The 72,089-nt window shown below is 48.7% G+C and overlaps 1 protein-coding gene across 4 annotated transcripts; it reads right to left on the bottom strand.

The window, feature by feature from the left end:
• Positions 1 to 14,366: 14,366 nt before the first annotated feature.
• c11h3orf14 (chromosome 11 C3orf14 homolog) lies at positions 14,367 to 45,117 on the bottom strand. Of its 4 annotated transcripts, none has more exons than XM_038810531.1 (5): positions 44,966 to 45,117; positions 44,049 to 44,176; positions 32,105 to 32,228; positions 16,515 to 16,589; positions 14,367 to 15,189 (listed from the first exon to the last, which is right to left on the bottom strand). In XM_038810531.1, exons 2-5 carry the CDS (start codon positions 44,096 to 44,098, stop codon positions 14,938 to 14,940), a joined length of 501 nt encoding a protein of 166 aa, XP_038666459.1. In that variant the 5' UTR covers positions 44,099 to 44,176; positions 44,966 to 45,117; the 3' UTR covers positions 14,367 to 14,937. The 4 variants fall into 4 exon arrangements, with proteins under 4 accessions (XP_038666459.1, XP_038666461.1, XP_038666462.1 ...); XM_038810533.1 differs by having other exon boundaries at positions 44,049 to 44,173; positions 44,966 to 45,112; XM_038810534.1 differs by lacking the exon at positions 44,049 to 44,176.
• Positions 45,118 to 72,089: the final 26,972 nt, after the last annotated feature.

Raw genomic sequence — 72,089 nt, 5'->3', positions numbered from 1 at the left:
TGACATTGAGCGAGAGATTGTTGTTGTTACACCACTCCACTAGGTTTAGAACCAGGGGTGACAGGAAGGGATGGAGCATACAGGGAGGGAGTCAGTGATGTAGTGGTAAAATAACTAAATCAGCAAACCAGAGGTCTAAGATAATGCTTTGGGGATTTGGGTTCAAATCTCACTCTGGCAGCTGGTGGAATTTTTAATTTAATTAATGTTAAAAAATCTGGAATAAAAACAATTGGTACCAGTAATGATGACCATGCATTTATTTGATCGTTGTAAAAACTAGTGTGCTTTAGGAAAATAAATATGCTGTCCTTATCTAACTAGCTTGCATGTGACTCCAGATCTATGCTACATGGTTGAATCTTAACTGACCTCTGAAATGATTAGCAAGTGATTTAGTGGTTCCAAATCGCTGTTAAAAAGGAATAAAAGCTCTTGGTAGAAACCTTCAAGGCCTTCTACCAAGAGCTATACACCTCGGAGCCCCCAACGGGGAAGGCTGGGATGAACCGGTTTCTTGATGGACTGGACATACCAGTCGTTGGAGAGGGCAGAAAACGGGATCTGGAAGCACCACTAGCACTGGGAGAGATCATGGAGAGCATTAGCTCCATGCAGACGGGGAAGGCGCCGGGACCGGACGGATTCCCGGCGGACTTCTACAAAAAATTTGCGACAGCGCTGGCCCCGCACCTGCGGGAGATGTTCACAGACTCGCTAGCTAGGGGCACACTGCCACCCACGTTAGCACAGGCCTCAATCTCGCTGATACCTAAGAAAGACAAAGACCCAACGGAATGTGGGTCATACAGACCCATATCTCTGCTGAACGCAGACGCCAAAATACTGGCCAAAATACTAGCCAAAAGGCTAGAAGACTGTGTACCTGAGGTGGTCACAGAGGACCAGACGGGCTTCGTCAAAGGTAGACAGCTTACCGCGAACATCAGGCGCCTGCTGAACATGATAATGACCCCCTCCGGGGAGAGAACACAAGAGGTGATCGTCTCCCTGGACGCAGAAAAGGCCTTCGACAGAGTCGAATGGAAATACCTCACAGAGGTACTGGAGCGGTTCGGGCTTGGAACAGGGTTCACCTCTTGGGTAAAGCTCCTATACAACGCTCCCATGGCGAGTGTACGGACCAACAATACCAACTCCCAATACTTCCAGCTGCACAGGGGCACCAGACAAGGATGCCCACTGTCCCCGCTGCTGTTCGCACTAGCAATCGAACCGCTAGCAATCGCGCTCAGGGCAGCAAAAAATTGGAGGGGGATCCGAAGGGGAGGTAGAGAGCACAGAGTCTCACTCTATGCGGATGATCTGCTCCTCTATATCTCGGACCCACAAAGCAGCATGGACGGAATCATAGCGCTCCTGAAAGAGTTTGGAGCCTTCTCGGGCTACAAACTCAACATGAGCAAAAGTGAGATCTTCCCAGTACACCCGCAAGGGGGGGGGGGGGGGGGGGGCAGCACTAAAGGGCCTGCCGTTCAAACAAGTCCGAAATAAATTCCGCTACCTGGGGATCCAAATAGCCCATGACTGGAAAGGGATCCACAAATGGAACCTCACCAGCCTGACGGAGGAAGTTAAAAAGGACCTGCAAAGATGGAACACACTCCCGCTCTCCCTCGCGGGGAGAGTCCAGACGATCAAAATGAACGTACTGCCCAGGTTCCTTTTCCTGTTCAGATTCATTCCGATCTACATCCCCAAGGCCTTTTTCAAAGCGCTGGACAAACATATCATGGCGTTCGTATGGGGGGGTAAAAATGCTAGGATCCCAAAGAAGGTCATACAAAAAACAAAATCCAGGGGGGGGCTAGCCCTCCCGAATCTACAATTCTACCACTGGGCGGCAACAGCCGAGCGAGTAAGGGGATGGATCCAGGAGCCAGAAGCCGAGTGGGTGCGTGCGGAGGAGGCCTCCTGCATGGGAACCTCCCTCCGGGCCCTCGCCACGGCAGCACTCCCATCCCCACCCAAAAAACACTCCACCAGCCCAGTGGTGACAGCCACCCTCCAATCCTGGAACCAACTGCGACAGCAATTTGGCCTGTACAAAATGTCGGACAAGGCTCCCATCTGCAACAACCATAGGTTCAAACCAGCACTGACCGACGCCACCTTCAAAAGGTGGAGGCAGGACGGGGGGACACTGACAGTCAGGGACCTATACACGGACGACAGGATCGCAACACTGGACGAACTGACAGAGAAATTTCAGCTAGCTGGGGGGAACGAGCTACGGTACCTGCAGCTCAAAAACTTCCTACGAAAGGAGACAAGGACGTACCCACAACCGCCACGACAGACACTATTTGAAGACCTACTGGACGCAAGTATCCTAGAGAAAGGGAACTGTAGTGACATGTATGACCGACTGGTAGACAGGGACAACACCGTACTGGACGCAACAAGAAGGAAATGGGAGGACGACCTGGGGATGGAGATAGGGTGGGGACTCTGGAGCGAAGCACTGCATAGAGTCAACTCAACCTCCACGTGCGCAAGGCTCAGCCTGACGCAACTAAAAGTGGTACATAGAGCCCACTTAACGAGAAACCGTATGAGTAGGTTCTTCCCGGAGGTGGAGGACAAATGTGAGCGGTGCCAGAGAGGCCCGGCCAACCACGCCCACATGTTCTGGTCTTGCCCCAGACTTGTGGAGTACTGGACAGCCTTCTTCGAGGCTATGTCCAAAGTGGTGGGGGTGAGGGTGGAGCCATGCCCGATAGTGGCGGTCTTCGGGGTTTCAGACCAGCCAGATCTATTCCTGGGGAGGAGGGCGGACGCCCTTGCCTTTGCCTCCCTGATCGCCCGCCGTAGAATCCTGTTTGGCTGGTGGTCAGCAGCACCACCCAGAGCTGCAGACTGGCTGTCCGACCTCTCGGAATCTCTCCAAATGGAGAAAATCAAATTCGCCATCCGAGGGTCGGACGACGGCTTCCACAGAACGTGGGAGCCATTCATGCAACTGTTCCGGGACCTGTTTGTGGCCAACGTACATGAGGAAGAATAGTCGGGTGGCCAAGAACCAGGGGAAAATGGGCGGGAATCGGGGGAAGGTAGCCGGGGGGAGGGGGGGGGGGGGGCTACGGGCTCGGTATGGGGGTTTGATGGCAAGCCAAGGCCCAAAACCAAACTATAAATAAATGCCTATAAACATGTGCCTCGGCCATATTGGGGAATGTAAAATATGTATGCTGGCTAAAGGGGGCGGCCACAATTATTGTTATGAAGATGCTTACCTGTAAATATTCATGTTAAATTTTTGTGTTTTCCTTTTTTTTTTCTCTCTCTCTAATAACTTGTAATTTGTCATATATAAAATATGAAAACTCAATAAAAAAACATTTAAAAAAAAAAAAAAGGAATAAAACCTGACATCAACCAAGGCTCTAAAAACTGTGATGTCCTCCTTATTAATTCTTGGGGGCTTGTGCCAAAATTGGAAGGTGCAGCACAGTGGCACAGGGCAGCCCACTTTTGCCTCAAAGCGCCAGGGACCTGTGTTTGATTCTGACCTCGGGTGACCCTCTGAATGGAGTTTGTACATTCTCCCCGTGTCTGCGTGGGTTTCCTCTGGATGCTCCGGTTTCCTGCCACAATCCTAAGATGTGCAGGTTAGGTGGATTGGCCGTGCTAGATTGTCCCTCAGGATGGGGTCCCTGGAATTGGGCCTATGTAGGGTGATCTTTCAAAGGGTTGGTGCAGACTCAAATGGCCTCCTTCGGTGCTGTGGAATGCTATGATTCAATGATCTGTCCCAAAACCTAGTCAAAGAACAGTCTTGAGATAGTCATACTCACCCAATCATGCCTAACAGCCAAATTCCCAGACACCTCAACAACCATTCCTAGGTATGTCCTGTCCCACTGGCAGGACAGATCTCGTAGAGGTGACGGCGCAGGGGTATAAAGTCGGGAGGGAGTTAACCTGTGAGTCTTCAACATTGACACAGGGCCCCATGACATCTCATGGTATCAGGCAAAATATGGGCAAGGAAACATTCTGCTGATTACCATCTACTGCCCCCCCCCCCCCCCCCCCCAGCTGATGAATCAGTACTCCTCCATGTTGTCACCACGAGTGGTTCAGTAGCAACACAACTGACAGAGTTGGCTGAGGCCTGAAGGACATAACTGACAGATGGGGGCCTGCAGCAGGAGATGGGAGAACCAGCAAGAGGGAGAAACCTACTTGACCTCAGTGTCAACAATCTACTTGTTGCAGATGCAGGAAACAGGAAAGGAGAGGTCACCCTGTTGGGAGTTTTCTATAGGCCACCTAATAGTTCTAGGGGTGTAGAGGAAAGGATGGCGAAGATGATTCTGGAAAAGAGCGAAAGTAACAGGGTAGTTGTTATGGGAGACTTTAACTTTCCAAATATTGACTGGAAAATATATAGTTCGAGTACATTAGATGGGTCGTTCTTTGTACAATGTGTGCAGGAGGGTTTCCTGACACAATATGTTGACAGGCCAACAAGAGGCGAGGCCACATTGGATTTGGTTTTGGGTAATGAACCAGGCCAGGTGTTAGATCTGGAGGTAGGTGAGCACTTTGGAAACAGTGACCACAATTCGGTGACCTTTACGTTAGTGATGGAAAGGGATAAGTATACCCTGCAGGGCAAGAGTTATAGCTGGGGGAAGGGCAATTATGATGCCATTAGACATGACTTAGGATGTGTAGGTTGGAGAAGTAGGCTGCAAGGGTTGGGCACACTGGATATGTGGAGCTTGTTCAAGGAACAGCTATTGCGTGTTCTTGATAAGTACGTACCAGTCAGGCAGGGAGGAAGGGGTAGAGCGAGGGAACCGTGGTTTACCAAAGAAGTGGAATCTCTTGTTAAGAGGAAGAAGGAGGCCTATGTGAAGATGAGGCGTGAAGTTTCAGTTGGGGCGCTTGATAGTTACAAGGAAGCGAGGAAGGATCTAAAGAGAGAGCTAAGACGAGCAAGGAGGGGACATGAGAAGTCTTTGGCAGGTAGGATCAAGGAAAACCCAAAAGCTTTCTATAGGTATGTCAGGAATAAAAGAATGACTAGGGTAAGAGTAGGGCCAGTCAAGGACAGTGGTGGGAAGTTGTGTGGGGAGGCTGAGGAGATAAGCGAGATACTAAATGAATACTTTTCGTCAGTATTCACTCAGGAAAAAGATAATGTTGTGGAGGAGAATGCTGAGACCCAGGCTATTAGAATAGATGGCATTGAGGTGCGTAGGGAAGAAGTGTTGGCAATTCTGGACAAGGTGAAAATAGATAAGTCCCCGGGGCCTGATGGGATTTATCCTAGGATTCTCTGTGAAGCCAGGGAAGAGATTTCTGAGCCTTTGGCTTTGATTTTTATGTCATCATTGGCTACAGGAATAGTGCCAGAGGACTGGAGGGTAGCAAATGTGGTCCCTTTGTTCAAGAAGGGGAGTAGAGATAACCCCGGTAACTATAGGCCGGTGAGCCTCACGTCTGTTGTGGGTAAAGTCTTGGAGAGGATTATAAGAGATACGATTTATAATCATCTAGATAGGAATAATATGATTAGGGATAGTCAGCATGGTTTTGTGAAGCGTAGGTCATGCCTCTCAAACCTTATCGAGTTCTTTGAGAAGGTGACTGAACAGGTAGACGAGGGTAGAGCAGTTGATGTGGTGTATATGGATTTCAGTAAAGCGTTTGATAAGGTTCCCCACCGTCGGCTATTGCAGAAAATACGGAGGCTGGGGATTGAGGGTGATTTAGAGATGTGGATCAGAAATTGGCTAGTTGAAAGAAGACAGAGGGTGGTGGTTGATGGCAAATGTTCAGAATGGAGTTCAGTTACGAGTGGCGTACCACAAGGATCTGTTCTGGGGCCGTTGCTGTTTGTCATTTTTATAAATGACCTAGAGGAGGGCACAGAAGGTTGGGTGAGTAAATTTGCAGACGACACTAAAGTTGGTGGAGTTGTAGACAGTGTGGAAGGATGTTGCAGGTTACAGAGGGACATAGATAAGCTGCAGAGCTGGGCTGAGAGGTGGCAAATGGAGTTTAATGTAGAGAAGTGTGAGGTGATTCACTTTGGAAAGAATAACAGGAATGCGGAATATTTGGCTAATGGTAAAATTCTTGGCAGTGTGGATGAGCAGAGGGATCTCGGTGTCCATGTACATAGATCCCTGAAAGTTGCCACCCAGGTTGATAGGGTTGTGAAGAAGGTCTATGGTGTGTTGGCCTTTATTGGTAGAGGGATTGAGTTCCGGAGCCATGAGGTCATGTTGCAGTTGTACAAAACTCTAGTACGGCCGCATTTGGAGTATTGCGTACAGTTCTGGTCGCCTCATTATAGGAAGGACGTGGAAGCTTTGGAACGGGTGCTGAGGAGATTTACCAGGATGTTGCCTGGTATGGAGGGAACATCTTATGAGGAAAGGCTGATGGACTTGAGGTTGTTTTCGTTAGAGAGAAGAAGGTTAAGAGGTGACTTAATAGAGGCATACAAAATGATCAGAGGGTTAGATAGGGTGGATAGTGAGAGCCTTCTCCCGCGGATGGAGGTGGCTAGCACGAGGGGACATAGCCTTAAATTGAGGGGTAATAGATATAGGACAGAGGTCAGAGGTGGGTTTTTTACACAAAGAGTGGTGAGGCCGTGGAATGCCCTACCTGCAACAGTAGTGAACTCGCCAACATTGAGGGCATTTAAAAGTTTATTGGATAAGCATATGGATGATAATGGCATAGTGTAGGTTAGATGGCCTTTAGTTTTTGACTTCCCATGTCGGTGCAACATCGTGGGCCGAAGGGCCTGTACTGCGCTGTATCGTTCTATGTTCTATGTTCTTTTCATGATAGTATTGGTAGGAATGACTACTGCACAGTCCTTGTATTCCATTTTCGTTTTGAGGGAATAGATTTATAGCAGATCTAGCAGCTCAAAACCGGGCAGCCCTGAGGCATTGTGGACCATCAGCAGCAGAATGCTATTCAACCACAATCTGAAATCATATGTCCTGGCATATCCCTCACTCTAACATTACTATCAAGCTAGGTGATCAACCCTGGCCCAATGAGGGCTGCAGAAGAGTATGCCAGGAACAGGACCTAAATAAAGCACTAACTTGGTGAAGTTAAAACACAGGCTACATGCATGCCGAACAGTGGATACAGTATACTATAGACAGAACTAAGTGATCCCACAACCAACAGATCATATCAAAGCTCTGCAGTCCTGCCACAAGTTATAGAATCACTGCAGTGTAGAAGAAGACTATTCAGTCATTAGAGTCTGCACCAACCACGATGGAAAATTAAACAACCAGCTGGAGGAAGAGGCTCTGCAGATATCTCCATCCTTATTCATGGCAGGGGAGCACAGCACATCAGTGCAAGAGACAAGGATGATGCTCTTGCACTCATATTCAATGAGAAATGTCAATCGGATGATCCACCTGAGCATCCTCCTGAAGTCATAGAATCATAGAATTTACAGTGCAGAAGGAGGCCATTCAGCCCATTGAGTGCACCGGCCTTTGGAAAGAGCACCCTACTTAAACTTAAGCCCACATCTCCGGCCTATCTCTGTAACCCAATAACCCCATCTAACCATTTGGACATAAGGGCAATTTAGCATGGCCAGTTCACCCCTTTGGACTGTGGGAGGAAACCGGAGCACACAGAGGAAACCCAAGCAGTCACAGGGAGAAGGTGAAAACTCCACACAGTGACCCAAGGCCGGAATTAAACCCGGGTCCCTGGAGCTGTGAGGCAGCAATGTTAACCACTATGCCAAAGTGCCGCCCAGAGGTTTACCAGGATGTTGCCTGGTGGAGGGCATTAGCTATGAGGAGAGGTTAGATAATAGAATATAACCACTACAGTGCAGAAGGAGGCCATTTATCCCATCTAGCCTGCACTGACCCTCTGAAAGGGTACCCTACCCTTGACCCTTAACCCAGTAACCCTACCTAATCTTTTGGACACTAAGGGGCAATTGATCATGGCTAATTCACCTAACCTGCACATCTTTGGACTGTGGGAGGAAACCGGACCACCCGGTTTCTTAGCTACATTAAATTTTCCCAAGGTGAGGTTACGGGGAAAGGGTGGGTGATTGGGCCTAGGTAGGGTGCCCTTCCAGAAGGTTGGTGCAGACTTGACCAGATGAATGGTATCCTTCTGCACTGTAGGAATTCTATGAGAATTGCACAGAGCTTTGGTGAGACCACACTTGGAATACTGGAATCAGGATGTGACACAGCCGGTAGGCTCCGCGAGAGGCCTCTTCCAGGTTTCCTGATGGTCATATGTCTTGTGGGATCTAACAAGGTCTTGCGAGATGTCGCGATCTGGAATCCGGCCACAATGGGCAGGACCCAGGCTTGCAGAGTTAAGTGAGCTTAAAGCTTGCTTAAACTCAGCCGAGGCCAGGTCCAACTGGCATCCAGGGTCTACCGGCCTTGTCAAGGAGACCCCAGCTGGAGGCCACAAACGGCGACCAGGCAGAATGGCACAGGGCAGGGGTGGTTGGTATCTGGGCAGGGTGGCATCTTGGCACTGCCACCCTGGCATTGACAAGGTGCCCATGTGGCAGGACCACTGCAAGGGTGTCAATGCCAAGGTGCATTTTGCCCACACAGGATTTGGGCCCGGGAGTGGGGGGGGGGGGGGGGGGGGGGTGGTTCCCCCTGCCCGTTAGAGTAAATTTGCTGAGTAAATTTAAGAATGAGATAAGGCAGAAATTGGTGTCTCAGGGAATCGAGTGGTGAGGAAAATCGAGTAAGGGCGGCATGGTGGTTAGCACTGCTGCTTCACAGCGCTGAGCACCCGGGTTCGATCCCAGCTCCAGGTCACCATCCATGTGGAGTTTGCACACTCTCCCCGTGTCTGCGTGGGTCTCACCCCCACAACACAAAGTTGTGCAGGGTAGGTGAATTGGCTACGCTAAAATTGCCCCTTAATTGGAAACATTTTTTTAAAAAGTGGAATTGATGCAGAAGATCAGCCATGATTGTATTGTATGGCAGAGCAGGTTCCAGGGGCTGTATGACCTACTCTTTTCTTATGTGCTCATAAAGCTGAAATATGTCACCATTCAGAGCAGTGAGCTTGGGGAAAAGGGACAGAATTCACAGTGCACATGGGTGCTGGGGAGGTGAGAGGGAAAAGGGGAGTCAAAAACCGACTCAGGCCAATATGCAACATAAGCCGTGAATTGGGGGTCTCACGGCTTTCAAAGGCTGAAGTGTGACAACATACCACGATGGGGAGGGAGCCAACACCTACAGAATGCAGATTTTCAACGACAGTTACAGCAGAACATGTCCAAGAAGGAAGTCTGGGGCTTGCGTCTTAAATGTGCAAGCAAGCCCTGAAGGACATTGTGGATATGTCCCATAAAAGGCATCTGGGGACTAGAGATTCATCAGCAGTCAAGTTTCTGATCAATTATTAAAGCTTCAGCAACAGTTCAGAAAGGAAGTCCATTCACAGCATTGCACCATCAGCAAAATGACTCGAATGTATTATACTCAACCTCTTCATCTAGATAAAAATGCCAAATACATAATTTGTACTGTGGAAAAGGTCAACTAAACTATAAGGTATAAGCTTATCCTCTTGTGAAAATCTCTCTTCAGTTGAATAAAGTTTAAAACAATCTAAGTTTTGGAACAATTTTAAACATTGAATTGGAAGGTTGAGACTTAGAACATAGAACAGTACAGCACAGAACAGGCCCTTTGGCCCTCGATGTTGTGCCGAGCAATGATCACCCTATTCAAACCCACGTATCCACACTATACCCGTAACCCAACAACCCCCCCCCCCCCTTAACCTTACTTTTTAGGACACTACGGGCAATTTAGCATGGCCAATCCACCTAACCCACACATCTTTGGACTGTGGGAGGAAACCGGAGCACCCGGAGGAAACCCACGCACACACGGGGAGGACATGCAGACTCCGCACAGACAGTGACCCAGCCGGGAACCGAACCTGGGACCCTGGAGCTGTGAAGCATTTATGCTAACCACCATGCTACCGTGCTGCCCCTATGTTTTCAGAATTGTTTCCATTTACAAATTTGACTTTTGTTTAAAATTTTAATGTTTGAATGGCTAGCTTTTACAAAGCTGATCGACTCAAAAGCCCTACTACCGAAAACCAATCAACCTTATGTTCCACAAATGTTAAATGATTTTACATATATAACAATACTTTCATTTAGAGATAAACTGACATAGTAATATAGCAATCTAAATGTAGCACCATACTCCAAGGATCTTGCATACGAGTCTTAAGCAAATATATTGATAAGTTAACAAAACATTTTAGTCAAGCACAAATTTGAATGAACTATGTGGGTCCAGAATTTACTTTAGTGGCCTGTTAGGACCATAAATCATTCTTGCACCATGAAATAGTGGCCCTAACTTTCTGAGTTAAGTTTCACTCATACTTACGGTGCAAATTTCATAACTTGTTGACATACAGGGGAGGGTGTTGTATCTGTAAAACCTCAGATACTTCGACCAGTATTTTAATCAAAGTTTTACCTAGGTGTCTTTATTAGTCAGGAGAACGAAGGACAATCACAAATTTTAATTCAACAGTCTTTATTAGACACACAATCAACCCCTAAATTAACCCAAAATATATATACTAGAAACACCCAAGATTCGGTTATACTCGCAAAGATGGTTGGGTTGAAGGGTGGGTCCGATTCCTGAGACCCTCTGGTACATTGTCATGAAGGTGGGTCTCAATGGCAGCTTCTTCCTTCCTTCCTTCTTGGTCAGTTCTTTGGATGGTCAAGGTCACCTCCCAAGTCGAGTCTTCGTTCTCGATGTGACCCAGTTCTATTTATATCCCCTTTTTCTTTGCGTCCTTTTACCATGCAGTCTATGCATTCATAACAGCAACTGTTGTGAATTAGCGATGTGTTCTATGCATTTATAACATTGCTGTGAATTAGCCATCACTTTTCCAGCAAATTCTGGGCCATAATATTTGTTAAAGCAACTGTAAAATAACTCAAACAAGTCAAAAAAGGACAATCCAAAACCTTATTTTAAGTCAACCAAAATAATTACAATCATTCAATACATAGAAATACATTTTCCATGCCTAACATTCCTACTCAACATGGTTTAATCAGTTTTCCTTCACTTTAAACTTCCTTATTTTTACAGGAGTACAGATATTTTCATGTTACTACTGCAGAGCAGTATTATTGTAATCCTTCAACCTAATGGTCAGGAGAGACTCATATCCCTCTTGTACACTGTGATTTAATTCCACCAAACATCTGGCCTTGGGGCAGGTTAATTATTTGAAAGAATAACACACATCCAGCATAAAGAAGAAGGCCAGCTAGAATGTAAGTTGCTCTCCACACCATTCATGTAATCTGATCTCATCTAACGTTTGACCCTTGTACTCCATATTTTCCCATACGTTCACAGAACTAGGAGTCTGAATCGGAGAGGAAATGTGCAGCAGCTCCATCCAGCCTCCATCATGGGAATTTGTGTAAACGTGACGCGCTGTAACTACACCTGCCTGCCCGTGCTGGTGTGTCAGTCCCTCGGATTGGTGTCTCCCGGTTCTGTAGCATCCTTGCGAAGATTTTCCAGTCAGCTATACCTTCCAAAGTCTCTGGTGTTTTAAATACAGCTTCTTATTTACAACAACATATATGTACACAACAGCAGCAGCGGCAGTAACTCCCTTGCTGCTCACTCCTCTCTAGCCATTTCCATACTGGCCAACTATAATTATGCAGGGAATCTGCTAATGAGTTCCCCCCACCTCATTGGGGAAGCTCATACTCCCTAAGGATTGTGGGATTGCCATTAGTCCCCAGTCAGTGGTAAGCAGGCAGGTTATAACACCCTCCTAATGTCACCCACATCCAAGAAGTCAGTTTGACAGCAAACTCTTTCAAGCAAGGGAACCATTATTACAATTAAAATTTATCTCCCGGCCTTCAGCTGCCTAGTACGAGCTCTGGAGCTACATCTCTTTGTCTCTCTACCTCACTGTTCTCCTTGAAGACACACTTTGAAACAAACCTTTTTGGCAAAGCTTTTTCATCTCATCTAATATCACCTTATGTGGCTCAGTGTCCTATTTTGTCTAATACTGCTCTTGTGAAGCAATTTGGAATGTTTTATTACGTTGAAGGTGTTATGCAAATAAGTTGCTCGTTACTTGAAGATATGTGATTTGCCCTGGAATATGGCTTCACCGCTGTTAGAAGGTCTCTGCTATCTTTTCCAAGAGCTCCTTCTTTAACAAGGAGCCTAGATCTTAAACTATTCGGCAGCATCATAGAGACCAATTCTAACCAAATCAAAAATTCACAAATGTCCTTCCAAGCATGTATCATTGACCATTGAAAAGTTGGCAGCATTGGTTTACTTTTCCCATTATGCACGGAGGTGAATAATAGCACGTCAGCAATGATTAGCTCAGTAAACATAGCCTGGCAATTTCCCATGCTGCGTGGTCCATGCCAGCTGGTTCATTTACCTAATGATCATTTCAGTTCTCATTTATAGTCATACCTTGTAATTGGTAACAGCTGCTTTTTTGTGTAAATATATTGCTTTTATCTCTGAACATTATTCAATAAAGATATGAAATTAGACATCTACTGATGACCATGAAACCACTGTCAATTATCGTAAAAAAAAAACATCTGGTTCACAAATGTTCTTTTGGGAAGAAAATCTGCCGTCTTTACCTGGTCCAGCCTACATGTGACTCCAGATCCACAGCAATGAAGTTGACTCTTAAATGTCCTCTGAAATGGCTTAGCAAGCCACTCAGTTCAAGGGCAATGATGGATGTGCAATAAATGTTGGCCCGGCCAGTGGAGCCCACATCCCATGAATGAATAAAAATATAGTTATTCTGTTAACCATCTCTTCTTGAAATATGTTAAATATACCAGGTTTGCAAAGTTATAAATAGGCTCATTCAACTACCAAGATACCAGGCAGGTATATTTGACAAAGGGAAACATTCAAAATATCCATGATGGGAATTTCACTTTTATCCACTATAGCTATGTAAACATCCAAGGAGCTGAGAATTGTTCAATTCTAAACTCACAAAAATTATGGTTTGTGATGCTGGTACTACCGAAAGGTGTATTTCACTGCCTTTGGGAGTTTCAATACAAATTCAAATATTCAAAACAAAAGTGCAGATATTCAGTGTTTTTCTGGATGTTACATTATACAAGTGGCCTGCCGACAATTGCATTATTAAAAACAGAAAATGCTGGAAAAACCCGTCTGGTAGTTCTGCCAGCATTTTCTGTTATTTCAGATTTCCTGCATCTGCCATATTTTGAGATTATTTAATAATTTCATTATTTGTTTATTTAGATAATTTTGAGGGGTAGAGTTACCACTTTGTTTGCAATTAGGAAATCTGGTGAAACTGCGCTTGAAATTGTATTGTTGTTCCAAAAGTGAAGTTATGGTTTAAATATCCACCTGAAGTATTTACACAATCACAAAGTTTAGGCGCGATTCTCCGCCCCCCACGACGGGTCGGAGAATAGCGGGAGGGCCTTCCCGACATTTTTCCCAACCTCCCGCTATTCTCCCCCCCCCCCCCCCCACGCCCGCCCCCCGACACGAATCGCTGCTCGCCGTTTTTTTATGGCGAGCAGCGATTCTCCCTCAGCCGATGGGCCGATTTCCCAGGCCTTTACGGCCGTTTTCACGAACGGCAACATACCTGCTCTCACCGTACGTGAAAACGGCCGCAAAGTGCCGTTCTGGGTAACCATGGCACAGATTGGCATGGCCGCACCACGGCCGTGCCAAGGGTGCCATGGGCCCGAGATCGGTGGGCACCGATCGCGGGCAGCGGGTCCGAACCCCGCGCACTCTTTGTTCCTCCGCCGCCCCGCTGGATCAGTCCGCGGGGCAGCTAAGGGGCATACCGGCCCGCGCATGCACGGGTTTCACGCATATGCGTGATGACGTCATCCACGCATGCGCGGGTTGGAGCAGTCCAATCCGTGCATGCGCGGCTGACGTCTTCGTGCGCGTCAGCCGCCGTTAACTTTGGCGCGCGGGCTTAGCGAATTTCGCTAAGCCTGCGATGCCGAGGTTCACGGGGCCCCGCTGCTAGCCCCGACCGGGGAGCAGAATCGGGTCCCGGGAGGGGGCGCGGAGGCTGCCGGGAAACACGGCCGGTTTCACGGCAGCCTTCACGACTCTCCGCATTTGCGGAGAATCGCGCCCAAAATCTTTCATTAAACAGAATAATCGTAATTGTTTATTTTCTTTGAATTTCTTCATTTTCGTAACATAGTACAATTTTCTTCATATAGCTAAAAGTTGATTTATCATTTTTTAAAATAGTACTGTGCCCTCTTCTTGAGTGACCTGATTTTAAATCACTGAAAGTGAATTGAAAAAACTCTGAACCAGTTACTAGTTTCATCACAACAGTGTCCATGAATCAGTCTCTTAGTAAATTAACTAGTATGTAAAAACTTTTAAAACACCTAAATAAAAAAGGTTATTGTGAAGTGCCTCCTCTAATCAGTGGAAACCCGTCATCTTGTTATTCTGATCTGGAGATGTGACCAGTTGTATGAGCAGGCTGGTTTCACACAAAATAATTTTAAAATCACTGTACAATATAGCAGAAACTCATTTTACGCTTGATGTAATTTACACTTAAAATTACCTGATCTCTTGCACTGCTTTGGTCTATTACACTTACTGTATGCAGATATAGATTTCTCAGAATTGATTTTATATAATTCTGTATTAGAAGTTAACAGAGATAAAAAAACATTTGCTGCTGCAAATTATGAAAGCAGTAAAGCACTCAGCAGTCAAATTAAGATTATACTGTCATGCAAAAATCACATGATCTGTTCAGTTAACAGTAATATCGTCTAACAAATCTTCCCAAAGTTTAATTGTTAATGGAAGCACTTTCTACGTTATCCTTTTTTTTATAAGCTTTTTGTTTTTCTGAGTGAGGAGACTGAGGAGGCATCTTGGAAGTTGATGCTGAAGAGGGTAAACTGCTACTTTTAATGAAAAGTTCTTGCTTCTGTGCTTCTTTGTGCCATGGATTCATCACTTCAATAGGACTCTTTGTTCGCCCCAGTAAAAACTGTTCCCATTTAGGCAGATGTTCTTCAACAGATGCCCAGTATTTCATCTGGGTAGAACAAACAGAAACTTCACAAATAGCAATTGTAATTCTAAAGTCAATTATATTATCCCAAACATTACAAACACATTTGCACACAAAACAAATCAATTATTAGAATAGAATTAAAATAAACGTGGTGCTTTTATTTCTGCATTTTGCACATCTCATTATTTCCTCCCTTTCCCTTTCAGCCTTTTACAAATAATGGATAATTAGATATAAGCCAAAGATAGAGTAGCCAATCTGCTTCTAAGGTTTTACCAATGTCTCCGTGTAAAGGAAACAACTGTTTTAAAAACTCTTCGAGATATGGAGAATTTTGTCAAGACTTCATTTATTCACCATTCTTAAGTGCCCTGAGAAGCTGCTGGTAGCCTTCCATGTGACCCAGTGTAATCCCTACAGTGATGTTGCCTCCACAAAAGATAGATAATGAATTTCGGGGTGCCATCTTGGCTCAACTCCCCCCCTCACTTTTTAAATGGTGTGGTCACTAAAATTGGTTCAGTGTTGCAAATGTGGCTAAACCAATACATTCTTCAGTTTCAGTACCATTCTTTTTAACCTGTTATTCTACTGGTGTGTTTATATGTTCTGGCATTCGATGAGTTCTAAAATAGCCGTGTCATTTTCATTGCCCAATGTGACATGACTACAGTATCATTCAAACCATTGTGTTTCTCTTTTTGTAATAGACGGGAAGAAATGATAGATGATGATTTTTAAAGTCTACAAAACGTAGAAGCTCATAAAATTTAAAGACCAGATTTGGATTATGGATTTTTTTGAGAAGTGTGTTTATTTGTTATCTTTACCCTTCAAGTTCACATTGCTGTTTCTCATACCATCCAAAGGCAATCTGCTCCCTTGCATCTCTCCTTGTACCTTCTCACCACTTTCTGTAAAGTGACAAGTGCTGATTTGCAGAAGAAAACCGCAAAGCAGGTGCTGATTCAACTTGAATCAGAATGCAACGCTTTTTTCCTTACACTTTGCAGTGTGCAGAGTACTGACACAGCGAGTTTGATTTTTAAAAAATTTAGAATTCTGATATGTATCAGAACCTCGAGTATGTGCTTCTGATCTGGTTTTTAAGTCAAAATATACCATTTTATCTTGTCCTCACCTCAAAAAAGCCACATTTTTTTGATTTCTCCTGCAAGCTTTACTCTTCCTCGCATACACTAGGGGGCACTATACTACAGGTCAAGAAAATCACTACACACTCCTCTGCATTCATTATTTTATGATTCATATTTTCAAAATTAGTATGCCAAATTAAAATGCTTGAGCAACAATAATACTAAACAGAATAGGAAGTGGATATATACCTTGAGTGTAAGAACAGTAGGATGCAGATGTGTGCGTGCCCCGACTCTTAATTTATCTTCAGCTACTTCCAAATCCTACAAAATAATTCTATCGTTAATAAACAAAAATTCAGTAAAATATTTAAATCATCATGCTTTATCACTTTTAAAATACAGATTTTAATAACGAAGGTTAAAATGTTCATTTAAAAGCTGGTCTAAAAATTCAACCTTCAAACACATATCTGATTACTGTGGCAGATAATGCACAGTTCGTAGATCCTAGCCCGTGCAAAATTTGGGGCGAAATTCTCCCAAAACGGGAGAAATCGTCAAACTGCCGTAAAACCCGGGCGGGTTTTACGGCATCGCGCCCCTTCCCGACGGGGGACCGATTCTGGTCCCCCGTCGGGGCTAGCAGCCCGACGTCGGAGGCTCCGACAAGTCGGGCTTAACGAAAATCGTTAAGCCCGCTTGTCGGACTTAGCGCCGGCTGACGCGTCATATGACGTCAGCCGCGCATGCGCAGGTGGGAAGACTCCGCGGTTGCCCCTCAGCCGCCCCGCGTATTGATACTGCGGGGCGGCGGAAGGACAAATAGTGCGCGGGCATCGGGCCCGCTGCCCGCGGGCCCATGGCACCCTTGGCACGGCCGTGGTACTGCCGTGCCAATCGGTGCCATGGTTATTTTTTTCCAGGTGGTCACGACGTTTTTACGAACGGCAGGACCAGGTGTGTTTGCCGTTCGTAAAAAGGTCGTAAAGGGCTGGGACTTCGGCCCTTCTAACAGCTGTGAATCGCTGCCGGCCGTAAAAAAACGGCGGCAGCGATTCGTGTCGGGATTTCGGCGGGGGGGGGGGAGAATAGCGGGAGGGCGTCAAAAAAGTCGGGAAGGCCCTCCCGCTATTCTCCCACCCGTCGTGGGGGGGGGAGAATTTCGCCCTTGGTTCCTTGTATTAGACTTACCCACAATGAAGCTAGATTTCATAAGGTCTCACAGAGTTGTCGGGGGGGCGGTCACTGACAATTTGGGAAAAATGCTTTATACCAAAACAGCTTGGTCATATAGTTGGAGACGGTACAAGTGAGATATTTTAACTGCCAGGCCTCATCAACATGTGGCTGACATCCTCCAGAAGAATCAGGTGGCCCTTGGCTTCTCCAGGAGAGGCCTTGCGAGAGTGGCAGGGAACATCATGGCATTCCTCGTGCTGCCTAATAGAGCATTTCTCCTGGCCCAGAAAGGAAAGCAAAAACAAATCATACCCATTTGATGTTAAGTAATGGGTTAAGAGACATTGCAATTAGTTGTCTCATTTATGTTAAGTGTTCAATGATTGTCTCATTTATGTTAAGTGTTCAATGATTGACACTGATATGTAAAGGGGCTTCAGGTGGCCTCTGGATCTGGTGATCTGTAGAGTTCTGTACAGAGTGAGTTTGAACCATTAAAGGTGTGTTGGTGAAAAAGGAGCTGAACTCTTGCCTCTTCATACCACAGCATCTAGTACGTGTTAACAATGGTAGCAGAGGATGGTTGCTGTATAAATGTGAAGGCTTGAAAGATACAATTTTTTCCAGATCAAACCAAGGAGTGAAGAACAAAAAGGGAAACATGGCTGAACCCAGGACAAAGATGGCTGGTTATGATTATCCTCCCTTATTTTCTGAAAGGGAATCATACGATCAATGGAGAAGTGCAGTAGTTATGTGGACTAAGGTGACTGCTTTAGGAAAGAGAAAACAAGGTATGGCATTGGCTCTTTCTTTACCATATGGCAGTAAAATCCGAAACAAAGTGCTTTCTGAGCTAGAGTTGGAAGAGCTAGACTCAGAAGAAGGTCTGGTGACTTTATTACATTATATAGACAAGATTTATAAGAAAGATGACTTGTTAAGTGCGTATGAAGCATGGTCGGATTTTTTATTTTAAAAAAAAATAATTGTTATTGAGATTTTTCAAAAATGTATAACAGAACAATAATAATAATAACAATAATAAACACCCCCCGGCACCCGTAACAATGCATATAATGAACCCCCCCAAACCCAATAAACAACAAAATAAATTAATAAATTAAATTAACATAAACAATGACCCCCCCCCCCCCCCCCCCCCCCCCCCCCGGGCTGCTGCTGCTGCTGCTGACCTAGTTCCCTATCGTTGAGCCAGAAAGTCGAGGAAAGGCTGCCACCGCCTAAAGAACCCTTGTACCGACCCCCTCAGGGCGAATTTGACCTTCTCCAGCTTAATGAATCCCTCCATGTCATTGATCTAGGTCTCCACGCTTGGGGGTCTCGCATCTTTCTATTGCAACAAGATCCTCCGCCGGGCTACTAGGGATGCAAAGGCCAAAACACCAGCCTCTTTCGCCTCCTGCACTCCCTGCACCACCCCAAATATCGCGAGTCCCCATCCTGGCTTGACCCTGGACCCTACCACCCTCGACACCATCCTTGCCACTCCCTGCCAGAATTCCCCCAGTGCCGGGCATGCCAAAAACATATGGGCATGGTTCGCTGGGCTCCCCGAACACCTAATACACCTGTCCTCGCCCCCAAAAAACCTGCTCATCCTCGTCCTGGACATATGAGCCCTGTGCAGTACCTTGAACTGGATGAGGCTAAGCCTCGCACATGAAGAGGAGGAGTTCACCCTCTCCAGGGCGTCCGCCCATGTCCCCTCCTCAATCTGCTCTCCCAGCTCCACTTCCCACTTAGCCTTCAGCTCCTCTACCGACACCTCCTGCATCACCTGGTAGATATCAGACACCTTCCCATCCCCGACCCACACCCCCGAAAGCACCCTATCCCTTAACCCCTGTGGGGGCAGCGAAGGGAACCCCTCCACCTGCCGCCTAGCAAACGCCTTGGCCTGAAGGTACCTGAAAATATTCCCCGGGGGGAGCTCAAACTTCTCCTCCAGCTCACCCAGGCTCGCAAACCTCCCGTCAATGAACAGGTCTCTCAACTTCCTTATGCCCGCCCTGTGCCACCCCAGGAACCCACCATCAATGTTCCCTGAGACAAATCGGTGGTTCCCCTGCAGCAGGGCCTCAATCGAGCCCCCCACTTCCCCCGTGTCGCCTCCACTGCCCCCAAATCTTGACGGTAGCCACCGCCACCGGGCTCGTAGTGTACCTCGTTGGAGGCAGCCGCAACGGCGCCGTTACCAGTGCCTTCAGGCTCATGCCTCCACAGGACGTCATCTCCATCCGTTTCCATGCTGCCCCCTCCCCATCCATTACCCACTTGCGTACCATTGCGACATTAGCTGCCCAATAGTACCCAGAAGGGTTGGGCAGCGCAAGCGCCAGCCCCCTCTATCCCTGCCCCGCTCCAAAAAGACCCTCCTCACACTTGGAGTCGCGTGTGCCCAAACAAGTCCTGTGATGCTGCTGTTCACCCTCCTAAAAAAGGCCCTCGGAATGAAAATGGGGAGGCACTGAAACAAAAACAAAAACCTCGGGAGCACCGTCATTTTAACGGACTGTACTCTACCCGCCAAGGACAGCGGCAGCATATCCCACCTTTTAAACTCCTGCTCCACCAACCTAGTAAAATTAAGCTTCTGCAAAGTCCCCCAACTCCTAGCCACCTGAACCCCCAGGTACCTAAAACTCCTCACTGCCCTTTTTAGCGGGAGCCTTCCAATCGCCTCCTGATCACCCGGGTGTACAACAAACAGCTCGCTCTTGCCCAGGTTCAACTTATAGCCCGAGAAACTCCCAACCTCAGCAAGAATCTCCATCACCTCCGGCATTCCTCCCACCGGGACTGCTACATACAGCAGCAAGTCGTCTGCATAAAGCGACACTCGGTGCTCCTCCCCACCCCGCACCAGACCCCTCCACCTCCCCGGCTCCCTGAGCGCCATGGCCAGAGGCTCAATTGCCAACACAAAAAGCAAGGGGGACAGGGGGCACCCCTGCCTCGTCCCACGGTAGAGCCTGAAGTACTCGGACCTCCTCCCATTTGTCACTACACTCGCCATCGGGGCCTCGTACAGCAACCTCACCCATTTAATAAACCCCTCCCCAAACCCGAACCTCTCTAATATCTCCTACAAGTACCCCCACTCAACACTATCAAAGGCCTTCTCCGCATCCAATGCCACCACAATCTCCGCCTCTCCTTCTGCCGCCGGCATCATTATCACATTTAGCAGCCTTCGCACGTTAGTGTTCAGCTGCCTCCCCTTCACAAAACCCATCTGATCTTCATGTATCACCCCCGGCACACAGTCCTCTATTCTAGTGGCCAAGATCTTCGCCAGCAGCTTGGCGTCCACATTCCGCAGTGAAATAGGCCTATATGATCCACACTGCAAGGGGTCCTTATCTCGCTTCAGGATCAGGGAAATCAGCGCCCGTGACATAGTCGGGGGCAAAACTCCCCCCTCCCATGCCTCGTTAAAGGTCCGAACCAACAGGTCCGCGTATTTTTTTATAAAATTCAACCGGGAACCCATCCGGTCCCGGCGCCTTCCCCGACTACATGTGGCCAATCCCTCTAACCAGCTCCTCCAACTCGATCGGCGCCCCCAGTCCCTCCACCTGCTCCTCCTGCACCCTTGGAAATCGCAGCCTGTTCAAAAAGCTCTCCATCCCCCCCCCCCCCCCACCACATTCCCACCCCTATCCTTCACTCCACCAATCTCCCTAGCCGCATCCCGCCTGCGAAGCTGATGCGCCAGCATCCTGCTCGCCTTCTCTCCATATTCGTAGACCGCTCCCTGCGCCTTCCTCCACTGTGTCTCCGCCTTTGTGGTGGTCAATAGCTCAAACTTGGCCTGCAGGGTACGCCGCTCCCCCAGCAATCCATCCTCCGGGGCCTCCGCGTACCTCCTATCTACACTCAGCAGCTCCCCCACCAGTCTCTCCCTCTCCCTCCTCTTCCCCCCTCTCCCTATGGGCTCGGATGGAGATCAGCTCCCCCCTAATCACTGCCTTCAGAGCCTCCCACACCATCCCCACCCGGACCTCCCCAGTATCGTTGGCCTCGAGGTAACTCTCAATACATCCCGGACCCTCCTGCACACCACCTCATCAGCCAACAACCCCACGTCCAGGCGCCAAAGTGGGCGCTGGTCCCGCACCTCCCCCATCTCCAGATCCACCCAATGCGGAGCATGGTCCGAAATCGCTATAGCCGAATATTTGGCAGCATGGTCGGATTTTGATAAGTTCCGGAAAATGGAGGATTTATCTATGGAAGACTATATAATGGAATTTGACAGACTATATAAAAGGCTGCAGAAACACGGGCTGGAATTTCCACAGTCTGTGTTGGCCTTTAAATTACTTGACTGTGCTAGAGTGAGAAACATGGATAGGCTCCTGGTTTTGACAGGAGTTCAGGTTACGGATAACGATACCGTATTCGAACAGATGACAACAGCTTTAAAAACAATTCTGGGGAAATATTCAATTCCAATGGCTCTGATGACTCAAATAGGTCAGCCTGCCATAAGGCAGAATATGGAAGATACACTACTAACAGGATGGTGAAATCGTATGGCTACGAACAGGCCTCAAGACTATAAAAGACCGAGACAAGGGAATTATGAAGACAGAAACCCAGTCAGAACCTACAATAGGAGGATGAACCCCAGAAATGCACGGGGCATGATAAATCAATGTTTTCGATGTGACTCTCAATACCATTATGCTTTCAACTGTCCAACTCGTTATGATAGAGTATTTGAAGGACACATGACATGGAAGAGTCAGAAGAGGAAAAAGATAGTGACCAGAAAGAAGACATTGTCCTATTAACAAGCTGTTTTACGCCGGTAATGAGGGTGTTGGTTGCAGAATCTTTTAACTGTGCTGTATTGGACAGTGGCTGCACATCTACTGTGTGTGGGATTGACTGGTTAAAATGTTACCTGGACTCCTTGGATGCTGAAAATCGTAACAAGGTTAAGGAATTTAAAAGTTCCAAAAATTTCAGGTTTGGGGATGATAATACTCTGAAGTCACTGAAAAAGAGTGGTGATCCCTTGCAATATTGCTGGAGTGAACCATTTCATTAGCACGGATGTCGTATCAAGTGAGATACCTTTGCTTCTGAGCAGACAGTCGATGAAGAAAGCACACATGAAGCTGGATATGGAACAGGATAAGGCAACAGTTTTTGGAAAGACGGTGGACTTACAATTTACACAGTCGGGACACTATTGTATTCCATTACTGACAAATAATGTTTCAAGTAGAGTGGTTAAGGATGTGTTAATGGCAGTTGATAATGGGACTTTAGCTGAGAAAAAGCTTGTTGTAGTAAAACTGCATAGGCAATTTGCACATCCGTCTCCTCGAAGGCTGAAAAATTTATTAAAGGATGCAGGGGTAAGGGATGACGACTATACTAAACTGATAGAACAGGTTAGTGATCGCTGTGAAGTTTGCAGGAAGTACAGAAGGACACCAGTGCGACCGATAGTAACCCTACCTTTGGCCAGGGATTTTAATGACATTGTGGCCATGGACCTTAAAATCTGGGATAAAGCAAATAATATATTTATTTTGTAGATTTAGCAACCAGATTTAGTCCGTCAACGATTGTACGAAGTAAAGAAAAGAGAGTAATTCTGGATCAAATTGTGGAAAAATGGTTCGGGACAGGAATGGGTCCACCAGCAAAATTCTTTACGGACAATGGGGGAGAATCTGCTAATGATGAGTTTAGGGATATGTGTGAAAACATGAATATCAGAGTTATGAACACTGCTGCAGAAAGTCCATTCAGTAATGGTGTCTGCGAAAGAAATCATGCTGTTATCGATGACATGCTTCGGAAAACTTTGGGAGATCGACCAAACTGCACGCTAAATTCAGCTTTAGCATGGGCGGTACATGCAAAGAATTCATTGCAGATGGTTGGGGGCTATAGTCCTTATCAATTAGTGTTTGGTAGAAATCCTACAATTCCTTCTATTTTGGATGACCAGCCTCCAGCTTGGGAAGTTTTGCTGAACATTTAAACGCGTTACATAGCAGTAGAAAAACTTTTTTGGAAGCCGAAGAATCTGAAAGATTTCGAAGAGCTTTAAGACATAATAAGAGCGAATAAAGTGTTGGCCAAACTAAAAATGCAGGAGTGTGTTTTGAAGTTCCTAGTTTTATGTGATCTTAGGCATTTGAAACTCATAGTTTATAGTGATGCGTCCTATGCAAATTTATGTGATGGAGTTTCAAGCGCAGGAGGTTTTATAATTTTCCTTTCGGGGAACAATGGTAAATGTTGCCCTCTTGTGTAGGAAACAAAGAAAATAAGGAGAGTGGTCAAAAGCAATTTAGCTGCTGAGACGTTAAGCTTAGTGGAAGCGGTGGATATGGCCTTTTATATAAGTCAGATATTGACTGAAATTTTGGGATTAGGGGATTTGGGTAATATACCTATTGACTGTCACATTGACAATAAATCCCGGTGGGAAAATGTGCACTCTACAAAAAGTGTCAATGAAAAGAGGTTACGGATAGACATCGCAAGTTTGAAGCAGATGTTGGACAGAGGGGAAATAACAAAAATTAAATGGGTTGACAGTAGCTATCAACTGTCAGACTGTTTTACGAAAAGAGGGGCTAGTTCACAGAAACTTTTAGATATTGCAAATGAAGGGCGCCTGTTTCTGTGAATTTTTTTTTTTCTTCTACTCAAAAAAAGGGGGGAATCAGGTGTGTGTTTTAGTTTCTTGAAATTTTAGTTTCTTGAAATTTTGTTTTCACCTAATTGGTTTTTTTCACCAAGGAAGGGGAGACTGTTAAGCAATGGGTTAAGAGACATTGCAATTAGTTGTCTCATCTATGTTAAGTGTTCAATGACTGACACTGATATGTAAAGGGGCTTCAAGTGGCCTCTGGATCTGGTGATCTGTAGAGTTCTGTGCAGAGTGAGTTTGAACCATTAAAGGTGTGTTGGTGAAAAAGGAGCTGAACTCATGTCTCTTCATACCACAGCATCTATTACATTTAACATTTGATCCCCGTCATCTACCTGGCATTTCCTTACTGTCTCTTTAGCCTGGTGGGAAAGTGACATGTCCGAGATATAATTACAATCTGGGGCAATTATATCATCAGATCACGATTACTTATTGAAAGATGGAGCAAATCAGTTTTGGGAAGGTGGCTTACCCAGAAGCCAGAGCATAAACTGCAGTTGGCAGGATCCAGGTAATTTTCCAGCAGGTAAGTAACCCAGAGCATTTTGACTGCCTGAGCACTAGGTTTCTCTCGGGCAATTAACAGTATAATCTCTCTCTATAAAGTTGCTGAGCCATACATACTTATAGCAACTTGTATTACACAGCATATTCAAAATAATAAAATATCCCAAGGCACTTCTTAGGTGCATCACCAAGCAATATTTGACACCAAGCCACATAAAGTGATATTGGGAGAGTTGACCAAAAGCTTGGTCAAAGTTATAAATTGAAAGAATTACCTTAAAGACAGACAGAGAGATTTATGGGAGGAGTTCTCTAAATTTATCATAGAATCCCTACAGTGCAGAAGGAGGCCATTTGGCCCATTGGGTCGGCACTGACCCTCTGAAAAAGCACCTTACCTAGGCCCACTTCCCCGCCCTATCCCTGTCGCCCTGCAACTCCACCTAACCTGCAATCCTTCGGACACCAAGGGGCAATTTAGTTGGCCAATCCACCTAACCTGCACATCTTTGGACTGTGGGAGGTAACCAGAGCACCCATAGGAAACCCACCCAGACATAGGGAGAACGTGCAAACAGACAGTCACCCAGGCCATAATTTAACCCGGGTCCCTGTCACTGTGAGGCAGCAGTGCTAACCACTGTGCCACCATGCAGTTTAGGAGGGAACAGCTATCTATGGCAGAACTAAAATTGGGGATGTTCTTGGAGGGTAGAATTAGATAAACACTGATGTCTTGAAAGGTTGTAAGGATACAAGAGATTTCGGAGATTGGGAGCGGCAAGACCTTGTTGGGCTTTAAAGAAAAAAGATTAAAACTTTCAAGTCAAGGTGTGCTTGGCCGGGAGTAAATGTAGGTCAGGGAGATGGGCGAATAGGGCTTGGTGCAAGTAAGGACATGGACAGCTAAGTTTTAGATGAATGTAGAATGTGGGAGGCTGGCCAGGAATGCATTGGAATAGCCAAACCTAGAATTGACAAAGGCCTGGATGAGGGTGCCAGCAGCGGACAAGCTGAAACAGAGGCAGAGTCGAACGATATTATGGAAATAGATGGTCTTCATGCTGGCACGGATATGTTGTCAGAAGCTCACTTCTGAGTCAAATGTGACATCAAAATTGAAAACAGCCTGGTTTAATCACAGACAGTCGTCAGGGTGTTGCTAGTGAATGAAGCTTTTGATGGGAATTGAAGATAATGGCTTCAGTCTTCCCAAATTTAATTGGAGGATGTTTCTGTTCAACTAGTACGGTACATCACGAAAGAAACCTGCTAATTTCCCTGCAAGCAACAGGGGAGTTCAGAAACATGGCAGCAATTCTCCTAGAATGCTTGGCTGCACTGCTACCAGATGGTACTGTGCAGAAGTCGTGCCCTTTAAGATACTATGATGTGAGATTGGGCAAAGAATTGTGCGTTTAAATGAATAGGCTGTGCACAACAGAAAAAAAGGTTCACTGGTGGCGAGATAGTGCTGGGTGCCATCATTGTCATGTGAAAACTAACAATATCAAAGAAACTTAGACAAAATAGGAGCAGGAGGAGGCCATTTGGTTCTTCAAGCCCACTTTGCCATTCATTATGATCATGGCTGATCATCCAACTCAATAGCTTAATCCCGCTTTCCCACATATCTTTTGATCCCCTTTGCCCGAAGTGCTTCTTGAAACCACAATGTTTTGGACTCGACTGCTTCCTGTGTTAATGAATTCCACAGACTCACCACATCCACTGGCTCCCCTTCATCAATTCTACCAGTAACATCCCCGAAGAATTCCAGTAGATTTGTCAAGCATGATTTCCCCTTCATAAATCCATGCTGACTGTCTGACCCTGCCACTGTTTTCTAAGTGCTCTGCTGCAAAATCTTTGATAATGGATTCTAGAATTTTCCCACTACTGATATCAGGTTTACTGGTCTATAATTTCCTGCTTTCTCTCGACCTCCCTTATTAAATAGTGGAGTTACATTAACCACCCTCCAATCTGCAGGAACTGTTCCAGAGTCTATGGCATCCTGGAAGATGACCATCAATGCATCCATTATTTCTAGCGCCACCTCCTTCAGTACCCTGGGATGTAGATTATCAGGCCCTAAGGATTTTCAGCCTTTAATACCATCAATTTCCCCAACACCATTTCTCAACTGATATCGATCACCTTCAGTTCCTCCTTCTCACTAAACCCTGCATTCCCCAACATTTCTGATGTCTTATTTGTGTCCTCATTTGTGAAGACCAAACCAAAGTATGTATTCAGTCACTTAGCCATTTCCTTGTCCCCCATAATACATTCCCCTGCTTCTGACTGTAAGGGATCTACATTTTTATTCACCAATCTTTCTCCTTTCACATACCTATAGAAACGTTTACAGTCAGTTTTTATGTTCCCTGCAAGCTTACTTATGTACTCTATTTTCCCCTTCTTAATCAATCCCTTAGTCCTTCTTTGCTGAATTCTAATCAACTCCCAATCCTCAGACCTGTTGTTTTTCCTTGGCCAATTTAGATGCTACTTCCTTGGATTGAATATTATCCTTAATATCCCTTGTAAACCATGGATTTACCACCTTACCCATTTTATTTTTGTGCCAGACAGGAATAAATAATTGTTGCAGTTCCTCCATGTGCTCTTTGAATGTTTGCCATTGTCTATCCCCCGTCATCCCTTTAGTAACATTCCCCAATTGATCATAGCTAACTCAAGCCTCATTTTATCATAGTTTCCTTTGTTAAGATTCAGGACCCTAGTGTTAGAATCAACGACTTCACTCTCCATCCTGATGAAAAATTCTATCATATTGTGGTCGCTCATCCACAAGGGGTCACGCAATAGATTGCCAATGATTCCGTTCTCATTGCACAGTACCCAATCTAGGATGGCCTGTTCTCTAGTTGGCTCCTCAACATATTGATCCAAAAAACCATCCTGCATACACTCCAGGAATTCCTCCTCTATAGTATTGTGGCTAATTAGATTTTCCCATCTATTTGCAGATAAAAATCACCATAATTACAGTTGTTCCTTTAACACATGTGCCTCTAATTTCCTGTTTAATGCCATTCCAAACAATATCACTGCAGTTTGCAGGTCTATATTTGACGCCCACAAATACATTTTGCCTCCTGCTGTTTCTCAGTTCTACGCAAAAAGATTCCACTTTGTCGGAGCTAATATCCTCCCTCACTATTGTGTTAATTTCCTCCTTAACCAGGAATGCAACCCCACCGCCTTTTCCTTTTTTTCTGTCTTTTCTCAATCCAGAGTATCCTAGGACATTCAGTTCCCATCACTGGTCACCCTGCAGCCATGTCTCTGTAATCCTGACAATATCATATCCATAATAATAATAATAGTAATAAAAATCTTTATTGCCACAAGTAGGCTTACATTAATAACACTGCAATGAAGTTACTGTGTAAAGCCCCTAGAAGCCACATTCCGCGCCTGTCCAGTTACACAGAGGGAGAATTCAGAATATCCAATTCACCTAACAGCACATCTTTCGGGACTTGTGGAAGGAAACCGGAGCACAGAGGAAACCCACGCAGACACGGGGAGAACGTGCAGACTCCGCACAAACAGAGACCTAAGCCGCGAATCGAACCAGGGACCCTGGAGCTGTGAAGCATCTATTTGTGCGATGAGTTCATCCACTTTATTGCAAATGCTACGCGTGTTAAGGCACAAATACTTGAAGCTTGTCTTTTTAACGTTACTAGTCACACTCCCAATATTTTTCACTCTGGCCCTGTTTAGATCTGGCTCTCGGATTATCTGCCTGTCACTTTTCTTATTTCCCTGTCTTTTGTGTTTGTCCTTATTTCCTCCTCCTCTGACTCCTTGCATAGGCTCTCATCCCCCTGCCATATTAGTTCAAACCCTCCCCAACCACTCTAGCAAATGATCCCCCGAGGACATAAGTCCCAGTCCTGCCCAGATGTAACCCATCAAGTTTGTACTGGTCCCACCTCCCCCAGAACCAATCCCAATAGCCCTGGAATCTGAAACCCTCCCCCTCACACCATCTCTTAAGCCATGTATTTATCCAATATATCCTGCGATTTCTCCTCTGACTAGCACGTGGCACTGGTAGTAATCCTGAGATCACTACCTTAGAGGTCCGACTTCTCAATTTTCTTCCTAACTTCCTATATTCTGCTTTTAGGACCTCATTCTTTTTTTTTTAAACCTAAACCTATGTCATTGGTATGGATGTGTACCATGACCACTGGCTGTTTGCCCTCTTCCTCCAGAATGTCCTGTAACCGCTCCTTTCAGATGATATTACCAAGGGCAGAACGTAAATTGGATTTGTCCATGGATTTTAAAAAATTCTATTTTTAAATTCATTTACGGTTTGTGAGCGTTGCTGGTTAGGCCAGTATTTATTGCCCATCCCAAGTTGCCCTTCAGAAGGTGGTGGTGAGTAGCTTTCTTGAACCGCTGCAGTCTGAGGTGTAGGTACACCCACTGTGTTGTTAGGGAGGAAGCTCCAGGATCTTGCCCAAGCAACAGTGAAGAACAGCAATATATTTCCAAATCAGGATGGTGAGTGACTTGGGGAGGAAGTCCAGGTGGTGGGGTTTCCAAGTATCTGCTGATCTTGTCCTTCTAGATGATAGTGTTCGTGTCTTTGGAAGGTTCTGTCTAACGAACCTTGGTGAGTTACTACAGTGTACCTTGCAGATGATACATACGGCTGTCACTGTGCGTAGGTGGTGGAGGGATTGAATATTTGTGGAAGGTGGAGCAATCAAGCGAGCTGCTTTGTCCTGGATGGTGTCAAGCTTCTTGAGTAGTGTTGGAGCTGCACTCATCCAGGCAAGTGGAAAATATTCCATAATACTGCATACTCACTCAAGCTTGTGCTCCAAGCCTATCCAGAAATGCAAGACTATTGGACAAGAAGAAGATTTGAAAGGTTAGCCCCCAGCGGGCACAATAGTCAGGAAAGTCGACAAGAAAGTGGAATGGGGCAATTGGCGTTTATGCTTGTACTGAGCCAAGTGCCTCAATGAGCCATTTGAAGACTACCAAGGATAACAAGAGTGGGGAGCTAAGAGGGAGTCAAACTTGGGATGGCATAATGAGAGGAGGAGGTTTGGAGAGTGCTGAAAGGTTGGGGAAGGGAATTGCAAGGGCAGAGTACCCTGGACAGGAGAGGTGAAATCAGGCATTATGATAGAGATTTGAGGAGGGGAAAGAGAAAGCATTAAAAAGATCAAAAATGGAAATGCTGGACTTGGGTCCAGAGTAATAGACAAAATGCAAACATGAATGGACACACATTACAAGTTACTTGGGTCTACTTACAAAAGGTTGTATCAGGCAATAGAAAGAGTCCAAAGTTAAATTCAGAGGTGGAATAATGATGACTTGCAAGGGGTGGAATTGGCATGAAGTATCAATGAGCAAAATTGGATACAGGTGGAGCGAATGAAGTCTAGAATGTGTTGAGGGGAGCATATTAAAGGATGCACTGATGGAGGTATTTTCATAAGGATAAAGGTCCAGGAGGTGTACAGACTCAGTTATGAAGTTGGAGGACATCACAAAATCCAAAAAGTCACTTGGGATTGAGGTTGATTTGCTTCCACTCTAATTCAATGGGTTCTGAAATGGCCGATAAGCGTCCAGTGTGCCATTTGCCACATCAGAGGCAGGTGGTGTTTGAGGAGCTGGGTAGAAGAGTTGTTTAGTGGTTTATGGACCGCCTCTGATGCCTTGACTTCGCCTACAAAGACTCTCGATTTGGTGTTTGGTGGCTTTTCCATTTTGGTCAGTCACCAGTTAGGGTCTACCATGAGTCAGTGGGTATGTTTGACTTCTTCATAGATGCTTGGAGGACATTGCTAAAGCATTTCTGCCGTCCTCTGGGGGACCTGCCAAGTTCGGAGCAGAGCAGTTGTATTAGAAGTCTAATGTCAGGCATACTAACTATAGGTCCCAGCCAGTGATGCTGGTTCAGAGTGACTAGTGCCTCAATGCTGGGCAAGTTGGCTTGGGAGAGGACACTGCATTTGAACTGCTTTCTTGCCACCAGATTAAGAGAATCTTGCAAAGACACCATTGGTGGTACTTCTCAAGTGTTTTGAGGTGCCTGCTGTGAGTTCCCCAAAGCAAAACATAGTGCAGCAATCACTGCTGCACAGTAAACTACGATCGTCGGCTTGGATTGAGATTCTGGTCATCAGTACTCTTTTCTCAGTCAACCAAAGGCCGAGCTGGTATATTGGAGGTGCTGAATATTCTGGACCAAAACAGACTGAAGCTGATAAACCAGTCAAACCAATAGTCAGATACAGGCTAAGCACAAAATTGAAGTCTGAATTGCAGCAGTAATGGGGTAAGGTCAGTAGGCTGAACCAAGATACTTTAAATATTCCCAGAGAAGCAATAAAATGGGCAAAATAGAATTGAAAAAAATAAATCAACTCCAGTTCATAAAAGAAAATGAAAAAAAGTAACAAGTTAGTTCTGATTAAAAGTGAGAAAATTGTATGATAAATGTTATACTACAGGAGCTTGAGGTTGTGGATTAAATATGTTAAGAGCATTGTAAAGGATTTTATGTATTATAGAATTTTAACTGCACAGGAGGCTACTCAGCTCATTGTACCTGTGCCTGTTCTCTTTTTATTCCTTTGGTAATAAACTTAAATTTATGGCAGCACCTGCCAACATTGAAACTGCAGGAGTGAATTTCTTGCCCTCACGCACTTTGTAGACTCTAATCTTTAACTCACCAACCAGTGAAATTTCTCCCCCACCCTCCCCCGATTTATCAAAACCTCTGAATTTCCAATGTCTTTATTAGTTCTCCTCTTAATCTTCTTTATTTCTAATGGGAAAAAAAAACAGTTTCTCTAGTCTTTGCTCATGTCTCAACTCTGCTATCTCGGTAAATCACTTCTGCACCTACTCCATGGACTTAATAATCTCCCTAAATTGACATATTTTCACCTCAGAACAATAAGAAAGGAATGTTCCAAAGAGCTAAGGGCAAAGGTCAAGGACTTTGCTAATATTATTTGATATACAAACATGTAAAATGTTTATTCATTAACAGTAATCTCTCATCATAAAATAACATTTCTGTTACCGCATTAACAGCTTAAAAGGTAAATAAAATCCAATGATATGGCTATGGCAGTGCAAAAAGAACAAATGATTTGAAGTTGTTATGTACAAAGTTATAGAAATGTGAAGAATATGCAATAAAATCACCAGTCAATGCCTGTGCCCTAAACTATACTTCAGATTTTAACAAGCATTTTCTCATTGAATTTGTGCATGCACGAGTTATTTTAATTCTTCAAAAAAAAGTGAGGCTGATGAGCTTTGTGCGATAGAAGCAAGCAGATTCAGAATTTTGCCCATATTTTAAAAATCGGCAAAAATAAACAACTCAAGGGCTTGGGCAACAATTACTTACTTTTAAAATTGATGCATTTCTTTCATTAGCCGACTCAAATTCAACTGCTTGCAGTTTTTTCTCATTTGTCTGACTTTCAAGTTGGTTTTCCATTTGCTGAAGCAGCATAGTTCTCAGGCCGAGTCTAGAGAAATCAAAAATGGAACACAAAATTGCACAGTTCCTGATTCATGTACAATTTCAAATAAAAATATGTTTTTTAAAAACGAGAAATCAATGGCAAAAAAGACTAATAGCTCAATCTACTAATTGTCAAGTTATTATGGCAAACTTTTAAATAATTAATTTATACTTCACATTGATTATGCATTCACTCAAGGAACAGAAACTCCAATCTTGGTCAACAAGAGGAATTAAAGATAGTATTAGATTAAAAGGAACATTTCCATAAAGAGTAGTAAACCGAAGGATTGGGAGGATTTTAAAATTTAGCAAGAAATCAATAAAGAAAGGAAGAAGGATATGAGTAATGAACTAGGCCATAAAAACAGATTGAAAGTTTCTATAGATCTGTAAAAAGGAAGATTAGCAAGAGTAAATGTGAGACCCTTAGAGGTGGAGACAGGAAAAAGTTTAATGGCAAGCAAGGAAATGGCAGAGATACTTAATAAAACATTCTGGAATCAGCGGGGAACCAAGGGTCTAGGGAAAATGATGAACATAAAGATATTAGTGCCGGTAAAGACATGGCAATGGAGAAATTAATGGGACTAAATTCCAATAAATACCCTGGCCTACACCCTAGAGATTTAAAAGTAGTGGCTAGAAATAGCTGATGCATTCGATTTTGATCCTCCAGAATTCCTGGATTTTAGATCAACCTATGGATCAGAAGTGAGAGAAAATAAACCCATGACAAGAAAGGAAGAGGGAAACAGGTAACTCACTATTGGACTTGGGTTTATTGTCACGTGTAGCGAAGTACAGTGAAAAGTATTGTTCTGCCTATAGTCCAGACAAATCATCCCATACATGAAAAACATAGGATATACGATAGATACACAATGTAACTACATAGACATTGGGTGAAGCATACAAAGTTTAGTACTATTCAGTAGAGACGATGCGTGGAGAGATCAGTTCAGTCCATAAGCGGGTCATTCAGGAATCTGGTAACAGCGGGGAAGAAGCTGTTTTTGAATCTGTCACTGTGTTTTCTCAGACTTTTGTATCTGCTGTATTGGTAGTTAACCTGACAGCAGTGGAAGGGAAGGCTTTAGAATCCATTATAAAGGACATGATAACAGGATTCTTAGCAAATCATATGATTGGGCAGAGCCAACACAAATTTATGAAAGGGAAAGTGTTTGACAAATCTATTCTGTTGTAATAACTTGTAGCGTGGATAAGAATGAAAGAGTGGTGTAGCATATTTGAAAACAATCAATAAGGCGTCACGCACGAGGTTATTACACAAAATTAGGGCCTGTGGGATAATGTTAGCATGGATTGAGGCTTCATTAATAGAAAGAAAATATTAAATTGGAATTAATAGGCTGTTTTGGGTGCCAGGCTGCAACTAGTGGGGCAGGCAAGGCAAGGATTAGTGTTAGGGACTCGGGTATTTAGAATCTATGGGCGCAATTCGCTGGCCTTGTTGCGCTCTCGCTCGAGCGAAACAAGGCTGGTGAATAGCTGGAGGCTGAAAATGGGAACCGTGCCAGGCGCCAAATAGTTTGCAATGCAACTAGCCAGCTGCCGTAGGCGAAATCGGATTCTCTCCATAGCGTGGCAAGAACCAATTATCACCACTTTAAGGCCTATTTATATACAATTAACATGAGAGATCCCACATCCAACAGCCTCCCCAAAAGTGGTCACGCTGGCGCTGATTAGTACTACTTTTTAAAAACATAAACCTGGCAAAAGGGCTGCTGTGGGGAGCCAAGGTAGTGAGTAGCCATCTTTTCTCAAAGGCAAGGATCCCGGGGGTGCTGGGTTTGCCGACTTCGTGCTCAGCGGGGGGTGGGGGACCTTCCGCAGGCTGGGCCGCCATGGGAAGCGAAGGAGGCACTGGGGTGGGGGCAACCAAGCGCAGCACTACCATGTGAACACATGGATCGTGTGACTATTTCGGGGGGCAACCCATGTCCTTGCTCGTCTGCCCCACTGACCACCCACAAGCCCCACCAACTGCCGAAGCCTCGGGCATTGAGGCTGAGGGCTATTACTTGTAGAGAATTGGCAATCGTGGTTAAGTGAGCATCCAGAACCCAACTGGATTTCCGTGGTTGGGCGGGCCATGTGGCATGTGGGAATCATTGCCTAGCATCCCAATCAGACCGTGATGCCTGGACACTGCCTGAACACTGCAGGAGGCAACACCACACATGCAGCAGCTAACATTCGAACACCCAGGGGACCAGCACCCAGTCCAGGTGACGTTATGTGTGGGTGTCTGGGGCTGCGGCCGGTGCGGAAAGGGGGGAATCAATGGGGGAATGCAAGGTCCTGGGTTGGGAACCACTGTTTGTCAGTCTAACACCCTCTCCCAATTCCTTACCGATGCTGAACATTAGGGACGGTATTTGGACCCCGCAGAACTTACCCTAGTGGTGCTGCTGCTAGACCGGGCGGTCAGACTTCAGAGTTGGTGGCAGCAGCATGTTGCTCAAGGAAGCGGCCATGTGCCGGACCCTGTACCACACCCTAAGGACCTGGCTGCCCATCAGGCCCAGGTGTACAGGTGTCGCTGGTCGTTTGAACAGATGACGGGCAGCGTGTGCCGCAGGAGGCTCCGCCTCAACAAGGAGATGGTGCATCACCTGTGCCATGTTCTCGCGGACTTGGTACCACATGGAGGTGGAGGATACCCATTCCCGGTAGTCATCACGGTCACCGAAGCCCTGAACCTTTACGCCTCGGGATCGTTCCAGGGCTCAAGTGAGACCTGTATGGCATTTCGCAGGCACAGCCCACAGGTGCATCTGGCAGGTCATGAATTCCCTGTTTGCCTGGGTGGAAACCTATATAAACTCTGAAATGGACCAAGTCCAACCAGATGCCTGGGCAGCAGGATCCTCCACCATCCCCAAGATGCCCCAAGGGCTGATAGACTGCACATATGTTGCCTTGCATTCACCGAGCCATCTGGGAGTGCTCTATGTTAACAAGAAGGGGTTTCACTCCCTGAAGATACAGATTGTGTGTGACCACCACATGTGTACGCTTCTCAGGGACAGATACACCCTGGGGCAGTCGGTCATCCCAGACCTCTTAGAGGACCATCACTGGATGGGCGGCTGGCTCTTGGGGGAAAAAAGGGTACCCGCTGAAGACCTGGCTAATGACAACAACATAGAGGCAGGAGACTGAAGTAGAGACCCAATACAACGAGGCCCATGTGACCACTCGCGCTGTCACTGAGCGGTGAATCTATCTGGTCAAAATGCAGTTCCGATGCCTCGGCTGTTCCGGGGATGCCCTGCAGTACACCGCCTGGAGGGTCGCCTACTTTGTGGTGGTCTGCTGTGTCCTCCACAACCTGGTGACGTGCTGGAGGTTGGGGATGGAGAAACATGTGTCCACCGAGGAGGAGGAGAACGAGGATAATGAGGCGGCCCTCGGCCAGCAGGGGGACTGGAGGACCAGCCAGAGGCTACAGGACAGGCAGCAGCAGAGAGGGTCCGGCAAGCCAGGAGGTCCAGGGAGGCCCTCATACTCGCCTGCTTCACATAGGGTGTGGCCTGGTCCAGTATCGATGCCATACCCTGGTAAGGTGGGAAATGGGGTGGTTATGTGTTACATCACTCCAGGGTGCTGGGTCTGCGTCGGCACTGAGAGATGGGTGTAGGGTTCGTAGGTTGGCTCACATTGCGGAGGAAAGTGACAGGGACGTCATACTGGTTGTGCTCAAGTGTTTTTAAACATGCCACAAATTTCATATAATTCCCCACTCTCCCGATGGTCCCGCACTACTCTCCCCAACACCTTCGCCCCTCACCCCCGACCTCTCTCTCAGTACCCTCAGTGAACCTCTATGTGCTTGGCCTTCTTAACTCTTCCGTTACTTCTAGATGTCTCCCCAGGACGCACATCTGAGGTGGAGGCAACCAGCTGTATACCACGTCCCATGGCCTTCAATACCCCTGGCGGGTGTCCTCTGGGGCCGGAAGGACTTGTCGACAGCACATGCACAGCCACGCATCCTGACCCATGTGCTGACCTCAAGACGTGGCTTCATCAGCGGGGTGGAACTCAGGGGAAGCTGGTGGCCACTGTTGCTAATTCATGGCATGGGTCCGGGTTGGCACCCAGTGCCCCCTCCTCCCAGTCGATGCTCATAAGGCACTAGGGTTCACCTTGGGACAGGGGGGTCGCCGGTTTGACCCTGGCTCCCCTGCATCGCCTGGACCTTCCAGCACTGGCGGCTCCTCAAAGTGTGCACCAAGGTGTCGACGCCTTTGGTGATGCTCCTTAGTGATTGGGCTGTATTCTGCAGCACCTCAGCAATGCCCACCTGCGACTGGGACAAGCTCGGCAGCGCCTCGGCCATTCAAACCTGAGAGCGGGACATGTCCCACAGCATCTCATCAAGGTCAGCCTGGTACTGGATAACATCTTCCAGCGAGTCGGACATTCTGCCAAGACACTCATCCATGGCCATCACCGACTACGACGCCTTGAACACCTTCACTATTGGTACCAACGTCGTGCACCAGGCCCTCCACTGTGGTCTCAACGTTGGCCTTGGTGCCATGCATTGCCAGTGACATCTCCTGCGCCCGTCGTCTCCAGGACTCCTCCAATTGGCTATGGACCTGCTGGAGTCTCGCTAACACCTTCCTCTAAATTTCCTGACAACACCCTAACATCTCCATCAGCTCCAGGTAACCATGTACCAGAGGCTCAGCATCAGGTTGGGACCTAGCTGGGTCCTGGGATCCAGCAGACCTCTGACTGCTGTCTCGCCTGGGGGTTCCTTCTCCACCTCCACCTGATGTGCATCAGCAGCTGTGTGGTCCTCACCAGGTTGTGCTCCAGGCGCCTGACAAATGTTTCCCACCGAGCTAAGTGTATCTGCGCTGGTGGAGGGTGGGGATGACAGCCGTGACGCATCGATCACATCTTCCTCTGAGGTCTCCTCTGAAGTGTTCTCAAGGGAGGCTAGAGAGGGTGCCACCCTGGATCGGCCATCGTCGTCAGCTGGAGGTTCTGTGGAAGAATGGACATGTGGTCAGTGGGAGGGATGGGTCAGTCAGTGAGGCAATAACAACCTACATCTTCCGAGTGGGGCCAGGTGCTTGCTCACCTCCGCGGCTTCCGCCAACCTCTGCGTTGATGGCCGTTCTGTCCTCGGCCATCCACGTTATCTCCAGGGCCTGTTCCTCAAAGGTGGTGAAGGTTCTGAAATCCGACACCCCGCCGCCGGTCTGGGCCCTCTCCTGACGATTGTGCGAGAGCTTCTCCTGCGGAGACAAAGAGCGCGCATCATTAGCCACACTGAAGGAAAGGTTGGGGGCGGAGAGTTAAAGGGAGAGGAGAAATGAAGGGAGGATTGTGAGCCACATGGAGAGTTGGGGGGGATTCTCGCGTGGGGCGGAAAGGTATCGAGGGGGGATGATTGCGTTGGTGTCTACTCACCTGTGCTGCCCGGTATAGGTCATTGACCTACATTCAGCACTGGAGGCCAGTCGTCCTGGTCACGCTCCCAGAGCTTACAGCCGCTGCCACCTCATTCTAGGTAGCAGTGGCTGCCTTGTGGCTCACCCTCTGGGACCTTTGGGGGAACAGGACATCCCGCCTGGCTTGGGACCTAATCTTGGGGCCGTTCTTCTCAGTGCCCTGGTTGAGAGTTGACTGGGGTTGGCTGTGCAAGAGTTGTTTAAGTGCTGCTCGACCTTGTTAGCGGGGGACTGGCGAGTGCGGTCCTGCCAAATCGGCCGGCGAGCCTTCATTTGCACTGAGAAGCCCGCGGGGTCTCATTAAAGTGGATCAATTAACATTGAATTGCACTGCCAGCGTCGCTAGGCTCAGCATCGGGAAGCTCGTGGCAATTCCCACTTGCTACCACACTTCTAAATCTTTTCGGAGAATCGCGCCCTATATTAATTACGTAAATGAAGGGATTGAGTGCAATATATCCAGATTTTCTGACGAGATAAAGTTATGTGGGAAAGTAAACAGTGGCGAGAGTTCACAGCGGTTGCAAAAGGATATACACAAGTTCAATGAGTAGGCAAGAACATGGCAGATTAAATAATGTGGAGAAATGTGAGGGTTATCCATTTTATCCAAACCAAAAAAGCAGAATATTTCTTAAATGCAGAAAAAGGGAAATATTGACTTTTAAGAGGGATCCAGTGTCCTTGGCATGAATCACATGCAGGTATAGCAAGCAATTAGGAAAGCAAATTATATATTTGCCTTTATTACAAAGGGATTGGAGTATAAAAGATGTATTTCTGTAATTATATAGGACCTTAGTGAGACTGCACCTGGTGCACTATGTCCAGTTTGGTCTCCTAACCCAGGGAGTGTAACAAAGTTTCCAGGCTGATTCCTGAGATGAGGCATTTATCTTATGAAGAGAGGTCAAGTAGACCAGGCCTACATTCCCCAGAGTTTAGATCATCGAGGGGTGATTTCATTGAAACATATAACATTGTTAAGGGGCTTCACAGCATAGATGCTGGAAGGATGTGCCCCCTGGCTGGGGAGTATAGAATAAGGGGTCAACCATTTAGAACCAAGAGGAAAAGTCTTTGCTAAGGGTTGCGAACTTAAGGGAAATTCTATTCCAGAGAGGTGTGGATGCTCATTCGCTGGGCATATTCAAGTCGGAGATGGTTAGATTTTGATTACGAAGGGAATCAAGGGATATGAAGATAGTCCGGGAAGAAGCAGCTGAGACCCAAGTTCAGCCATGATGTTATTGAATGAAGGGCAGGCTCAAAGGGTCCTAACTCCTATTTTTGTATTATTCATTTACGGGATGTTGGCATCGCTGGTTAGGCTAGCATGTATTGTCCATCCCCAATTGGGTGGTGGTGAGTTGCCTTCTTGAACCGCTGCAGTGGTTGTGGTATAAGTACACACAATGTGTTGTTAGGGAGGGAGTTCCAGGATGTTATCCCAGTCCATTTTAGATTCCAACTACATCTCAATGTATCTGGGCAAAAAAATCTCTGCCTTTTCACCACAAGTCAAGCAGGCCTATGGCAGAAGAGATGGGAATTTGGGCTCCTTTCAGAAGAGCTGGAACTTCTCGAACATATATTTGTAATTAATCCTCATTCCATTTAGAAGCAGTCTTATTGCTTTTTTTGTTGTTGTACATTAGACTTGATCACAATGCCCAAAATGTATTCTAACCAATGTAATATAAACCATCTGCATAACCTCGCACACTGTACTCTATTGTTTTTTTGTCACAATATTGAACATTATGCATCTTCTGTTACCTCCAGGCCCCTTTCCATATCTCCAACTGAATTTATTGCATGTCTTTGCATTTTTGTTCAACCGAGGTGCACCATTTTTTATTTCTCAATTAAAATTCCAATGTCATGTCTATCCTACTACAAAACCGATTTAAATTTTCTACAAATATTTTATTTTCTCTTTCTGCAATGGTTGGGAGGAAGGAGAGAAGAGTGCAAGGACTCCTCATCAGATTGGCAGGATGTGTCTAATGGAATTTGCCAGGGATCTGTATGCAGCTTTTCATCACATACTTATGGGCCATTTTTAAGTCTGACCAGGAAAAGAATGCTGCCAGTATCTCAAACAGCAGCTTCTAGATTAACTGTGCATACATCGGGTAGCTGGGAATTGCTGTCAGATTTCTATGCAAATACTGGTGATTTGTTGCTGGGCTCAGTTATTTCTACAGCAAAATGTGACTTGGAGGAAAATGGGTCAAGTTTGCAGTGGCGTTAGGAGGTACAATACAGTGTGTGGATTGGAGAAGGAAGTTATAAAGCCACACAGCAAAGTAAATAAGCAAAACTATAGCAGGTGCAAGTTTGATGTGAGGAATTGTGAAGTCATTCATTTTGAGTCAGATAAACACAAATCAGTATGATTTCTGTGGAGAATGAGATTTAGTTCTCCATGTGCAACAATTACTTGAGGCTAGTCCATAGGTACAAGGGGTGATCGCTAATTGTTAGTAAGCTATTCATGCTTATAAATCACAAGACTTAATTTTCTGTGACACATTTAATGAGAAAATATAGCAAGTTCTTCAAAGAGGAGGCTAAAGGCAAGATACCAGTTTCAGAAAGTTAGTAGTGGATTGACCAGTTTCAGAGAGTTAGTAGTGGATCGACGCAACTCAGATAACAACTTTTAGATATTCGCATTTAACTGCGTGTCTGCTCTCCACTGCAGGGTGTTGTGCCTTTTACCCATAAATAACAGAGCTCACCATTAGCCTAGCCATTATCTTGACTGGAAATTTTGACCATTTCGGTCATGCCTACTAAGCTGATGTTGACAAAAACCATAGGTAATTGAATATAAGTGTGACCACATTGATCAGTGGTCTAGCATCTATGCAACTGTTTACTATATTTAACTTTTTGAATTGATGGTGTAGAAGTGCATTTTTGTATTCCCAATATGTCCAAAGGCAATTATATATCTGATCCATAATGGTGGCTGAATAAATTTCCCCTCTGGGGAGGGTTATATATATTTGAATAATTCATATTGTCTTGTTATTAATTCTTCTGAAGAACAACTCATGCACCATTGGTATAACCATTTTAAAAGTAAAAGAAATTCACACTTAATTTGGTTTGTTCAGTACAAGCAATTGACAATAGAACTGCATTTGAAAGAACCGGTGATGAAAAATTAATTGAATAGAGAGTATGAAGTTCACTGGGTGCCTGATGATACAAGGTAGGCAAGAGAAAAATATTAGATAATTCACAGCAAATTCTCCGCCACGCAAGTTCACAATGAGAGGAATGTGCACAACCCTTAAATTATAAGAAAGTCTGACAAACTGGTTTGCTCTCAACTGCACCAATACAAAAGCAAAGTACAGTTTCTGCTGGAATTCTGAAATAAAAACAAAAGTGCAGGACACACTCAGCAGGTCAGGCAGCATCTGAGGAGACAGAAAGAGTTAACGATTCAGGTTCATAACAAAAAAAAAACTGAAATGACAGCAGCTACTTATTAAGCTGAAGGCTTAAGATTTATTGACAGGCAGAGAGATCGAGGTGTACAAGTCCACAGATCACTGAAAAGTGACAATGCAGGTGGATAAGGAGGCAAAAAGGCATACGGCATGGTTGTCTTCAACTGTCTATGGAGTATAAAAATTGGCAAGTCATGCTGCAGCTGTCCAGAACCTCAGTTATCTGAGCTTATACAAGCCGAGCAGTATCTCTGGCAGCAGTGCACCCCTCCCCGATGAACTTAACGCATTCTATGCTCGGTTTGAGCAGGTAACCAACAACCCGCTATCGAGTGCCCCAGCAACCCATAATTCACCCATACCCACCATCACAGTTTCCGAAGTCAGATTGGCCTTCCTGAAAGTGAACCCACGGAAGGCGATGGGCCCGGACGGGATCCCTGGTCGTGCACTCAGAACCTGCGCGGACCAGCTGGCAGAGGTTTTCACAGACATCTTTAACCTATCCCTACTCCACTCCGAGGTCCCCACCTGCTTCAAGAAGACCACCATCATACCGGTACCAAAGAAGAACCAGGCAACGTGCCTCAATGACTACCGCCCGGTGGCCCTGACGTCAGTTGTAATGAAGTGCTTTGAGAGGCTGATCATGAAGCGCATCACCTCCATACTCCCGGAACGCCTTGACCCACTTCAATTCGCATACCGTCGCAACCGGTCCACATCAGACGCCATTTCCCTGGCCCTACACTCATCCCTAGAGCATCTCGAAAACAAGGACTCCTACATCAGACTCTTATTTATTGACTACAGCTCCGCCTTCAACACCATAATCCCAGCCAAGCTCATATCAAAGCTCCAAAACCTAGGACTTGGCTCTCCACTCTGCAACTGGATCCTTGACTTTCTGACCAACAGACCACAGTCAGTAAGAATGAACACCAACACCTCCTCCACAATAGTCCTCAACACCGGTGCCCCGCAAGGCTGCGTACTTAGCCCCCTACTCTACTCCCTGTACACACACGACTGCATGGCAAAACTTGGTTCCAACTCCATCTACAAGTTTGCTGACGATACGACCATAGTGGGCCGGATCTCGAACAACGACGAGTCTGAATACAGGAGGGAGATAGAGAACTTAGTGGAGTGGTGCAACGACAACAATCTCTCCCTTAATGCCAGCAAAACTAAAGAGCTGGTCATCGACTTCAGGAAGCATAGTACTGTACACACCCCTGTCAGCATCAACGGAGCCGAGGTAGAGATGGTGAGCAGTTTCAAATTCCTAGGGGTGCACATCACCAAAAATCTATCCTGGTCCACTCATGTCGACGCTATCACCAAGAAAGCACAACAGCGCCTTTACTTCCTCAGGAAACTAAGGAAATTTGGCATGTCCACATTAACCCTTACCAACTTTACAGATGCACTATAGAGAGCATCCTCTCGGGCTGCATCACAGCCTGGTATGGCAACTGCTCGGCCCAGGACCGCAAGGAACTTCAGAGAGTCGTGAATACCGCCCAGTCCATCACACGAACCTGCCTCCCATCCATAGATTCCATTTACACCTCCCGCTGCCGGGGGAAAGCAGGCAGCATAATCAAGGATCCCTCCCACCCGGCTTACTCACTTTTCCAACTTCTTCCATCGGGCAGGTGATTCAGAAGTCTGAGAACACGGACGAACAGACTCAAAAACAGCTTCTTCCCCACTGTCACCAGACTCCTAAATGACCCTTTTATGGACTGTCCTCATTAACACTACACCCTGTCTGCTTCATCCGATGCCAATGCTTATGTAGTTACATTGTATATCTTGTGTTGCCCTATTATGTATTCTCATGTATTTTCTTGAATTCTGTTCAATTCCCTTTTCTTCCCATGTACTGAATGATCTGTTGAGCTGCTTGCAGAAAAATACTTTTCACTGTACCTCGGTACACGTGACAATAAACAAATCCAATCCAATCCAAGTTAGGCCACAATGGGAGGCACAGTAGCTAGCACTGTTGCTTCACAGTGCCGGGGACCCAGGTTCGATTCCCGGTTGGGTCACTGTCTGTGCGAAGTCTGCATGTTCTCCCTGTGGCTGCATGGGTTTCCTCCAGTTTCCTCCCACAAGTCCCAGAAAATGTGGTTGTTAGGTGAATTGGACATTCTGAATTCTCCCTCAGTTCACCTGAACAGGTGCGGTAGCGTGGCAACTAGGGGATTTTCACAGTAACCACATTGCAGTGTTAATCTAAGTCTACTTTGACACCAATACATTATTATTTGGAATATTGTGTACAATTCTGTTTGCCACACTACCAGAAGGATGTGGATGCTTTGGAGAGGATACAGGAGAGGTGTAGCAGGATGCTACCTGGTCTGCAGGGTATTAACTATGTGTCAAGGTTGGATAAACTCTGATTGCTTTCACTGAAACCTAGTTGAGGGGGCGACCTAATAGAGGTCAACAAAATTGAATGGCATGGACAGAGTGAACAGTCAGATGCTTTTTCCCAGGGTGGGAAAGTCAATTACTGGGAGGCATAGGTTTAAGATGTAAGGAGAAAAGTTTTGAGGTGGAGATGTGCAAAACAAGTTGTTTTTTTTTACAGAGGGTGGCGAGTGCCTGGAACACACTGCCGGGGGAGGTGGTGGATGCAGATACAATAGCGATGTTTAAGAGGCATCTTTACGAATACATGGATATGAGGAGAATAGACCCCCGAAGTGCAGACGGTTTTAGTTTAGACAGGAACCATGATCGGCGCAGGCTTGGAGGGCTCAAAGACCTGTTCCTGTTTTTTGAACTACGCCCAAGTTACAGGAGAGCCTAGGTTTACCTTAATTCACTTACATTTTTTCATGACGCTTGCTCAGTTCAACTTCATGGGCTAAATAAGACATTTTCAGTTCACGAAGTTTGTGTTTTCTCGTGGTGAAAGTAACCCAGATACTGATGTATCTCTGAAATGCAAATATCTACTGGTGTAAACAAAACAGGAACAGTTAATGCCAGGTTTTCACTTGGTTCTTGACAGCCTGGATCTACACTCCCCTCCCTGGCAGACCAAGGCCTGGCAAATCCTGGTTTATAAACGATTAAACAGTTCCGTTAAACGGACAAATGTAAAGTGAGTCTAAGAAGGAAGCAGTTTATGTTGTTTTATTTATCGCCTTGCACCCATCTAGTCCCGCTGAGAGCTCAAAGTCAGCGAGCCGAGCCTCACCAGGCAAACTCCACCCCGCCTATCACACTCGGCCCGGCCTCGCCTGCCGGGTGAATGGGCGGCCTCCCCTGCCAGGGGGAAGGGGCGGCGGAGCCCGGCCTCGCCTGCCGGGGGAAGGGGCGGCGGAACCCGGCGGAGCCTGCCGGGGGAAGGGGCGGCGGAACCCGGCGGAGCCTGCCGGGGGAAGGGGCGGCGGAGCCCGGCCTCGCCTGCCAGGGGGAAGGGGCCTAGCAGCACAGGGGATCCGTCGCCATGGCAACCCCCAGGTGGCAGCTCAAGACCAGTGACAGCAGCTCCAGTCTGACTCGCTGTTTTAAACTTTAATTCTGTTTCAGTCCTCCCCCTTCTTCCCCGGTAAGGTGCTGCCTCTGAACCCGGTTGTGCTCAGCCAGCCGGGCGGCAGAGACAATGAGCTGCTCGACCCGGACGAAGGTTCACAATCCTCATTGCGCTTTTCCACGGCGGTAAATTGCTGCACTTTGGCAGGGAGATTTGCTATTTAAACAGCAAATCCAGCAGAAGAGGTTTGAAATATGTGACTTACTGCTCGGCTCTCTTGAACAGCTGCAATCTCTCGGTTTAAGTACACCGCAAATATTGCAAAATTAGTAAATAATCACAGCCAAGAGTGGGATTTCCAGCTCTGTTTGGGGAGGCATTCCTGGAGGTTTTATCATGGGATTGTCTGACCATGTGATATGCGATGATGCCATGCCTGATCTTTTGACATCTGCACATGTTATTATTTTTACCTTATTACAGTTGGGCAGCCTGTCACTAAGTATCTTTGTTTCTGGTTTTGCACAAGTAGGTACTATGTGAAAATTTCCACAAGCTACAGAGGTCATCCGTGAGCAGGAAAACAAGGAATCCAAAGGTGGAAGAAAGATTTCCTGAAACCAGAGAAACTTTAATTACAACCATTAGTAATTCACTGAAATTGTATAAATAAACAAGACCTTCAATACAGTGCCTGAAAATGTTGGGTCCATTCGCTCCCATATTGTGCCATTGTTCAGTACTTACCAGGTTAGTCGCTTCCTGCACAATTACCAATTCCTGCTCCACTCACCTGTTCAGAGGTGCAGGCGATCTTAAAACAGTGGAAGATAGTGTGGTAAACCACTGTTACGGTATTATATATATTGTGGTAAACCACTGTTACTGCATTGTATATATTGCTTGTCTCTGCTGGCTCCGCCTGTGGCTCCTCCCCTCAGTCTGTGTATAAAGGTGGCCGACCTCTGGCCCTGCCCCAGTTGCCAGCAGGTTTTCGTTTAGCTTATTAAAGCCACAGTTTCGTTCCACAACTCGCCTTTGTTATAATTGATGGCACATCAATTTAATAAGCTAAACGCTTAAGATGGATGCATCACTCAAGCCTGATCGCCTGGAACTGGACCCCCAAGCAGCCGTCGCCACTGCAACATTCCAGCACTAGCTAAGTTGCTTCGAAGCTGACCTCGAATCTGCCGCCAATGCCGTCGCCGACATCCACAAGCTTCGAGTACTCAACGCCTGGGTAAGCCCGCAGGTTTTCCTCCTTATCAGGGACACTGCCTCGTACGCGGAGGCGATAACACTGCTGAAGGGGCAGTATGTCAAGGCAGTAAATGAGGTGTACGCTAGGCATCTTCTTGCCACGAGGTGTCAACGCCCTAGAGAATCGCAGGCCGAATTCCTGTGCGCCTTGCGGGTACTCGGCCGGAACTGTAGTTGTCAGGCGGTTATCGGCTGTCCAGCACACGGAGCTGCTGATCAGGGACGCCTATGTTGCTGGCATAAAATCTAACTACATCTGCCAGCACCTGCTAGAAGGGGGTACCCTCGGCCTCCAAGAGACAGTACAGCTCTCGAATTCGCTGGAAGTGGCCTTCCATAACATGGATGCCTTCACCTCCGACCACGCGGCACCCTCGTGGACCTCGTGGGCACCGCCGTCAACCGACCCAGGTGCGTCGCAAGCCTGTACCACGCATCAATCCGCCAATTCCAGAGGCCCGAGATGCTACTTCTGTGGCCAGGGTAAGCACACCAGATAATGCTGCCCAGCACGGAGCGCAATCTGCAACGGGTGCAGAAAGAAGGGCCACTTCGCCAAAGTCTACCAGGCCCGACCTGTTCCTAAAGTTTCCAGACCCAGCAGCAGCAGCGCTGCATGTTGACTGTCGGGACTGCCCCCCCTCTACCACGTCATCTGCCACGTCCGGCCCGTGGGGGCCACCATCTTCGACGCCACGTGCGACCCGTGCTGACCGGCATCTTTGACACCACCCGCCACGTGCAACCCGTGCGGACCGCCATCTTTGACGCCACCCGCCACGTGGGGGCCACCATCTTGGAATCACCCCGCTGCCTCCTGGAACCCCTGCTCACCCAGTCGTACGCTGGCCTCCGCTACTCTCGGACAGCCCACCCACCTTCCAAAGCTCCGCCTCCATCACTCTTGACCTCATCACCTCATTAAATCCATGATGGCCATCCGGACCAACGAGCAAGAGACGACCTGCCTCTTCGACTCCGGGAGCACTGACTGCTTCATCCACCTAGATACGGGTGCTCCCTCCCAATTTTACCCGTGACCCAGAAAATCTCCCTGTCTTCCGGATCACATTCCATGGAGATCCGGGGGTACTGTGTCGCAAACCTTTCGGTACAGGGTGTAGAGTACGCTAATTTCAAGCTCTACATCCTCCCTTATCTCTGCACTGCCCTATTACTCTGTCTTGATTTTCAGTGCCACCTCCGAAGCCTTACCTTGAATTTCAGTGGGCCCATGCCTGATGCCCCCCTCCCTGTCTGTAGCCTCGCGCCACTTAAGGTCGCTCCACCCTCGCTTTTCGCTAACCTCACACCGGACTGTAAGCCCGTCGCCACTAGGAGCAGACAATACAGTGCCCGTGACAAGACCTTTATCAGGTCAGAGGTCCAGCGACTCCTGTGGGAAGGGATCATAGAGGCCAGTACCAGCCCCTGGAGAGCCCAAGTGGTGGTCGCAAGACTGGGGAGAAGCATCGATGGATGGTCCTCGACTACAATCAGACGATCAACCGGTACACGCAGCTCGATGCGTACCCCCTTCCCTGCATATCTGATATGGTCATTCAGATTGCGCAGTATCGAGTCTTCTCCACTGTTGACTTGAGGTCCGTGTACCACCAGCTCCCTATCCGCCCGGAGGACCACCAGCACACTGCCTTCGAGGCAGATGGCTGCCTCTACCACTTCCTCAGGGTCCCCTTAAGCATCACCAATGTGGTCTCGGTCTTCGAACGAGTGATGGACCGAATGGTTGACCAGTACGGGCTGCGGGCCACGTTCCCATATCTGGATAATATCACCATCTGCGGCCATGGCCAGCAGGACCATGGCGCTAACCTCCGACATTTCCTCCACACCGCTAAACACCTTAACCTCACATATAATAAGGAGAAATGCGTTTTCCGCACAACCCGCCTCGCCATCCTTGGCTACGTGGTGGAAAACGGGGTCCTAGGGCCCGACCCTGACCGCATGTGCCCTCTCCTGAAACATCCCCTCCTCCACTGCCCCAATGCCCTGAAGAGATGCCTGGGGCTCTTCTCTTACTATGCCCAGTGGGTCCCCAATTATGCGGACAAGGCCCACCCACTCATTAAATCTACCCTTTTTGCCCTGATGGCTGAGGCCTGTCTGGCCTTCAACCGCATCAAGGCAGATATTGGCAAAGCCACAATGCACGCAATAGACGAGTCCACCCCGTTCCAGGTGGAGAGCGATGCGTCTGACTTTGCCCTGGCCGCTACCCTCAACCAGGCGGCCAGGCCCGTTGCTTTCTTCTCCCGTACCCTCCAGGCCTCTGAAATTCGACACTCCTCCGTCAAAAAGGAAGGCCAAGCCATTGTGGAAGCTGTGCAACATTGGAGGCATTACCTGACCGGCAGGCGATTCATTCTCCTCACTGACCAATGGTCGGTTGCTTTCATGTTTAATAACACACAGCGGGGCAAGATCAAGAATGACAAGATCCTGAGGCGGAGGATCGAACTCTCCACCTACAATTATGATATCTTATATCGACCTGGGAAGCTCAATGAGTCCCCAGATGCGCTATCCCGCGGTAAATGTGCCAGCGCACAAGTAGACCGACTTCGGGACCTCCACAATGACTTCTTGTCACCCGGGGGTCACCCGTTTTTTACATTTCGTCAAGGCCCGCAACCTGCCTTACTCCATCGAGGAGGTCAGGACCATGACCAGGGACTACCAGGTCTGCGCAGAGTGCAAACCACACTTTTATCGGCCAGACAGAGCGCACCTGGTAAAGGCTTTCTGCCCCTTTGAGCGCCTTAGCATCGACTTCAAAGGGCCCCTCCCCACCACTGACCGTAACGTGTACTTCTTCAACATTATTGACAAGTACTCACGTTTCCCTTTCGCCATTTCATGCCCTGACATGACCTCTGCCACTGTCATGAAGGCCCTGCACAGTCTCTTCACCTTATTCGGTTTCCCCACCTACATCCATAGCGATCGGGGTTCCTCTTTCATGAGTGATGGGTTGCGTCAGTTCCTGCTTAGCAAGGACATCGCCTCAAGCAAGGCTACCAGCTACAACCCCCGGGAAAACGGACAGGTGGAGAGGGAGAACGCGACGGTCTGGAAGGCCGTCCTTCTTGCCTTGCGGTCTAGACGACCCCAGTCTCCCACTAGCAGGAGGTCCTTCCCGATGCGTTCCACTCTGTCCGGTCGCTTCTGTGCACTGCCACCAATGATCACGAATGAATGTTTGTCTTCCCCAGGAAGTCCACCTCCGGGGTTTCGCTCCCGTCCTGGCTGTCAGTCCCAGGGCCCGTCCTCTTCCGGAAGCATGCGAGGAGTCATAAATCGGATCCCCTGATCGAAAGGGTTCTTCTCCTCCTTGCCAACCCAGAATATGCCCACGTGGCACACCATGACGGGCGGCAGGACACAGTCTCCCTTCGGGATTTGGCACCCCCAGGTTCCCCAGCGACCATCACCACCACCCACGACTCTACACCGTCTCCCTCCACCGCTACTCGGCTGCTTCGGAATTTGGCACCCGCAGGCCCCCCAGCGACCATCACCACCACCCCGCCCCTACACCGTCTGTCTCCCTCTCCACCGACTCAACTACTGGATGAAGAAGAAGACTACACGCTTCCGGACACGCAGGTCTCAACACCAGTGCCCACACCACAGTCGGGACTGAGGCATTCACGGCGGAAGGTCAAAGCCCCCGACAGACTCGATCTTTTTTTTTTAAATAATTTTTATTGGAATTTTTTACAGAAAGTATAAAAATATAACAACAAGTATAGCAACAAGAGTAATATGCAACTAACAGCCCCATAACACCCACAATTCCCCCCAAACCGTAACATCACATGTGTCACACTCCCCCCCCCCCCCCCCCACAAGAAAACATAACCATAAATTAAAATTAAATAAATCAAATTTAAATAAAATAAGCAAACATAATCAACGTCCCCCCCCCCCCCCCGGGTTGCTGCTGCTACTGTCCCAGTACCCTATCGTTGAGCCAGAAAGTCGAGGAAAGGTTGCCACCGTTTAAAGAACCCTTGCACCGATCCTCTCAGGGCGAATTTGACCTTCTCAAGCTTAATGAAGCCCGCCATGTCATTGATCCAGGTCTCCACGCTTGGGGGCCTCGCGTCCTTCCATTGTAGCAAAATCCTTCGCCGGGCTACTAGGGACGCAAAGGCCAGCACACCGGCCTCTTTCACCTCCTGCACTCCCGGCTCTACCCCTACCCCAAAGATCGCGAGTCCCCATCCTGGCTTGACCCTGGATCCCACCACCCTTGACACAGTCCTCGCCACCCCCTTCCAGAACTCCTCCAATGCCGGGCATGCCCAGAGCATATGGGCATGGTTCACTGGGCTCCCCGAGCACCTGGCACACCTATCTTCACCCCCAAAGAACCTACTCATCCTCGTCCCAGTTATGTGGGCCCTATGCAGCACCTTGAATTGAATGAGGCTAAGCCGCGCACACGAGGAGGAAGAATTTACCCTCTCCAGGGCATCAGCCCATGTCCCGTCTTCGATCTGTTCCCCCAGTTCCCCCTCCCACTTAGTTTTCAGCTCCTCTACTGATGCCTCTTCCACCTCCTGCATAAGCTTGTAGATATCGGATATCTTCCCCTCCCCGATCCAGAACCCCGAGAGCACCCTGTCACTCACACCCCTCGCGTGGAGCGCAGGAAATCCCTCCACCTGCCGTCTAGCAAATGCCTTTACCTGCAGATATCTAAACATGTTTCCCGGCGGGAGCCCAAATTTCTCCTCCAACTCCCCCAGGCTCGCAAACCTTCCGTCGATTAAACAGGTCCCTCAGCTGTCTAATGCCCGCTCTATACCATCCCTGAAATCCCCCATCCATGTTCCCCGGGACGAACCTGTGGTTCCCCCTTAACGGAGCCTCCATCGAGCCCCCCACTTCTCCCCTATGTCGCCTCCACTGCCCCCAAATCTTGAGGGTAGCCGCCACCACCGGACACGTGGTATACCCCGTGGGAGGAAGCGGCCACGATGCCGTTACCAGGGCCCCCAGGCTTGTATCCCCACAGGACGCTCTCTCCATCCGTTTCCATGCTGCCCCCTCCCCCTCCATCACCCACTTACGCACCATCGACACGTTGGCCGCCCAGTAGTACCCCGAGAGGTTGGGCAACGCCAGCCCCCCCCCATCTCTACTCCGCTCCAAGAAGACCCTCTTCACCCTCGGGGTGCCATGCGCCCAAACAAATCCCATGATGCTGCTGGTCACCCTTTTAAAAAAGGCCCTTGGGATAAAGATGGGCAAGCACTGGAAGAGGAACAAGAACCTCGGGAGAACCGTCATTTTGACGGATTGCACTCTGCCCGCCAGCGATAGCGGCACCATGTCCCACCTTTTAAATTCCTCCTCCATCTGTTCCACTAGTCTGGTGAAGTTAAGCTTATGAAGAGCCCCCCAACTCCTGGCCACCTGCACCCCCAGGTACCTGAAACTCTTCACTGCCCTCCTGAAGGGGAGCCTCCCGATTCCCTCCTCCTGATCTCCCGGGTGCACTACAAATACCTCGCTCTTTCCTAAGTTTAGCTTATAGCCCGAGAAGCCCCCAAATTCCGCTAACAGCTCCATCGCCCCCGGCATTCCCCCCTCTGGGTCCGTCACATATAACAGCAGGTCGTCCGCATACAGCGATACCCGGTGCTCCTCCCCACCCCGCACCAGACCCCTCCATTTCCCTGACTCCCTCAACGCCATGGCCGGCGGTTCAATCGCCAGTGCAAAGAGCAAGGGGGACAGGGGGCACCCCTGCCTGGTCCCACGATAGAGCCTAAAGTACTCCGATCTCCTTCCATTTGTGACTACACTCGCCATCGGAGCCGCGTAGAGCAGCCTCACCCATTTGATGAATCCCTCCCCAAATCCAAACCTGTCCAAGAACCTCCCACAGGTACCCCCACTCAACTCTATCAAACGCTTTCTCTGCGTCCAGCGCCACCACTATCTCCGCCTCCCCTTCCACTGCCGGCATCATGATAACATTGAGCAGTCTCCGCACATTCGTGTTGAGCTGCCGCCCCTTGACAAATCCTGTCTGACCTTCATGAATTACCTCTGGCACACAGTCCTCTATCCTGGTAGCCAGGATCTTCGCCAGCAACTTAGCGTCTACGTTAAGGAGCGAGATAGGCCTATATGATCCACACTGCAAGGGGTCCTTATCCCGTTTTAGGATCAAAGAGATCAGTGCCCGCGACATCGTCGGGGGCAAAGCCCCCCCCTCCCATGCCTCATTGAAGGTTTGCACCAGCAGGGGACCCACCAGGTCCGCATATTTTTTGTAAAATTCCGCCGGGACCCCTTCCGGCCCCAGGGCCTTACCTGACTGCATTTGCCCGATCCCCCTGATTAGCTCCTCCAACTCTATCGGCGCCCCCAGCCCCTCTACCAGCCTCTCTTGAACTCTTGGGAAACATAGCCTGTTCATGAAGCTCTCCATCCCCTCCATCCCCGTCGGAGGTTCCGACCGGTACAATCCCTCGTAAAAGTCCCTAAAGACCCCGTTTACTTCTGTCCCCTTCTGCACTACATTTCCACCCCATCCTTCACTCCACCAATTTCCCTAGCCGCATCTCGCCTACAGAGCTGATGCGCCAACATCCTGCTCGCCTCCTCTCCATACTCATATACTGCGCCCTCCTCCACTGTGTCTCCGCCTTTCTGGTGGTCAACAAGTCAAAATTGGCCTGCAACCTGCGCCGTTCTCCCAGCAACCATTCCTCCGGTGCCTCCGCGTATCTCCTGTCCACCTCCAGAAGCTCTCCCACCAGTCTCTCCCTCTCCTTCCCCTCCTTCCTTTCCCTGTGGGCCCGGATGGAGATCAGCTCCCCCCGAATCACTGCTTTCAGAGTCTCCCAGACCATCCCCACCTGGACCTCCCCCGTATCATTGGTATCCAGATACCCCTCAATGCTTCTCCGAACCCTCTTACACACCTCCTCCTCTGCCAGCATCCCCACATCCAGGCGCCAGAGTGGGAGCTGGTCCCGCGCCTCTCCCATCTCCAGATCAACCCAGTGCGGGGCATGGTCCGAAATCGCTATGGCCGAGTACTCGGCATCCTGCATCCTCGGAATCAAGCCCCTGCTCAGGACAAAAAAGTATATCCGGGAATAAACCCTATGGACATGAGAAAAAAAGGAATACTCCCGCGCTCTCGGTCTCCCAAACCTCCAGGGATCCACCCCTCCCATCTGGTCCATGTATCCCCTCAGCACTTTGGCCGCCGCCGGTCTCCTACCCGTCCTTGAACTGGACCGGTCCAGTGTGGGATCCAGCACTGTGTTAAAGTCTCCCCCCATGATCAGGCCCCCTGCCTCCAGGTCCGGAATGCGGCCCAACAAGCGCGTCATGAAGCCAGCATCATCCCAATTCGGGGCCTATACGTTCACCAGCACCACCTTCTCTCCCTGCAGCCTACCCCTCACCATGATATATCTGCCCTCCTTGTCCGACACCACCTCAGCCGCCTCAAACGCCACCCTCTTCCCCACTAGAATCGCCACCCCCCGGTTCTTCACGTCCAATCCTGAATGATAAACCTGCCCCACCCACCCCTTCCTCAGACGGACCTGGTCCGCCACCTTCAGGTGGGTCTCCTGGAGCATAGCCACGTCCGCCTTCAACCCCCTTAGATGGGAGAACACCCTGGTTCTCTTAACCGGCCCGTTCAGCCCCCTCACGTTCCAGGTAATCAGCCGGATCAGAGGGCAACCCGCCCCCCTCCCCCGCCGACTAGCCATAGCTTGGCAGATGTTCGCCCCAGGCCAGCACACCCCGCTCGACCCGTTCTCCATGGTGATAGCGCCTCTCCTCTTCCCCCCCCCCCCCCCCCCCCCCCCCCCCCCCCGGCCCCCATCGGCTCCTTCCTAGTCGTTCCAGCAGCAACCCGGTATTCCCCCCCCCCCAGGCTAGGACCCCTCCTAGCCGCGACGCACCCTCCATGGTACTTCCGTGAGTCAGCTGACTTCTGCTGACCCCGGCAGCTCCCGCCAAAACCTATCCCCTCCCGGCATGGGGTCATCCCCCTCTTGCCACACCTCCTTGGCATTGCTGCAGCGCGTGAAAGAAGACCCGTAGAGGCCCTGCCCCCACCGCAGGCTCCACCCCCCCCTGCCCCGCAGTGCGGGAAACCAGAGGAAAGCCTGCGCTTTCACCCTGCCACACCCCACCCTTCTGACGCAGTTCCCCAAAAACCAATTTCCCCTCAATCCCCAGCCCCGTACAGAAGAGAACATATAGAACACAAACCCCCAACACTCCCCACCTAACCCACAACCATGCCCAACAAACAAACCCACCCGTAAACAGAGCAAACAGAAAACCAGCATACATAACACACATGTCGAAGTTAAAAAAGTTAACAGTTGGAACAAAACAGCCACAGCGGAAACAATGCCGGCCAAAGTATGTCCCCAGGCCCTAGTTCGAGTCCAGCTTCTCCGCCTGTACAAAGGTCCACGCCTCCTCCGGGGACTCGAAGTAATGGTGCCGGTCCTTGTATGTCACCCACAGACGCGCAGGCTGCAGCATTCCAAATCTGACCTGCTTGACATGAAGCACCGCCTTCGTCCGGTTGAACTCGGCCCGCCGCTTCGCCACCTCCGCACTCCAGTCCTGGTAGATCCTCACTACCAAATTCTCCCATTTACTGCTCCTCTCTTTCTTGGTCCAGCGCAGCACACACTCCCGGTCACTGAATCGGTGGAACCGCACCAGCACCACCCTCGGGGGCTCACCTGCCTTGGGCCTCCTGGCCATCACTCTGTGCGCTCCCTCGAGCTCCAGAGGCAAATGGAAGGACCCCGCTCCCATCAACGAGCTCAACACCGTGGTCACATACGCCGGGAGATCCGACCCCTCCAGCCCCTCCGCCAGGCCCAGGATCCTCAGATTCTTTCGCCTCGTGCGAACGTCCAGCTCCTCCAAGCGGTCCTGCCACTTTTTATGAAGTGCCTCGTGCAACTCCACTTTCCCCACGAGGACCACGGCCTCCTCCTCTCTTTCAACGGCCTGCCGCTGCAGCTCCCGAATAGACTCCTCCTGGGCCGCCTGGGTCCCAAGCAGCTTGGTCGTAGTTGCATTCATGGAGTCTAGCAGCTCAGCTTTCAGCTCAGCAAAACAACGTAGGAGCGAGGCCTGTTGCTCCTGCGCCCACTTCCACCAGTCCTCGGGTGTTGCGCGGCCGCCATTTTGTTTTTCTTCCCCCGTTTTTTTGGGGGAGTTACTGCAGCCTTTTTCTTCTTCCCACTCCGGGTGAGCACCAAATAGTGTGGGGCAAGTTCTTCCAGGCACCTTCCCCCACCGGGATGCGTAGAAACAGCGCCGTTTGGGGCCCTCGAAACAGCCCAAAAGTCCCTAAATAGCGGGAGCACCGGCCGCCATTTTGTTTTTCTTCCCCCGTTTTTATTGGGGAGTTACTGCAGCCTTTCTCTTCCCCCCACTCCGGGTGAGCACCATATAGTGTGGGGCAAGTTCTTCCAGGCACTTTCCCCCACCGGGATGCGTAGAAACAGTGCCGTTTGGGGCCCTCGAAACGGCCCAAAGTTCCCTAAATAGCGGGAGCTGCCGAACGTGCGGCTTAGCTCCGCATAGCCGCAACCGGAAGTCCACAGACTCAATCTTTAAGTCCACTTCACCCCTGCCGGACTCTTTTTTTTTAACAGGGGATGAATGTAGTAAACCACTGTTACTGCATTGTATATATTGCTTGTTGTCTCTGCTGGCTCCGCCTGTGGCTCCTCCCCTCAGTCTGTGTATAAAGGTGGCCAACCTCTGGCCCTGCCCCAGTTCGGGATCAGTTGCCAGCAGGTTTTCGTTTAGCTTATTAAAGCCACAATTTAATTCCACAACTCGTCTTTGTTATAATTGATGGCGCATCAATTTAATAAGCTAAACGCTTAAGATGGATGCATCACTCAAGCCTGATCGCCTGGAACTGTACCCCCAAGCAGCCGATGCCACTGCGACATTTGAGCATTGGCTTAGCTGCTTCGAAGCTTACCTCGAATCTGCCGCCGATGCCGTTGCCGACATCCACAAGCTTCGAGTCCTCAACGCCCAGGTAAGCCCACAAGTTTTCCTCCTTATCAGGGACACTGCCTCGTACCTAAGTGGATCTCCAGGTGGTACATCAATAATGGAGGTGGCCTGAGATGATTCCTGCCTTCTGACTTGGGTCTCCTTTGGCGGCCGTCTCATGAGGCGAGCGGGTCTGGATGAGTCTGGCTGCTGATTTTGTTTCCCAGGTGTCGTGGTGCTTCCCTGTTCTTCCGCTGCCCACCAGATGTGCCCAGGACATGAGAGGGGGAGCCTGAGGTGCTGTGCTGTTCCAGCACCTCCCCTGCGGGAATCACCCGTGTGGGACCTAGCACCCCCGCCTCCCGCGGGGTTACCCATGGCCCCTGGGCTATCCCATGGGAAGGGGGTGCAAGCGGAGCTAACTGCTGAGACTCTCCTGGCGCCATCTCCCTCTGGGACTGAGCCACCTCCCTCTGGGTCTGTGCCACATCAGCCAGCAATTAGGCAATGCCACCGACACTCTCAGCCATGGCCTGCTGTGACTGGGCCATGATCAGGAGCACTACTACAATGTCCAGGTGGCACTGGCACATGGCTGCCTTTGAGAGGGCAGTCCTGTCCTGGGCTTTGGCCACCACCCACACAGAGTACCCCAGGCTTTGGACATCTTGACCCATGTCCAAAACCTTTGCCCCAAGGCCTCAACTGCAGACGGCCCCCGTGCAGTGTTAGCCTGGGTTGCACATATGGTTGACACCATCTCCTGCTCCTGCAGGTGTTTAGGCTCCTCCAACTGCTCCTGCAGGTGCTGGATAGTTGCCGACACGCCCTCATGTAATCCCTAGTTCTGAGACTACAGCGCCACAATAGATGGGACTGTTTGTTCCAGAAGGCAGCCAGTTGCTGGGGTCAGTCTGGCCTCCAACAGTCTGCCCCCCCAAGAGTTCCTACCTCCACCTGCTGTACCGGATTTGTGTGTGCGGTGCGCACTAGATAGTGCCCCAGTAGCCTCTTCACTCAGGTGCCCAACTGAGGTGAGTGTCTCTGGGATGGTGGAGGGTGGTGGAAACAGTGTCATCCCCGGATAGGTGCTCCAGGGTGTCCCCGGCTGCGGGTCAAGGGCTCCTGTTCGTGTCCATGTCCTCCTCATTGTTCTTCTCCTGGGGTTGGGGTTGTGGTTGGGGTCGGTACATGAGATCAGTGCTTTTCAAACTTCTTTTTTTCCGGGGACCCATTTTTACGAACCGGCCAACCTTTGACACCCAACCCGGCCGACCTTCACGGCCCACACCGGCTGACCTGCGCAACCCACCATTTTCTCTTACCTTGTTTGTTGCTGACAAAAATGGAGGAAATGGTTTTGGGTCCCTTTGGTCCCAGTGGTCCCTTTGTTCCTTCGGTGCCTTTGGCCCCCCGAACTTGTAACAAAAAGGCTGCAACCATATAAAAAAAGTGCAGCCCAATTTTCTTTATATGTTCGTGGCCGTTTTGAAGGCCGCTTGCAGCCGGCATAGTTAAAAACCGGCTGCTGCAGCTGTTGCGCGCGGATTTGCGCGATAGGGAGCGCCGCAACGGACGGCTCCACGACCCTCCCGACACCTGCCCGCGACCCACCCGCGGGTTGCACCCCTGGGTTTGACAATGTCTGCACCAGATGGGCCTGCGTCATCTCCAGGTGATCCTGCAAAACACAAAATAAGACGCATGATTGGATCACAGGTTGGGGTGTCGGGTGGCAGTTGCTGGGGTCGTGCCGTGTGTGTGCGGGGGGGAGGTGCAGTATGGGGGATATAGGGCTCATGAGGGAAGTAGGGGGTATGGGGGTGGTGAACGTACATACCATGGGGAACCGCAACTCAGCGTGGTGTCACTTGCTCGCCTGATGCGAACCTCCACTTCGGTGACTGCCTGCTCCCTCGGCCCATTGATCAGGTCCAGTGCCCACTGCTCTGCTGCGGTGAGGGGCTGCAGGTCCCGCTTACCCCCTCCAGTTTCCTCCCGCTGCCGGTGGTTGTGCACCGCTTTCTCCGGGGGGTGGGGGCGTCAGAAAACGCACAGTGTTAGATAGTCGGACGCATGCAGCACAGGGGGAGGGTGGCAGGTGGCCATTGTGGCCAGGATACCCGGCCATGGCAGCAGGTATGGGTGCTGGCAGGTGGTGCAGGGTGGGGTTTCGGTCACCCCCAGGTGGGGAGGGGGGGGTGAGTAGGGATGAGGTTTACACAGTGCTGCCTACTCATTCTGGCCGCCCCGAGGAGATCGTGCACTTTCTCGCGGCACTGCTGGCCGGTCCTAGCGGTCTTTCCCACAGCGCTAATTACATCTCCCATCTTTGTCCAGGCCCAGTGCACAGCAGTGGGTGGCAACTGCCTCCCACCCTGAAGTACATGCTGGCCCTCCTCTCCTCCACTTTGTTTAGTAGGGTTTCCAACTCAACATCGGTGAACCGCGGTGCCGCTCTCCTTGCTGCCATCTTGTTGGCTGGGATGGTGTGTGGGGGGAGTGGAGCGCTTATATGCGGCTGCAGCTTGTCAGCCTCTCAAGTGCCAACCACGAATCCAACAAACCAGACACCGTTTTTCATTAGAATCGGTCGCGTTTCATGTGGTGCTGGTGCTAGCCTCTTAACGGTCGATGGATTGATCTGGGAACGGTGCCAGCTTTGCTGTCATGGAACATCATTGACTCAGTCCCAGCGTCAGCAATTATACTCAGCGGAATTCTCCACACCAGAAACTATTTGATGCAAGTTTAGTGAATAAAATCGTGTTGAATCATAAGTTCAGTGTCAAGTGTTTGTTTGATGCATAACTGTTTGACCTCTTGTAAGAATACAGAGACCAAGGGGCTCAATAACACCCTTTGTTAAAGGCACGGTGAAGAGGTGGGAGTATGCGACATGAACGTCTAGCTGGTCCATCCACCAATCACCTCCTCTGTGCCGACAGGCACATGGGGCAGACAGAGCACATACTTACGTCTATTCCCAAAGCTAGAATTTCCTGGAATAGGTTGCTAGTCTGTTGCCATTCAACCTCTTTGACTACATTGTGAACATATATCCCACCACCAAGTCTTGGGGTGGGACTTTAATCTGGAGCCACTGACTCAGAGGCAGGGATGCAACCCACTGCACCACTGGACCTCGTCTAGCTGGTGGAACCAGTTATATTTCCTTGCTGTACTACAAAACTCCGTCTGCTACCTTACCATCTACAAGCAGTAGCATAGAAAAGGGGCTCCAGATTGAATACCTGGCTCCATCAACATTGGTTCTACTGGAATCTCTGTACCATAGCATACAAGACTCATTCATCGCTGCATGCCTATCTCCTCTTATAAATGCAGCTCTACTGGAAAAGTGAATTATACAGCATCTCATTTCAGCCATTGACCTTCGTGAACAAATACCTAATTGAACCTTCATTCTGGACTCACGTGAAATAATAGGTCTTTCCTCTGTGTTCTTGCCCTGTAAATTTTTCTTTTCTCTATCGTTTTACTGTTTGAGTGAAAAGGAAGCAACGTTACTTCTCTCCTACATTTTGAGTGTGTGCAAACAAACTAACCCTTTGAGTTTATTCTATCGTGAGTTCATTGTGGAGTTATTAAAAGAAAATTGGACCACACCAAAACAGAGCGGGGTTACAAAATATACCACCGCTTATGAAGGGGGAAGGAATGAAAACAACTTCATGTTTACAGATGGATGGTGATAGAAGGAATCAAGGATGTTTAAAATAATGCGCCCTCCTGTCCGTAACACAATGCACAAATTCCATTTGTACACGTTGATTAACTTTTTGCACAATGAAAGTGGCATTGTGATGAAAGATTTTAATTATAAAGTTTAATTTATCTCTTGGAGGTTTGTCTGCAAAATCTGGGCCTTTATTGCCACACAACCTGGGCCTTTATTGCCACACAACCTCCATCAGATGGTGCTGTAGGAATACTTGCACAAACAACAGACCAGGTTATTGCTGGTGTAAGGTAAACACTGGTTGCGATTTAACAGAAGTGAGGATGCCAAATTTCCTTCCCTAATGAGCATTAATGAACCAGTTGGGTTTTTATGACAAGCATCACTGGTTTCATGATCATCATTAGACTTTTACTTCCAGATTTTCATTGAATTCAAATTTCACTCTCTGACATGGTGGGATTTGAACCCGGCTCCCCAGATCTTGCCCTGGGTCACTGGATCACTAGTCCACTGACAATACCAATGCGCCACCACATCCCCTAATCTTGCCTTTATGATCTTATCTTTCTAGCTGTTAACCCCTTAAATTAACATGTCCCCAACCTTTTAATGGCACTGTTTATCCCATTTTCTACAGTTCAACTTCAATTTTCCCACAACTAAAAATTAACTCTAAAATATTCCCATCACCCATGAAGTAGGCATTCATAACAATGTGAAGAAATGACAACTATTTTCTTAGTGTTCATTGTAGTTTTAAGTAAAGAAAGCACTCCATATAAGAGTCGCCTTTTCCACCAATTCAAAAGGCAAGTCACATTAGCTCTTTCTATTTTGTGCATGTCAAACTGAAATAAAAGATCCTGGTCTTGAGCCATCGTTGACAATTCAACTTTACTTTGTCAAATGATTAAAATACAAGCACATTCTTTGCTTCAAGATATTTCGTTATTGTCAAGATATTAACAGGTAAGTAAAAATGAACTATTTCAACTGGTTGGAGATTCTAAAACTGGAGAGCACAGTCTAAAGCTTGGGGCCAGACCATTCAGGAGAGATGTTAGAAAGCATTTATTGCTGCATAGGTTTGGAATTCTCTCCAACAAACAGCAGTTGAAGCTCGATCAGTTGCCAATTTAAAATCTAAGGTAGATAGATTTTTGTTTCGCAAAGATATTAAGGGATTGACCCAAAGGCAGGTATATGGAAATAGGCAACAGATCGGCCACAATCTCACTGAATGGCGAAACTGGCTCAAGGGGCTGAATCACTTACTCCTGCTCCTATGTAACCTGAAATGATGTTGAGTCTGCAGAGAAAGCAGACAACTGTGCCAGAAAAAACATCTCAAGCCTAAAAGGAAGAAGTATCAAAACGAAAGCTGAACTTCAGAAAGACATTGACTGGAAGTCATCCCAGTGCATCAAAGATAATTATCCTTTTATTTTTATTTCTTAAATTTAGATTAGCCAATTATTTTTTCCAATTATGGGGCAATTTAGCGTGGCCAATCCACCTACTCTGCACATTTTTGGGTTGTGGGGACGAAACCCACGCAGACACGGGGAGAATGTGCAAACTCCACACGGACAGTGACCCAGGGCCGGGATTGAACCTGGGACCTCAGCGCCGTGAGGCGGTTGTGCTAACCACTAGGCCACCATGCTGCCCGATAATTATCCTTTTATTTTTATTAATATTTTATTTCCCTTCCCAACATCCTTTCCCCTCTGTTTTGTGTGTGTGTGCATGAGCGTGAAGTGTGGGGCGAATGAGGAAGGGCAGTTGGAAAAGGGGTAGCTACATTTTTCACCCGTTTAATTATAGGAGCTTTTCACAGTAACTTCATTGATGCCTACTTGTGACAATAAGCTATTATTATTATTATACTGCATATAATAAAAGGTTACTTGTGCTTTAAAGTTACAAACTTGGTGACTGCAGTTTATTGGGCTCAACCAAGGACCTCGGTTATTTTAAATAAAATCTTATTTCACCTGTATTACGACCCCGGGTCAAGTGAGGCTGGAATTGACCACACACTAGCCCAGGGTGCCGTGACAACACATGGATGGAAAATATTAGAGGGAACATTGTTTGTACCACGAAAATTCACATTGGATCATCTAAATTGTTCAATAAAATTATTCGATTAATTTTCTGCAATATTAATGTATTTGACCCTGAGCTGCGCTTCTGGGTAGTTTGAATCACAAATAGTTCTATACTTGGAAAAGACTGTGTGGCCACATGTTACACCTGGACTGCTTCATAGGAGCACAATGAATTTTAACCAAGAAAAGTGTGACTGAAGAAAAGCAGATAGTGGACCATTACCAAGGACATATATAGTGTCTGTTCCCTTGGAGAGTATTGCTGAATCCAGGTTGATTTTCTGCTGCTATCATCTTGTGCCAGCAAGTGAGATTGTAATTGATAAAGTACATAGGTACTGAAGTAATCCAGTAATAATTTATATCCTGCATTAGTGTTGGGTGTGTTTGCCATTCTGCTCCTGTTCCTGGTAATGATAAGCCTTACTGCCCGACTACCTTACAGACAAGAGTGAAATAATGGGCGCAATTTACTTATAATGAAACAGAGTGCTGCTTCGGACACATTGAGTGGGGTGTTTCCCAGCTCTTGCAGCGCTGAGAAAGGCACCACTATTAAATGGCCCCCTGCTTCATTTTGGTCCTCGGCGAGGAATACCGCAGCGTGGCCACACTTAGGCTCATTTCCTGCACCAACGAGCTCAGCTCATCAGTGCAGGAAGAGATCGGGTGCCACCGATTTCTGGATCCCCCACTATGGCCTACAGACTTCTCCAGCGCCACAACTTACCAATCAAGGGGTCCTCGAGCCCCTTGCATCCCACCTTATAAGGACACCCTTATCCCCGGCACCGGCAAGATGTCACGTGGGCACCTTGACACTGCCAGCCTGGCACTCTGCCAGTGCCGTTCCAGCTTGGTAATGCCACGGTGGCATTGGGAAAGCCAGGGTACCACCCTGCCCAGAGCCTGAACACCTGGATATCTTGGGAAACCCTCCCCCCCACCAAGTGCCAGTACACCTAGTCCATGCTTGTGGATCGGTAGATCTCGCAAGGTGTAATGAGCATCATAAACCTTGCAAGAGGCCTTCCACAAGATTTATTGGCCTCGTTGGGTGGGACAAGGTCATTAGATCACGCCCAATGTATTTCAGAAGCAAGAATAAGAGGCAATAGAAGTGAAATGGTGTAATTTTAAAGAAGGTGCATTGAACATATGGTTTAAGAGCAGGAGTAGGCCATTCTGCCGTTTGAGCCTCTGCTGCTATTCAATAAAGTCAAGGCGGATATGGTTGTGTTCTCAGATCCACTTTCCTGTCCGCCCCCCTTGAGTCCCTTGGCAATTAAAAATCTATATGGCTTGACAATGAACATATTTAATTACCCAACCTCCACCGCTCCCTGGAGCAGATAATTCCATATACTAATGACCATCAGAGAAAATAAAATCTCCTTTTTTCCACTTTAATCTTATTCTTAAACTGTAAACTGGGAAACATCCTCCCAGTATTCACTCTTATCAAGTCCCCTTATCCACCCTATGAAGAGTGCTGGAACAAAAAAACTTGAGTTTCAAAAACACAAATCTTCGAAGGTGGGTAAACAAGTTGATGAAGCTGCTAAAGAATCCTGGGATTTATGAACAAGAGTACAAAGGCAAAGAATTTATCAAAACATTATAGTCTACTTAGGCCCCAGTTGGAGGACTGTCTAATTCTGGGTACCATACTTTAAAAAAAAATCACTTATTGTCACAAGTAGGCTTCAAATGAAGTTACTGTGAAAAGCCCCTAGTCGCCACATTCCAGCGCCTGTTCGGGGAGGCTGGTAAGGGAATTGAACCGTCCTGCTGGCCTGCCTTGGTCTGCTTTAAAAGCCAGTGATTTAGCCCAGTGTGCTAAACCAGCCCCTTTAAGGAGCATGTCAAGGTCTTTGAGAAGATATGAAGAAGGTTTTCTAAATATGATCCTGGACCAGACTCCCAGATTTCTGGTAAGAACAGGCCGCACTGGGGATGGGTGGGGGGGGGGGGGGGGGGGGGGGGGAGGAACAGAAGCATGGACTATGCCATGTTTAGCCTTCATGTTTCTGTAGCACAGCCAACTGCAGCACCATAGAAACTAGTTTTGTAGTCCTTGACCAGGATTCCCCGCCGGCATGATTCTCCTTTTATGCCGGCGCCTGGGGGTTTCCCGACAGCGTGGGGCTGCCCCACAATGGAAAACCGGCTGGTGTAACGGAGAATCTTGTCTTTTTAAAATGTAACTTAAAAACTAGTTTCAAAAAAATCTCTGGAATGTCCAGGTAATGCCAGCTGAGTAACTGCATATGCATGTTAAGAGGGGCTTGTATTGTTTTTTGCCAAATGGCTCTACAACTGACAACAGGTTCTGCTTTCCACTCATTTACAGGAAGCGTCTTCTGTTCTTAGAGCACCTGGAAGCTTTACTCCTCCAGAGAGTAAAGTAGTAATGCCTGAACAAAGATATATTCCACAGAGGAAGAAGGATTCCAAGAAAAGAATGAACCATCTGTGGCTAATCAATGAAGTGAAGGACGGTATAAATTATACAAAAGGCATAAAATGCAGCAAATATTTAGTTGTAGGACAGAAGATTGGGAACATTTTAGAAAGCAGCATACAATGACTAAATGAATAATAAAGAGGGGAAAATTAAAATATGAGGAATCTACCAAGAAGTATAAAAACAAACATGAAGAGTTTCTACAAGTTAATAAGAAGGGAGTAACTAAAGTAATTCTTGGTCCCTTAAAGGACGAGATTAGGAAGTTAATAATAGGAAACAAGAATATGACAGAGACTTTGAACAAATATTTTGTAACTTCACATCAGAAGACACTAAAGCACCCCAAGAATAGAAAATCTAGAAGCCAAAGAGAGAGAGAGGAACTTTAAGCAATCACAGGGAAAATAAATACTCTGATGACTAATGGAAGTAAAAGCTGACAAGGCCCCTGGGTCCGATATCCTGCATCCTCGGCTTTTAAAAGAAGTGACTGCAGAGGTAGGTCGTGAATGCATTGATTGTAATCTTCCAAAATTCTCTCAATTCTGGAAAAGACCCAGTGGATTGGAAAACCATAAATGTTACACTGCTATTCAAGAAAGGGGTTGGAAAGTGCAGGAGACCAAAGGCCAGTTAGCCCATCATCTATCATTGGGGAAAATGCTGGAATCAATAATTAAGAAAGTAGCAGCAAGACATTGAGAAAATCATAATACAATCAAACTGAATCAACATGATTTTATGTAACACAAATTTTTGACAAGTTTATTAGGGTTTTTTGAGGACATACAAGAAGGATGGATAAAGGGGAACCGGTGGATGTAGTATTTGGATTTCTGGAGGTATGTAATAAAGTACCACATAACAAGTTACTGCATTGACAGCACGGTAGCACAGTGGTTAGCACAGTTGCTTCACAGCTCCAGGGTCCCAGGTTTGATTCCAGGGTTGGGCCACTGTCTGTGCTGAGTCTGCACGTTCTCCACGTGTCTGTGTGGGTTTCCTCCGAGTGCTCCGGTTCCCTCCCACAGTCCAAAGATGTGCAGTTTAGGTGGATTGGCCATGCTAAATTGCCCTTAGTGTCCAAAAAGTTTAGGTGGGGTTACTGGGTTACGGGGATAGGTTGGAAGTGTGGGCTTAAATGGGATGCTCATTCCAAGTGCCAGTGCAGACTCGATGGGCTGAATGGCCTGGTGTGGTTCTGCACTATAAATTCTATGATTCATGGTGTTGGGGATAATAATAGCATGGACAGAGGATTAGGGTAAATGATTCAATTTCAGGTTGGGAAACTGCAATGAGTGAAGTGCCACAGGGATTTTGGGGCCTCAGCTATTTGCAATGTAAATCAATAACCTTGACAAAGGAACACTGGGCACGATTTAAAGGCTTTGTCGCGCCTGGCGAGAATCTGGGCGAGCCGGTTAGATCACGAGAGCGGCCTAAATCAGGAACCTTGCCTGGTGCCAAGCGGTTAGTGATCTCACTGGCTTATTCCCATTGATGGATTCTAGAACTCGCCTAGGAGTGGTGAGAAACCAATAATCACCAATTGAGGCTAATCACCTTCTCATTAACAAGATGGTCACCCAATCTAAAGGCCTGCTGGTCTGCTGGGATCTAATTGGCTCATCAGCAAGAGACCCCACGAGCAATGATTAGTACTGGTCCAAACAAATTTGGACCAGGTGGAACAGCACCTGGGGGGTCCCCCAAGCCATTGGAAACCCCTGGGTACGGGGCAGGGTGTTACCCTGGCTATCCCCGGGCACCTTGGCACTGCTGCCTTGGCATTTCCAAGGTGTCCAGGTGCTACTGCCAGGTTGGCACGAGCACTGACGAGGTGTCGGTGCCAGGGTGGCACTGCAACGGGTCAGGGCCTGAAGGAGCAATGCCCATGGCAGAAGGGATGAGGGTGGTAAGAAGGTTGGGAGGGGGGAGCAGGTATGAAGGGACCTAAAGAAGGGGGGGGGGTAAAGGGTTGGGGTCCTGGAAAGGGGGGGGGGGGGGAGGCCGAAAGGGGCTGTGCAACGACCTGAAAGGGGGCCTTCACGGCCTCATAGTGGGATGTCCTCACTGGAGGAGGGGTTTGGGGTGTGTGGACGGCCCATATGTGGAGGCTGTCATTTCCTGGGGTGGTGAGGGGGGTTACGGGGGGTAGTTTTTGGCAGGCCGGGTCCGTGCACGGCCGGCACCATGTTGTAAGGCGCGGCCGTCGTTGTGTGCATGCGCAGCCACAAACCTGACCATTCTAAGTCCGTATCGGCAGGTATGTGGCACGGCTACCAGTCCCCCACAGGGCGGAGCATCGGTGCGGGGACAGCGCCGGCTTTTTGGTCAAAAGACCAGATGGATCCTGCGGGCATAGCCAGAGAATCCAGCCCTAAGTGTTGACTCTGAGGCACGATGCATGGATTTCCACCACAGCAAAACTGGCACCGCATCTGGACCGATTCCCCTACTGCTATGGAAAGTAGGCAACACCGTGCTCTGAACACTAACTCCGTCCCACACACTAATAACCCGGCTCTTTTCTGTTTACCCCACCGCCCCTCCTCCCCAAGAGAAACCCCCGCATTTCCGTGGGCAGGGGGAGAAAACTGGAAGGGGACCGCAGGACCTGCAGCCCCCACCGAGGCTGAGCAGAGGGCCCTGGACATGTTCAGTGGTTAGCACTGCTGCCTCACAGCTCCGGATCGGGGTCAATTCGGTTTTGTGTGTAGTTTGCACTTTCTCCCCATGTCTCCAGGTGCTCCGGTTTCCTGCCACAGCCCAAAGATGTGCACGTTAGGTGGATTGGCCATGCTAAATTGCCCCTTAGTGTTCAGAAGGTTGGGTAGGGCTATGGGGATAGGGTGGAGGCATGGGGTTAAATAGGGTTCTCTTTCCAAAGGCCAGTGAAGACCCAGTGTATAACCTCCTTCTGCACTGCATCTGCCGTTTGGGGCTTCTGGAACAGACCGTCCCATTGATCGTGGAGATGCAGTCACAGAGCCAGGGACAACATGAGGGGTTGTCAGAGAGCATCCAGTACCTGTGGGTGCAGTTGGAGGAGTCCAAACGCATGCAGGAGCAGGAGGTGGTTCCGACTATGCCTGCCACCCAAGGCCTACACTGCAAGGGTGGTGTCCGCATTGGGGGCAAGGGTGGAAGCATTGGGGGTGAGGGTTTTGGCTTTGGATCAGCATGTCTAAGGCCAGGGGCATTCTGTGCAAGTGCTGGCTGAGGCCCAGGGTTGCCGCCTCACAGGCAGTCATGTACCAGAGCCACCTGGAAATTGCAGCAGCACTTCTGAGCGTGGCCCAGTCACAGCAAGCCATGGCTGGGAGGCATTGCCCAGGCACTGGCCGACGTGGCAGACACAGAGGGAAATGGCCCAGTCCAAGAGGGAGATAGCGAGTCACTGGCTGATGTGACACAGGCCCAGAGGTGGTGGCACAGTCAATAGGTGATGTGGCGCAGTCCCAGATGGAGATGGTCCACTCCCTGTGCTCCAAGACAGACCTCCTAGACCTGTAGCACCAGGTGACGGGACTGCCTCAGGGGCTAGCTCCACTCGCACCGCCATCCCATGGAGTAGCCCGGGAGCCACCAGGCACCCTGATAGTGGAGGAGATAATGGGCGCATGCCAGTGACCCCTGGAGGGGAGGTGCCGGAACACCACACCATCTCGGACTCCCTTCCCCAACCCCCCAGCATCCGGTTGGCAGTTGACAGAAAAGGCCGGCACCACCCACACGGGACACTCAAGCAGCTGCCAGGCCCATCCAGGCCCTGGCGCCCCAAAAGACGTCTGCCAACGGGGACCCAAGTCGCAGAGCGGGAACCACAGCAGCCCGCCTCCACCCCCGATGTACCGCCTCGGGATCCACAAAGACGTAGCCATAGAGCTCATAAGGCCAGAACGTTAGACAACAGTTAAGTCGGCACAGGTGCTGGGCACAGTTTAGATATAGGAGTGAGGGCACATATCTGTCAATATTTGTGCACATTAAACACCTGTTAACACTGTTACAATCTGTCTCGGTGCTCTGTCAGATGGGTTTGTGGGATCGCCAGAGAGGGGGTGCGAGGGAATGGGTGGGTGTTGTGGGTGGCCTGGGCTCCCCACCCGACCTTCCCCACCACCGTCACCCCAGGGGCTCGATGGGACCATATGATGGAATGGCCAGTTCACTTGCAGGAATAACCCAGGTGGACGGTGAAAAGCGCGATCATGGGCTGGAGTCAGACGCTGTCATATGAAGCGGAGCACCAGAGTGCATCACAGAGCGGATTGCCATCATCCTCCATCTCATGGACCAGACCCTGTATTACCGCCAACCCAGGGCCAGCACCCTATACAGTGGCAGGTATGTATCACAGATGGAGTTGCAGGCAGGGGGTGGCCAGGAGGGCTGCGGGGTTGGGATGTGGTGTCCGTATCCCTGGCCAGTTCCCTCTCTGCCTGCCCTGCCCCCCCAGTTTGTAAACCTGGAGATGATCAGAGTGTCCTATGAGCAGTGGACCTGGTGCACACGTCGTGCGGCCTCCCATGCCTGGGCCCCATTTCCTGCCCATCCTCCCCCTCCCGTGTTATGCTCCTCGTGCTCAATGTGGGAGTTCAGGGATGCAGCTGATGCCCCTGACTCCTTCATGTGTGGGAAGTGTGTCCAACTGCAGTTCCTGTTAGACCGCATGGCGGCTCTGGAGCTGCGGATGGACTCACTTTGGAGCATCCGCGATGCTGAGGAGGTTGTGGATAGCACGTTCAGTGAATTGGTCACACCACAGATTAAGATTGGTGAGGGAGACAGGGAATGGGTGACCAAAAGGCAGAGAAAGAGCAGGAAGGCAGTGCAGGTGTCCCCTGCGGTCATCTCCCTCCAAAACAGGTATACCGTTTTGGCTACTGTTGGGGAGATGACTCACCGGGGAAGGCAGTAGTAGCCAGGCCCATGGCACCGTGGCTGGCTCTGCTGCACAGATGGGCGGGAAAAAGACTGGCAGGGCTATAGTCATGGGGATTCAATCGTAAGGGGAGTAGACAGACATTTCTGTGGTCGCAAACGAGACTCCCGAATGGTATGTTGCCTCCAGGGTGCATGGCTCAGGGATGTCTCAGATCGGCTGCAGGACATAGTGGTCAGGGGGAGGGAATCGAGCACCGGGGGAGGGGCCTTGTGGGCGGACGGGGCAGCAATCAGGCCGGAAGGATCCTCTGGTGTGCGGCTGATTGGGAGGTCCAAGTTTGTTGATGTTGGTCCGCGGTCTGAGTACACCATGGCGCTCGGCATGGCCGCTGGAGGCCACCGCCATGCAAATGCGCGATCTCGGAACCGGAAGTGCAGGGGCCCATATCCCCAGCTAAAGCTGCGTGAATTACTCTGGGCCCCCTGAAGGTAAGTGAATTTGGATGTTTATCTTCTCGGAAACTCGGGGGTGCAACGCCTGAGTTTTTACACCGATGTGGGGACATAGCCTCATTTTTGGAGAATCCATTCCCCTATGTTTTTCATGTATGGAACGATCTGCCAGGACTGTACACAAAACAATACTTTTCACTATATCTCGGCACACGTGTAAATAAATCGAAATCGAGCTAAAAGTTACCATCTATGTGCAGCTCTTATTTAGGGAGGCAAATGGAATGTTGTTTTTTATTGCAAGAGGGATGGAGCCTCCTCAGCTCCCTACAGTAGCAATTCCGCCAGGTTCAGGTTTTCCAAATGAGTACTAATCGGTGCCAACATAACCACTTATCGGGGAGGCTGCATGAATGATGACAGGCCATTGGATATGGGGTGGCTCTCGTTACTTTTATGGAAATTGGGCTGAAGTGGTGATAATTGGTTTCTCGCCATGGGATGGCGAGATCCTGATTCTTCCCCCAACCCCTCGCCCAGTGCCCTCAGTAATCCTCAATGTGCTTTGCCTTCCTAACTCTACTGCTACGTCTAGGTGTGTGATGTGACCATCAATTCACTTGAGACACAATAGGAAGTAAACTGTGGCTTTAATAGACTTACAACTGAGCCTGCCTGCGACCAGAAGAACTGAGGGCAGACTCACAAGACCGCAGCACTTTATACTTCTGGTAGTAGGAGGGGCCAGGGGCAGAGCCATGGGCGGAGCCAAGGGTGGAGCCCTGTACAAGCTCCTCATCTCCCCTTGTGGGCAGAGCTGCGCAACGGCTCACAGACAGAGCCCACAGGGACACAATGCTATACAGTGTGAAATAAGCATTATACATTCACCACATTCACCCCCTGTAAAAAAATCAAGTCCGGCGGAGCTGTCGGGTTTACAGATTGAGCCGGGCTGGTGTCCGAGTCGTCCGCTGGGATCGGCGGAGCACTGGGGTTGCAGCCGCTTCGGATGGCTGTGTGCTGACGGGCAGTGTGGATCTGAGGGTGGGCTCCGGGGGTGGTTCATTCAGAGCTTCGTTCCTGACCAGTGCACGGGCGAAAGGGGGCACAGGAAACCTGTAGACGTGGGGGCGCAGGGCGTGGGGGGTCGGGTGGGGTGTAGTGTGAGGGGTACTTCAGCGGTGGTGGTGGTGGTGGTGGATCCTGCAGGCGCCAGGTCCCGGAGGGAAACGGTGTCCTGACGGCCGTCGGGGTGTTCTATAAAGGCGTAGTGTGGGTTCGAGTGTAGCAATAGTACCCTTTCTACTAGTGGGTCCGTTTTATGTGTCCGGACGTGCTTCCGGAGGAGAACCAGGCTCGGTGTCCTCGACCAAGATGGGAGCGAAGCCCCCGTGGTAGTGCCCCTAGGGAAAACAAATAATCGTTCGTGAGGGGCTGATTAGTGGCCGTACACAGGAGGGACCTAATTGCATGGAGCGCGTCGGGGAGGACCTCCTGCCAATGGGAGGTCGGGAGATTCCTGGACCGTAGGGTCAGTAGGACGGCTTCCAGACCGTCGCGTTCTCCCCCTCCACCTGCCCGTTCCCCCTGGGTTATAGCTGGTAGTCCTGCTCAAGGAGATGCCCTTGTCGAGCAGGTACTGACGCAACTCGTCGCTCATGAAAGATGAACCCCTGTCGCTGAGGACGTAGCTGGGGAAGCCGAACAGGGTGAAGACACTGTGCAGGGCTCTGATGACTGTATGGGAGGTCATATCGGGGCATGGGATATCAAACGGAAAACGGGAGAATTTGTCTATGATTTTGAGGAAGTACACATTTCGATTGGTCGAGGGGAGGGGCCCTTTGAAATCGATGCTCAGGCGTTCAAAGGGCAGGGAAGCCTTTACCAGGTGGGCCTTGTCTGGTCTATAGAAGTGTGGTTTGCGCTCCACGCAGATCGGGCAATCCCTGGTGATGGCTTTTACCTCCTCAGTGGAGAAAGGCAGATTTCGGGCTTTGATGTAGTGGGCGAGCCGGGTGACCCCCGGGTGCCCGAGGTCATTGTGGATAGCCTGTAATCGGTCGTCTTGCGTGCTGGCATATGTGCCGCGGGACAGGGCATCTGGGGGCTCGTTGAGCTTCCCCGGCCGATATATGATGTCATAATTATAGGTGGAGAGTTCAATCCTCCACCTCAAGATTTTATCATTTTTTATTTTGCCCCATTGCGAGTTGTCGAACATGAAGGCAACCGATCTCTGGTCGGTGATGAGGGTGAACCTCCTACCTGCGAGGTAGTGCCTCCAGTGCCGTACGGCTTCCACAATGGCTTGAGCTTCTTTTTCGACTGAGGAGTGTCGAAGTTCTGAAGCGGAGAGGGTTCGGGAGAAGAAAGCTACTGGTCTCCCTGCCTGATTCAGAGTGGCGGCGAGAGTGACCTCTGAGGCGTT

Source organism: Scyliorhinus canicula, chromosome 11 (assembly GCF_902713615.1).
Source record: "Scyliorhinus canicula chromosome 11, sScyCan1.1, whole genome shotgun sequence".
Classification (NCBI taxonomy): domain Eukaryota; kingdom Metazoa; phylum Chordata; class Chondrichthyes; order Carcharhiniformes; family Scyliorhinidae; genus Scyliorhinus; species Scyliorhinus canicula.
This window is presented reverse-complemented; position numbering and strand designations above follow the sequence as displayed.

Bases quoted from the DNA above. Each gene is read 5' to 3' on its own strand.
- c11h3orf14 (XM_038810531.1), bottom strand. From the start codon at position 44,098: ATGTCTTATTTAGCCCATGAAGTTGAACTGAGCAAGCGTCATGAAAAA. The intron at 32,229-44,048 runs GTAAGTGAATTA...TGATTTCTCTAG, and splicing joins AGCAAGCGTCATGAAAAAAT to ACTCGGCCTGAGAACTATGC. The intron at 15,190-16,514 runs GTATATATCCAC...TGTTCTACCCAG, and splicing joins CTACTGTTCTTACACTCAAG to ATGAAATACTGGGCATCTGT.